General features: G+C 48.6%; 2 protein-coding genes across 3 annotated transcripts; one reads left to right on the forward strand and one right to left on the reverse strand.

The window, feature by feature from the left end:
* The first annotated feature begins 490 nt into the window (after positions 1-490).
* IGFBPL1 (insulin like growth factor binding protein like 1) lies at positions 491-18126 on the forward strand. 2 transcript variants are annotated; one of them, XR_008504475.2, is made up of 6 exons: positions 491-1010; positions 11079-11188; positions 11928-12044; positions 13746-13904; positions 16189-16655; positions 17629-18126. XR_008504475.2 is itself a non-coding variant. In XM_054500234.2 (5 exons), exons 1-4 carry the CDS (start codon positions 551-553, stop codon positions 13893-13895), a joined length of 837 nt encoding a protein of 278 aa, XP_054356209.1. In that variant the 5' UTR covers positions 491-550; the 3' UTR covers positions 13896-13904; positions 16189-18126. The 2 variants fall into 2 exon arrangements, 1 of the variants encoding a protein (XP_054356209.1); XM_054500234.2 differs by having other exon boundaries at positions 16189-18126.
* Positions 18127-26736: 8610 nt separating this feature from the next.
* Positions 26737-32762, reverse strand: ALDH1B1 (aldehyde dehydrogenase 1 family member B1). Its single transcript, XM_054500235.2, is given in 3 exon segments — positions 26737-28513; positions 28516-29644; positions 32583-32762. Coding segments are annotated over 2 exon segments (1551 nt in total). The 5' UTR covers positions 29636-29644; positions 32583-32762; the 3' UTR covers positions 26737-28082.
* Positions 32763-70821: the final 38059 nt, after the last annotated feature.

A 70821-nucleotide genomic window follows, 5' to 3' on the forward strand; every position in this document is an offset into this window, starting at 1 on the left:
AAAAGATATACAAAAACCCGATAGCAAGAGTGGCCTCTGGAAGCCGAGTTGGAGGATGGGGATACAAGGTGGTAGGGTAACCCTCTTTTCATCCTTAGATGTATATGTAAAATCTACATTTTAAACCATATATTCTCTTTATAAAATAAAACTTTGAAAACTACTGAATGCAAAATAAAATTAAATAAAATAGCGCATCCTTCTGGGAGGATTTACGGGCATACTATCTGGAGCCAGCCTTGGATCCGGAGGCCTTACGGTTATCCAATCCTGACTCTGCCATAGCGACCTCGGGCAAGTTCTCGCCCCGACTGGGTCTCGGATCCCTCAAGAGTCCAATCGGAGGTCGGAGAGCTGCTCTCGGGGCTTCCCTCCAGCTCGGAGCCCCAGGCCGCGGGCACCGCGCGGGTCCCGGGCTGGAGCAGCGGTCTGCTGGCGCCCCGCGGTGCAGGCCCGGCCAATCAGCGGCCGCGGGGCGGGAGCGGTGACTGCTCGGCAGGCGCGGAGCGGAGCGCGAAGCAGAGGCGCCGCCGCTGTCCCGGAGTAAGCCATGCCGCGCTTGTCTCTGCTCTTGCCGCTGCTGCTTCTGCTGCTGCTGCCGCTGCTGCCACCGCTGTCCCCGAGCCTCGGGATCCGCGACGTGGGCGGCCGGCGCCCGGAGTGTGGTCCGTGCCGGCTAGAGGGCTGCCCGGCGCCTGCGCCCTGCCCGGCGCCCGGGATCTCGGCGCTCGACGAGTGCGGCTGCTGCGCTCGCTGCCTGGGAGCCGAGGGCGCGAGCTGCGGGGGCCGCGCCGGCGCGCGCTGTGGCCCCGGCCTGGTGTGCGCGAGCCGGGCCGCGGGGGCGGCGCCCGAGGGCACCGGGCTCTGCGTGTGCGCGCAGCGCGGTACCGTCTGCGGCTCCGACGGTCGCTCGTACCCCAGCGTCTGCGCGCTGCGCCTGCGCGCCCGGCACACGCCCCGCGCGCACCCGGGTCACCTGCACAAGGCGCGCGACGGCCCTTGCGAGTTCGGTGAGTCGGGGTCGGGGATTGGGTGGGTAGAGAAGGAGGGATTCCAACCCTCTGGAGTGTGGAGCGAAGGGGTGTGTCCACCCCTGCCCAGTGGTGGACGGCGCTGCCTGGCACTCAGTTTCCCCTTAGGGAGCAGTATTTCTTATCTCTCCTCGTGCTCAGAGAGACTGGGGCGAGAATCGTTGGAGACGCCACTCACTGTGCTAGTCGAATTTTTGGTGAGCCTGCTACCCCTTTTGATACTTAAGTACCTGCTGATGCAGTCACTTATTTGTAGGCGTGGTATGTTTGCCCCGCAGGAGACTGGGAGTTAAGGAGGGGGATCCCAGTTCCCAGGTATCCAGCGCTAGGTGGATTGTTTGAAGGGGGAGGAAGGGAAGTTGAGGATGGGGGAGGAAGGGAAGTAGAGGATGGGGGAGGAAGGGAAGTTGAGGATGCGGAAGGAGGATGAGTTCCAGACCGGGGAATCAGGAGTCACCAGGCCATAGCACCAGAGCACCAGGGCCCCAGGTGTGGGATGGGGCTGAGCTGGGGTGCTGAGGGAGCTCCATCCAGGAAAAGTAAGACATTTGGAGACGTAAGATCTGAAAAGATTGTGGTGCTATTAGGGGCAGACCCAGGTTTCGTGGGTCTAAGACATATATAATTTGGAGAGTCCTGCCTTAAATAAAGGAATAGAACTGCTAGGGACTTAGAAACTTATTATGAAATGCTAGGGACTTAGAAACTTAAGCTTCATTAACATCACAGTAAAATAATCTCTGAGTGCGATAGTTGCCCACCCTCTTTATGTACCTTTTGAAAACCAAACAAAAAGAAACCAAAACGTTAGCACTGCTTTACCGGCTTCCTAAGCATGAGTGTATCCCACCCACTAGGTTTTGAAGTGCCCCTGTGTACTCTGCCTGGAGTGGGCAGTGCCGAGTTTAGGGTGAGTGAGAAGGTGGCCAGTGAGTCCCAAGGAGCCTGGGTTTCGGCCTGGGGTTCAGGCTTCTGGGAAATAATTCTGGCCTGAGCCCAGAGACCGAGTCCAGACTTTAGTGCCTAAGTCAGTGTAATGAGTTAGCTTCAAGAAAGAAGCTTGGGGTGGGGTGAGACCTTTCCAAGCCTTAAGAAGTATCTAGTAGTCTTTCCCCTCAAGTGGTTCAGGTAGATGTACCCAAGTCCAGGAGACGCAATGGGTTGTTGGAGATGGGGCAGGAAGCCTCCTGTCCTGGGAAATGTAAAACCAGTGTGTGGCCAGTTGAGCACAGGAGAGTCACCATTGACTCTTCCTAACTGAAGCTCCCCATGGAGGACAGAGCTGGCTGGGGGTGCATCTGTGCTGCCTCTGGCTCCCTGAGTGGCCCTGGACGGGCCCCTTCCCCTCTCTGGCCATATCAGCCCCAGTGGAGTCATTGTTGAGGTCCCTTTCGCTCCGGAACACTTAGTTTCCGCCCTGTGGCACTTAAACAGTCCTGTCTCTTTCCTTTTGCTAGTTCCTGTCACTCGTTTTTATAACTGCTTTCCTCAGCAGTTAATTCACAGGCAATTCTCTTTGTCTCCAGACAGGTAACACTTTAACTCCACATACAGGAGACATAAGAAATGCTGACCAAGTCCTCAGACTATAAATGGTGCTGATGATCTCAGATAATTTCTCCCCAGAGTGGCATTCTCTTCCTAAGAGAAAGGCACCTTAAAGACATTCAGACCAAATCTGCTGTTGTACAGAGAAAGAGACTGAGACCCAGCAAGGCCCTTGTCCAGGGTGACCAGTAAAGGATGACCAGCTCCCTGGTCCCAACATCCTGTCCAGTGCTCTTTCGGCACAGGACTTGATAGTATTAAGTCAGGCAGATGGTGGTTACCATGGTTACCAGAGTGAGGCCAGATGGCAGATGGAAACTCCATACCCCTAATTCACTGAAAATTACCAAATGACAAGTAAATGTGACAGCCCCTTCACTCTGATCTATGGGATCTGAGGCCCACCTCAGGCACAGACTCAGGGAATAAAGATGTTCGTGGGGCCACACGGAAGCAACTCAGAACTGCTTTTCATGATCTCATTACTGACAGGCGTCAGGCCTCCCCGGGGTTCAGCCCTTCTTCCGCACCAGCCTTTGTGTCATCCACCACAGAACCGGGCACTGTTTGCCTGTCACTCTCTGTCCTGAAGTGCTAGTGTGGCCTCTGCCCTTGTGTCCGGATAAAGCATGAAGGTTTGGACAGGGGATGTTTCCTAGCCCAGGCAGCAGCTCATTCTATGCTGTCCTAAAGCCATCTTTTATTCAGAAGACACAGCGGGAGCGTTTTTTAACAATGCCCCTGGGGATCCCGGTTGAAGGAAAACAGACTGTGAGTCAGAGCAGGGCTGTTCTGCTTCAATATTTGTGATAAAATCACCCCTCCTGACTCCCTGGGTACCCAAGCACCTAGATTTCATGGAATGAGGCCTCGGGAAGTATTTATTATGTTGTTCACAGTGTGTGAAGGGCCCTTATACATGCCTCTGAGGAGCCTGGGGAAGCAGTTTTCAGGCTTAAATTCTGCCCTTTCCTCCTGTGCCGTGAAACGCCCCAAACTGCCACATAATGAGAGTGATCCTTTGATCCGCACACATGTATGGAAGACTCACATATGAATAATTCTTACTGTTGGAAATTGCTTTTGCATCTTTTTTTTTTTTTTTTTTTTTTTTTTGAGACAGGGTCTCACTCTATCTCCCAGGTGGAGTACAATGGCTTGATCACAGCCCACTGTGATCCTGGGCTCAAGGAATCCTCCTGCCTCAGCCTCCCAAGTAGCTGGGACTATAGCACATGCCATCATGCCCAGCTAATTTTTAGAATTTTTTGTAGAGACAGGATCTTACTGTGTTTCCCAGGCTGTTCTTGGACTCCTGACCTCAAGCACTCCTCCCACCTCAGCCTCCCAAAGTGCTGAAATTACAGACATGAGATCCCATCCCTGGGCTGCACCCATCTTTTTACATGATTTTTACAAGTGCCCTGGGGAGGTCTCCTTCCCATTTGATAGAAGGGAAAGCTGAGGCACATGGAAAGAAATTCCCTGGAGCCACCTGGCTGGTCCCAGCTGTGAAAGGGCTCCAGTGTAGGTTTGCCTGGCTGTTTTGTTTTGAGACAGAGTCTCGCTCTGTCACCCAGGCTGGAGTGCAGTGGTGTGATCTTGGCTCACTGCAAGCTCCACCTCGTGGGTTCACACCATTCTCCTGCCTCAGCCTCCTGAGTAGCTGGGACTACAGGTGCCCGCCACCATACCCGGCTAATTTTGTTTTTTGTATTTTTAGTAGAGATGGGGTTTCACTGTGTTAGTCAGGATAGTCTCGATCTCCTACCTCGTGATCTGCCCGCCTTGGCCTCCCAAAGTGCTGGGATTACAGGTGTGCACCACCATGCCTGGCCTGCCTCGCTATTTTCAGATGGGCGCTGCACAGCTAGCCGCTAGCAACCTGATCAGTAAGGTGCTGTGCACACGCCAGCCTTGAATCTTGGGAGTTTCTCAATCTGGGTCCACCTTCCTGTTTTTCCCAAGGTTTGTCACTTGTGCCTCTATTTAGCACTATAGCTCCTGAGAGAAGCCTTGAAGGATGGGGAGAGAATCCCAACGCTAGCAAGGGGGAGGCACAGCATGAACTGAGGCTCAGAGGTGGGAGCCCTTTGGTGGGTGTGCAAGTGGGCCTGTAGGGCTGAGGCTTGGTAGGATGGTTGGGAAAGGAGATGACACCCCAGAGTAGTTTGGGGTAGGCCATTGCAAGCTTTGGGTGCCAGGCCAAAGGGGGAAGCTTCATTCTGCACTTTGGGAGGCTGAGGTAGAAGGATTTCTTGAGGCCAGGAGTTCAAGGATAGCCTGGGCAACACAGCAAGATCCCATCTGTACAAAAAATTCTAAAAATTAGCTGGACATGATGGCATGTGCCTGTAGTCCCAGCTACTTGGGAGGCTGAGGCAGGAGGATTTCTTGAGCCCAGGAGTTCGAGGCTACAGTGAGCTATGATCATGCCACTGTATTCCGCCTAGGAGACAGAGTGAGGCCCTGTCTAAAAAAAAAGAAGAAGAAGGAGGAGGAGGAGGAGGAGGAGGAGGGGGAGGAGGAGGAAGAAGAAGGATGCAAAAGCAATTTCCAACAGTAAGAATTATTCATACGTGGGTCTTCAATACATTCTGAATTATTGGTTCAGCTTCTCACTGGTAAGATGGTATGGCCTTAGTATTATGATGATTATTATTGCTCTCATTACTTTAAAGGCTGGATAGTTCAGTGTGTGCACCCTATTTGTTAGCATTGGGAGAGGGTTGGGGTCCTACGGACAGCAAGTTAATGTCATGTTTCAAATGATAAATTAGATAGGAACAGGGTCCTGGCCAGCACCCGCCAGGGCATTGAGCCCTGGCAGCTTCAGTGAGCTCCTGAGACCCTGAATCTTAGAAAATTCAGCTTGGTTGAAATTCCAGCTCTGCTTAGAAACCTAGGTCGGTGCTAGTGTGTGTTACCAGGTAACCAGGAGAGGCAGTGAATGCCACTTCCTGAGAGGGACAAAGAAGGGGGTTTGTGCTCAAAACCCTTTCATGCTGAGGGAGGAGATCTGAGGCAGAGGCTGCAGGGAGCAGGATTAAGCTGTTTCTTGTTCCACATCATAACGTGACTGTTAGCATAAATTATCAGGGCTGTTCAGTGTGTTGATTATTAAAATCTTTGGTTGTGTGCTTTTTAATACAAGCGGATAGGGTCCTGGGGGATGACTTGATATCCTTTCTTTCCCTAGCACCATTAACTTTAAAGAAATCTCAGAGGGATTTGGGAAGATTTTTTCATTCCAGCCATCAATGATCGATATAATTGACGAGGTAGGGGGACAAATCACCACACACTATAATAATAATATTGATCCCTTTCATTTGTACAGATCCACACAGTTAATAACACAGTCACATCCATTTTCTCCCTTCACCCCAAGGATGCGAGGCTGTGGTCATTATCTTCATTTGCAGATAAAACGGAAATGATTAGCAACCTGCCCAAGCTCAAGTGGTTGGCAGCCAGACCCCTGGGCATTTCAGTCTCCCTCTGGTACTGTTTTTGCTCACCCGACAGTACTGCCTCCTGTGACCATGTGCATCTGGGTGACGGTCTTACCTGCTGGTTAGCCCTTGGATGGCTGGATTTGTGCAATTCTACTAGGGCTATTGCTGGCACAAGCTGAAGGAAACAAGTATCAGCAAGGAAGAGCTATAGGGGGATGAAGCTTCCACATTCACAGACTGGGCTAGCTAGAAGCCATCCTCCCTCCTGCAAACCACATCATTCTTGTGAAAGCCGGGCAGAAAGGAAAGCCCTGGTTCCTCTGGCAGTGTGGCGGCTCTGGCAACAGTAAGAGTATGTGCTTGGCTCCCCAGAGTGAGGGCTGTAGTCATGGTCCCTGGTGCCTCTCACCCGAGGCCAGAGGAGGGTCTCATGCACGCAAGGAGCTTTAGAGGAGACTGCCTAGGGACAGCACACCCTGCTGAGTCCTCAAGTCCCTCTGCAGAGGTCTTTTACAGTTTGTAAGGGGTCTTGCAATTGTTCCTCACAACAGCCTTTGGGGAGTGGGCTGGGAAGGGAATAGATTCCTGTGCCCATTTTAAAGAAGAAGAAACTGAGGCCAAGACTGGGATGTGGCAGAGAAAGGATTTGAACCTGGACCCTTCCACCCCTGCCTGCCACGCTGTCCTTCCTGCCTGTGGTAGCAGCCATGACATTGAGCACTCCAGTGCCTTGCTGGAATGAGCCCTTGGGGATAGCAGGGACTAGAAATGTCCTGCTGGTGTCAAGGACACATTGCTCATGTTATGGGTTATCTTCACAAGAGCTGTTCCCTGGGGGTGATGTTTGGGGTGTTTCATTGTTGTATAGAAAGGAGCTAACACGGCAGGCCTGCGACCGTATCCTCAGAAAGGCCTGCTGGCAAGGTTGGCCCTGGGCTGGTATCTGGGGACTTAGATTTCAGGGGGGTTCCACTCTTCTCAGAATTGATGAGAGTGGCTCACTGTGCCTGAACTGTACAAACAATGTGGTTTATGCTGAATCCCTGCTCTCCTTCTCGGAGTGTGGAATTTGGGTATTCGGTTAGGCAGAGAGTGCCTCTGTGGCCAGCTCCCAGTAAAAAGCGTGGGCGCCAAGTCCCTCTTGAGCTTCTCTGGTAGACAGCATTTCACATGCTCGTGAGTCCATGGGGAGGGCTCTTGGAAGCTTGGGCCTGCTTCCCCCACCCTGACTTTTTCCCTTGGCTGATTTTGCCAGATGGGAAAATCCTTTCACTGTAATAAATCACAGGCTGAGTACCACTATATGCTGAGTCCTGTAAGTCCTCCTAGTCCTCCTAGGATATCATTGAACCGGAGCGTTGTCTTGGGGATCCCCCAACACAATCCCTAAGCAACTCTTCTCTTATTCTGGATCGGAGACCATACAGATAACAAATGTTCCACTTCAGAAACCAGTGTGGGAGTGAATGGAATCATGGTGCCTGGGTTTGAGTCCCTGTTCCTCTGGGCACTTTACCTTTCTGAGTCTTGGTTTTCTCATCTGTAAAATGGGGATGGAAGCAGCTACCTCACAGGGCTGCCATGAAGATTAAAGGGTGGTTGGTGTACATGGAAGGTCCTCTAGGGAAAAGGCAGGATGGTGTTAGCACAGTGGTTCAGAAGAGCTTGGGATCTGGAGCCAGATCACTGGGCTCATAGCCTCCTGACTACACCCTTTAATGCTCGGTAACCCAGGGCAGCGCCACCATCTGGCAGCTGGTGAGATTGCTGGAGAGATAAACAGGTTAATACCTGTAGGCAGAGGAGTGCTTAGCACACAGCGAGCGCTGTGCTAGCTGATAGCATAATAACAGTGTTATTATTATTGATCTTAAAGAGCTACTATGGATAAAAATATTTTAAATTTAAAATCAGATATGTTGGGCTGGGCGCGGTGGCTCACGCCTGTAATCCCAGCACTTTGGGAGGCTGAGGCGGGCGGATCACGAGGTCAGGAGATCAAGACCACGGTGAAACCCCATCTCTACTAAAAAATAAAAAAAATTAGCCAGGCACAGTGGTGGGTGCCTGTAGTCCCAGCTATTCGGGAGGCTGAGGCAGGAGAATGGCATGAACCCGGGAGGTGGAGCTTGCAGTGAGCAGAGATCGCGCCACTGCACTCCAGCCTGGGCGACAGAGCAAGACTCTGTCTCAAAAAAATAAATAAATAAATAAAATAAAATAAAATAAAATCAGATATGTTAAAATATGTTAAAATTAAAAACAGGGCTGGGAATACAATGACTCATGCCTGTATTCCCAGAGCTTTGGAAGGCCAAGATGGGAGGACTGTTAGAGGCCAGGAGTTTAAGAGCAGCCTGAGCAACATAGCAAGACCCATCTCTACAAAAAAAAAAAATTTTTTTAATTATCTGGACATGGTAGTGCATGCCTGTAGTCCCAGCTACTCAAGAGGCTGAGGCAGGAGGATTGCTTGAGCCCTGGAGTTCGAGACTACAGTGAGCTATGATTGTGCCTTTCATTCCAGTCTGAGTGATAACATGAGACTCTGCCTCAAAAAAAGAAAATTAGAACCGGATTATTACGGCATGAGCAACATGAAATTTTTTGAGGTCACAGAACAACTGTTCTGTATCTTGGCTATTAGTGGTAATTACATGACTGTATCCATTTGTCAGAACCTAGAACTGCACACCAGAAAGAATGAATTGTGCTTTGTGTAAATTTAAAAATAAATAAATAAATAAATAAAAATTTAAATGTCCCTTTAATTGCTTTGACGTCCCTTTAAAAGCAGGGCCTCTTTTGTAAAGGAGTTTGTATTTTTTGCCACAAAATCAGTTACAAAGTCAGTATTTCCAAGACAGTCTTTCTTAATTGTAGTTGTTGAAAGAGAGAGAGAGACTGAAACATGAGGAGACAGAGATGAATTGTGATTTACTGGTTTACTCATTTAGGCCTGAAAGGGATTGATGAAATCACATTTAAAATGTATGACTTTACATGAACAAAAGTAAACCACGCTGATTGAGAGTCTCCTTGGTATCCAGGTCTTTCTGACTATCACCATAGCGAGCCACTGGAGCACTGGTTTGGGCTCTCCTGGAGGCGGCATCCCAGCGTTTGTGTGGTTGGGGAGGCGCTGGAGGGACAATGTGAATAAATTAGACTGTCTTTGTCATCACAGATGGGGCTCCTGCGGAGCTCAGTGTTGTGGCTCTCTGTGGCTGTCAGGCAACGTTAGACATCTAGGATCTTGGTTCCAGGGGCTTTGGCTACATTCAGGCACATGGGTTGGGCACCACCCTTCAGAGGGCCCTCAGATGGCACAGCTGAATGAGTGGGCGGATCAGATAGAGGGGGAGGAAAGCAGCCTGGGATGGGGAGGGCAGTCTGTATTCAACTCACTGGTGGGCTGCTGGGACACCCAGGGGCTATGGGGCTCCAGAGGACAGCCCCAGGATCAACAGGTGGGAGTTACAGGCTTTAGCTCTAGGTGAGGATGCACTTTCATACCAGGGGAACCCTCCAAAGACAGGATGGCCTGGCTCCGTAGGTGGTGAGTTCTCCATCCCTGAAGGCATGCAAATGGAGGCTGTGTGGGCATGTCATACATGGTCAGGCACAGAATCACAGCGAATCAGGATGCTAAAGAGCCTCTCTAGTTTGAGACTGTGGCTCTAAGGCGATTTTCCAGAGATTTTTTTGGCACTGGCTTGACAGGGTCTGCTTCCCAGTCTGTCTGGAGGGGCCAAACTAGTCTCCTTTCTGCACCCTGATCCTCCTGTGCGTTGGGGTGTGATGCGACCCTGTCTGTCACCTCCTTCCTCCTGCCTTCTGTCTCCTCCCTTTGCTCTCCTTTTGTATTGCAGCCTTATCCAGGTGCAGTCTTGTGGAGAACAACAGGGCTGTCTTTGAGTCACCAGGCAAAGCCCTAGGAGTTCTAGACTCTGCAGTTTGATGGCCTGGAAATGAACATGTTTGTTCCTTGATTTGTCATGTGTTTGTTCATCTAGTCATCCTTTTGCTCCTGGCCCTCACTTGCATATCACATTAACTTACACTTTTCACTGATTCCATGGTTAGATCAGCTTGACCGCCCTAGGAAGCAGGGGTGTGATCCCCACCTTATAAATGACAGCTGGGTGGGAGCATTCCCTGGCCAGGCCTCTGCACTGCACATTGCCCGACACACTGTGGTGCTGGATGCCAGGGTGGCTGAGTTGCTGTCCAGTGCAGGTGAGAGCAGGTAGAAACGCCTGGCCTTGATTATTCCAGCCCAGTGTGAGCAGAGCAGATGCCAGGCACGGGGAGGAAGGCAGAGTGTGGAGTAGGAGTTCGAAGCATCTAACACTGGGTCCTGTCCAGAGAGCCCATACCCTCCCTCTCCTCTCTGTCATGTTCTGGCAGTCTCGAACCACATTTCCCTGATTCCCTGATTTGCCCAGGCTTGGGTCGGCTTCTGGGGGTGGGGAGGCAGAGGGAGTGGGGGAGCCCTGGGGAGTCTTTACTCTGTGCATGCAAATGGGCATCTTGAATGGACCGCAGGGGGTTGAGCTCCAGGGTGTGTGCAGCTGTTCTGCCTGGCATTCTTCTTCCTAACGCCCTCCACGTGGAAGGAGAAAACCCCATCTGTTAGAAGACTCTGCCATTGGTGGCGTGACACCAGCCCCTCTAGTATTCGGCTGCCGTGTTTCCTGGTTGAGCTATAGCAGATGGCAGCCGGAGCCTGGAACGGACCCTGGGAGGGAGCACTGAGGCCCAAGCTCTGCCACAGATGGTGCTGGGGGAATTTGGGAAGTCGCCCTTCCCCTCTGGACCCCTGCTTCCCCATTGGTAAAACAATCATTGGATCAGGAGATTGGTCGGCAGCTTTCCAGGTCTGAGGAAATCTCTCTTTTAGGATTCCTGCCCAAGCGTGATGTGCCGCTCCCCTCATGTCAGGACATCACAGTGGGCTCTCAGTGGCAGGGGAATTTAGAGGTGGGTTGCTTGGAACCCGGCAAGGTAAAGGTTGCATCTCCCTGTCTCCTCCTCCTAGCTCCTGTGGTCGTCGTTCCTCCCCAAAGTGTTCACAACGTCACCGGGGCGCAGGTGGGCCTGTCCTGTGAAGTGAGGGCTGTGCCTACCCCAGTCATCACGTGGAGAAAGGTATTTCTGTCCAAGAACTCATGCATCTCGTGTGTGTGTGTGTGTGTGTGAAAGAGATGGAGAAAGAGAAAGACGTGAGTGGTAAAAATGTTTTTCTTTTAAGTGTGTTTATATATATATATGCCTTTATAGGTGGGCCAGAGGATGAAGAAAAGATATCATCTGTACCACTCCTCTGCCTTGAAACTTCTACCCCAAAGCTCTCCCCTTAGAAGGGGACATTGCAACCCTTCCTGTGCCACTTACACCCTTGGCCACTTAGGGACCCAGAAAGCTGTGCTTTTACCCAGTCTGCTTCAGCTGCAGTGGCCATGTGTGTGTGTATCCTGCTTCACTTCGGGGCTGTGTTTCAGACAGACCTGGCTGGTGGCAGAAGACTCAGTCCTATTCCAAAACCAAATCTTCTAAAGACCAGTTTTAGAGAGACCGGCAAGGATCACAGTGAATGTTGTCCCCTTAATGTCAACAGCCCTGAGACGGGCGGGCGTTGAAATTCTGAATCTTTCTGTGGGATAGTGGTGACGTTCGGGTCTTTGCTGTCCGGCAGAGCATGCTGTCTATATGTACAAGTAGGTTTAAAAATGACTGATGTCGTTTGCACAGGCGTGAGCAGTGCTGGGGTTTCCGTTTTTGAATCAGTGGGAGGAGGAGGAAGGAGGAGGGCAAGGAAGCCTATGGGATGCTCTTTATCCAGAATTGCTTTTTCTAAGCCCCCTCCTGGCATTCCTGTCCCCTGTAGGTCACGAAGTCCCCTGAGGGCACCCAAGCACTGGAGGAGCTGCCTGGGGACCATGTCAATATAGCTGTCCAAGTGCGAGGGGGCCCTTCTGACCATGAGGCCACGGCCTGGATTTTGGTGAGTGTTTAGGATTATTGGATATTATTGACTGACCATTATAAACCATCCTTTATATTTCTACAATACATTACATGTTTCAAAGCTGTTCTTACCCATTTCTCACTGGCCCTTCCAGTAACTGTGAGGCAGGCAGGGCAGGTTTCAGATCTGCTGGGAACATACGTGTTCTGCTGCCAGAGGCAGAGTGATGGCCCCACAGTGATGTCCACGTCCTCACCCCCAGAACCGTACGATGTTACATGGCAAGGTGGTGGGAGGGAGGTTGTGGTTGCTAAACAGCTGAGATAAGGAGATTCAAGATAAGGAGATTAGCCTGGATTATCCGGGTGGGCCAATTTAAAGGTGGGTCTTTAAGTGTGGAAGAGAGAAACGGAAGAGTCAGAGGCAGACTGAAGTGATTCGATGTGAGGAGGACTTGACCCACCATTTCTGGCTTTGATGATGTTGGAAAGGGCCGCAGCCAAGGAGTGCCAGCATCCACTAGGAACTGGAGAAGGCAAGAAAATGAGTCTCCTGAGAGCCTTCAGAAAGAATGCAGCCCTGCTGGCACCTTGATTTTAGCCCACTGATTTTAGCCCCCTTTGGGCTTCTGACCTCCAAAACTGTAGGTAATAAATGTGTTTGTTTTAAGGCACTCAGCTTGTGGTGATTCGTTACAGCAGCCCAAGGAACTAGTACACCTGCCTAAGGTCACCCGCTGGTAAAGGCAGAAGGTGGCACATTCGAGTCCTCCTCCAGAGCTCTTTCCTGCCACTCACAGCACTTTTACCAAGATGAAGAATGCCACATGTTTGAAAGAGTGATGGAATGAGGAGATAGGGGTCCATGTCGGGTCAGTCACTGTACCTTTCTGAGCCTCCATTTCCACTGTTGTTAAAAGAGGGCTTCAAACTGAAAGACCTCTGAGGGCCTCTGTGGCCCTGGCAGTCTGTGATTAACCTGTGAGTCTCCTGTAAAAAGAAGACCATAATGCTCACCCTTCCCCCACGACTGGCATGGGTTTAAAACGAGCTGATGTGCGTACCCCAGCGCGTGATCCTTAGGATGATTTGTAATTGATGGAAGCGGTTGGTTGTAACAAGAGAAAGCAAAAGAGAAGTGAGCTGGTTATGGACCTGGCTGTGAACATCCTTGGGGTGCTTCCTAAGGACAACCTCCTCATTCCACCCACAGCTCTGGGAGGCTTGGTGACTCTTCTCCACCCAGCTGAGAGATTGGGAATGCAATTGGCTGTGCGGTTTTTTCAAATCAAGCACATTCCTCTATTTTCTTAGGAGAAAAGACAGGGAGAAGAGGTTATCTCTGGTGGTATTTTGTAGAGGCTGCCCCTATAGGGAATACTTTGTGGATCATTCTTTGGTCAGTAGATTTTTGTTCTTCTTTTAACTTGAGGTATTTTCCAAATAACCGATACTTTGCAGCTTTAATACAAAAGACCAGGTGGCTCACAGTAAAAGGCAGGTATGCGGAGGAATCATTCGGATGAGAGCCACAATAGGGAGCGTGCCTTTCAAGAGGGTCCCTGGGAAGGAAATTTACCTGCGTGCTCCTTGGCAGCCAAGGCAAGGAGAGAAATAGAGCAAGTTTTACCTTATTCTGAAAAGGAGGAAGTATGCAGACTTATCATTAAGAACTAACTAAGGAAGTCATTTTGCTGTACCTTATGTAACTGTATAAACTTGCCTGTTGTATTTCTAGATCAACCCCCTGCGAAAGGAGGATGAGGGTGTGTACCAGTGCCATGCAGCCAACATGGTGGGAGAGGCTGAGTCCCACAGCACAGTGACGGTTCTAGATCTGAGTAAATACAGGAGCTTCCGCTTCCCAGCTCCCGATGACCGCATGTGATGGAGAAATGTACATGTTCTACGTCATTTTCAGTATTTTACACCCATGTTATGAGATATTTGAGGTGGCTTATAAGACCTGTAATAAAAAAGAAGAAAAATACGTAAATGGGGGAAACCAGGGAGAGAGCAAAAGAAGAGTAGGGACATACTTAGATGAGCAGTAGAATCCCTGGTATATTCTGCACACATCTCCCTCTGAGCTTCTTAGCATGCAAAGACAAGAGCTGTGAACATGATGTGTGTCCATGAGATGAAAAGACCAGTTGTGTTTTGGGGCTGGAGGGAATATTTCCTCTGTATTCTTCTAGAAAGAGCACTGAGAGAGGTAGCAGACAGTGTCATTGTGACAGCATCCATGTGAAAATATTCCCACAAAGAAGATGCTTGAGCTTCCTTTGTATGTTCCTGGAGCTCTTCCTTGTTCAGGACGCCTGAGCTTCCTTCCTGGGGCTCAGGCCTTGCCTTCCTGTCCTCAACACTGTGTGCTGCTTTGCAACACATCTCCTTGTGGGTAGGGGCAGAGAGAATCTCTGCATCCCCTCTGGCCAGGGCCTCCTAGTCTGTAGTCACACAGGTGACAGCTGGGGTTGCATCTGTTCCTTGCCTACAGGTGAACTGGGATTTCGGGAAAGGGATCACTTTATAAGCCAGCTTTTGCTTGTAAATATCCCAAAATCTTGCTGGCTCACAGCCACAGACGTTGATCACTTGCTCATGTTCCATGTTATAGCTGTGAGCTGGCCGTGGCCCTGCCCCATGTGTCCCCTCATTCAGGACCCAGCTGGAGGAGCAGCTCCAATGTGGAATATGTCCGTTCTGTGGCCAGGCTGCACACACCATTGCATTTAAAGTTTCTGCTAGGATGTGATGTGTGCCCCGCCCACTTACAGACCAATCAATAGGTCTGGGATGGGGAGGACGGGTGGTCCCAGTGGGGATGGTGTGGGAGGATGTGTGCTTCACTCACCAGAGGCAAAAGGGCAGGGATTGCATGATCCTCTTTTTTTTTTTTTTTTTTTTTGTGAGACAGAGTCTTACTCTGTCGCCCAGGCTGGAGTGCAGTGGTGCGATCTCGGCTCACTGCAAGCTCCACCTCCTGGGTTCACGCCACTCCCCTGCCTCAGCCTCCCGAGTAGCTGGGACAACAGGCACCTGCCACCACGCCTGGCTAATTTTTTTGTATTTTTAGTACAGATGGTGTTTCACCATGTTAGCCAGGATGGTCTTGATCTCCCGACCTCATGATCCACCCACCTTGGCCTCCCAAAGTGCTGGGATTACAGGCATGAGCCACCACGCCCAGCCTGCATGATCGTTTTACAGGAATGAGGGAGCAGTGGTGAACAGGCACCATTACCAAGGCTGATCAACAGGTGCTTAATAGAACAGGAAAAATTAGAAACAAGTCTGATAGGGTTTCTCAAAAGCAGGGGGATTTTGCCATGGTTTTAGTTATATTATTCTTTTAGCCACTACTGTTGCACACCTTCTGTGTGCAAGGCCTTACTTCTGGTCTGTAGGGGATCACAGAAAAACAAAAAGTGGACATAATTATAATACAAGGAGTGCGATGTAAGGGAATGGGAGGAGATATTAAGACATGAAACGCAGCTTAGAACTGGGGAAAATGAAGGAAGAATCATCGAGGAGGTGGCATGAGGGTTGAAGGATGGGTGTACGTGAGTAGTTAGAGGCCCTAGAAATGGGGAGAAAAATATGAAAATGTAAAACTGTGAAATAGGAATTCAACAAAGAGTTAGGAGATTGGGTCTTAAAATTGTCTTCCTGATGATATGTGACTTGTTTTATATAGATGTGTTTCTAGTTTTAAATATATATATCTATAATTTTCAAATACATGTATATTTTGAGGCAGAAATGATTCTGGGGTGTGAATACATCCAAAGGATACCATGAAAAATTGTGGAATTTTAAGACCATCACTGCTGCCTAGGTCTTGAGTTCCTTCTGTGACACACAGTATTGCCAGCTCTGGCTTGCATACCTCCAGGGATACAGAGCTCACTACCACTGAGAGCCATCTGTGGATTTTCCAATGGTTGAAAGGGTCTTCTTATTAAGCTGGAGTCTGCCGCTCTGAAACGTCCACCTTTTGGTCTTAAAAGTACTTCTTGGGGCTCCACAGGGCCCTTCACTCTCCACCGGCACCATTTCCTGCTGGGGAGGGATTTGAAGTGAAGGATCATTTCCCCCACCTTCCATGTAACACATAGTTGATTGTAACAGAGCAGCCTTACGTTCTCTAATTCTTTTTCTCCTTTTCTTCCTAGGGTCTTAGAAACATTGATCACAGGATGATGGAAAAGTCAAATAGCGGATCTTTGTGCTTCATGAAGAGTTGGAAAACCTGTGTGTGTAGATGACCCCTTTTGTGTGTTTTTAAAAATTAGATGCAAACTAGATTTGTAAGCAGATGGAGTTTTTAGCAGGGCAAACAGTGAGAAACGGATTTGCATGTGGCTTCTTTATACTTTTGAAATGAGTTGCTCCGTGAGAAGTCTTTTTGTAATTACTCTCTTCCAGGGATATCACAGAATGGCATGTTTGCAATTTCTAAAGGGCTCGTGTCAGCTGTGACTCTTTACCTCATTTGTCTATGACCTATTAGTGGTGCTCTGTGACTTAGTGTGTGTTGTAGAAGGAGGGATGAGGGTCCCAGCTGTCCTCTGCCTGACTGTAACTTGCTGTGTGACCTGAACAGGTCCCTTCCCCTCTCTGGGCCCTGGTCCCTTCATCTGTGAGTATGGCATTTTAACTGGATGTTATCAATATCCCTTTTAGCCCTGCCATCCTAGAGTAAGATGACCTTTTGGGAAAATTACAGGAGGTGTGGTCTTAGTGTTCTTTCTAAAATGGTATTCCCTCAGAAACAAATTCCATTCCTTTACCCCAGGGTGTGGACAGCTGGCTGTAGCTCTTCTATTCCTACCTTTTTCCCTTTTAAGGAGATTTAGTTTTAGTTGGGATGCTTTACCAGACTCAGGAGCGCCTTGGCTGGGTCTTTGGAGACCAGAGCATCCATTTGTTAGCCTAGCATTCTCTTTTTTAAAATTTTATTTTGAGACAGGGTCTTGCTCTATCACCCAGGCTGGAGTGCAGTGGCGTGATCATGGCTCACTGCAACCTCCACTTTCTGGGCTCAAGTGATCCTTCCACCTCAGCCTCCCGAGTAGCTGGGACCACAGGCATGCCCCACCACACCCAGCTATTTTTTTTTTTTTTTTTTTGTAGAGACAGGGTCTCCATATGTTGCCCAGGCTGGTCTCAAACTCCTGTGCTCAAGTGATCCTCCTGCCTTGGCCTCCCAAAGTGCTGGGATTACAGGCATCAGCCACTGTGCCCGGCCTAGCCTAGCATTCTCTAAACAGGTGGTTAGAAGCAGTGGAGACCAGGCATCTCATGATCAAATTGTAAAAAAAAAGAGGTCAGGTGTTATCTCCAGACTGTGGAATTAGATTGTAGTAGAATATATTTTACCTACAAACATTTTGACCTCACCCAAGAGTAAGGCTCTCTTTTTTTTCTTTTTTAATGAAAAAAGAAAGGAGAATATTTGCTATCTTATCTTAAAAAAATAGATCCTTAGGTGATTACAATTTTAGAATAAGAATTGAAATCCCTTACTATGCACAGTCCTTTAAGTTCATAAAGCTTGATCCCAACTCTGGGAGATGGGGCAGGACAGGTGTTAATGTCCCTGCATTTTGCAGATGAAGAAACCAGGCTCTGAGAGAAGCTACTTGCCCAAGGTCTGAAGGCCTCTGAAAGAGGAGCAGAACTCGGGGCACCTGGCCCTCCTTGGTCCCCTCTCTACTGCACAGTGCTGCTACTCAGGGTCATCTCAAAACTATGTAAAGGCAGATGTTGCCAATCCACAGGCTTCAGGGACTCTTACCAAGACTCATCCCAACTTTTAAGGCACACTTTCATACCACTCACATTGTGCATTACATTTTGGAGTCCTTGTTGGAAGTGAACTTTCCGCCTGTAAGCCTGCCATTTCATATCTAAAATATTGGGATGGCATCACCTTTTGTACTATGCAGCAGAAGACTGGCCTGGGATTCTGGAAACATGAGATCCGTTTGCATATTAATCCCCCACTCGCTGTGTGACCCCGAGCAAGTCTCCTTCACTTTCTGTGCCTCAGTGTCCTTATTTGAGTAAAAAGGGAATAAAACCAGATGAGTGGTTTTCAAACTTTAAAACACTGGAAGCTCTCTTTGAAAACAAAAGATGAGAATTGAAATGGATGGCACTGGAAGCTGTTCTTGTCTACTGGGGTTTGGAGCTGCCAGGGGACCTGCTCACATCCACTCCTCACTCAGCACCTCCCGCCCCTCTTCTCCACGCACTGTGACTTACTTCCATGTGTGAGGGCCTGCAGTTAATTCTCCTGTGTCTTGAATGGTTGGGAGATGATTTGGTCAGAACCTTAGTGAAATGATGTGGGAAGGAACAGGGATGCTGTGGCTCTGAAGAAGGCAGTAGAACATCCCACATCTGCTAATAAGCACATTTTGCAAACTCAGTTGACTCACCTCAGATTTGCCTGGTGAAAATTGAAGGGCTGGATGTAGACCCAGAGAGCAGGGTGGACAGAGCCTATGCTGGAAGTACTGAGCATCAGGACCGTATGGGGCTGGCTTTAGCATCATCATTCTGTGCAGACAAATAAATAATTAATGTCACACTGTCTGAAATTTTCACCACAACCAAAAAGGCGCATTAACATGATTGTTCCAGCCTCATGGTTTTTTCAAGTGTGAGTGCCCAGAGACCTCTTCAGAGGCTAAGAGAGAGCATGCGTTGCCACAGCTGTTAGCATTTGGAGACATAATTACAATGCCCTCCCCTCCCCACACCAAACCTGGGTTTTTCTACTGTTTTTGTAGATGTCATGATGTCACGACCTCTGCACCGTGAAAATAAATGTTTTTAAGGACAGTCTTTGTGGTGTCTTTGTTGTAGGAATGCTGTATAGGTGGGTGCAGGTCCCACTGGTATTCCTTTATCATCCCTCATGCATCCTGTCCTTTCTTCTGCGTGCCCACTTCAGCTACTTAGTCTAGACCCTCCTTACCTCTAACGCCTGGGCTACGATCACAGCCCCATCGTTCACCTTGCCCGCAATTTTTAACCAGCCCTAATCATCTTACACTACTGCCCTTGACTATGTGTGTCCTGCCGTGTAAGCATTCTAGTACTTAATTCACTTGCTGAGATATGTGCTCTGTCCCCTCCCACACACACTGAGTAGCATTCTCCAGGTGCCAGACGGGTACAAGATGCTGAAAATCATATGTTTGGAATCATCTGGATTCCTCCCATATGAAAGTAGATAGAATCAGGTCCTGAACTCAGACTCCAGCGGAGGCATGGGTGGGATGAGGTCACTATCTCTGGCAGCATATGGTGTCTGCTTTGTGGTTAGAGCAGAGGGAGATCAAGACTTCCCAGAAGAGGAGGCAGGCATTCGAACTGGCAGGAGTGGGTGTGGGGGATTCCAGGCTAAGGAAACAGCATGCAAAAAGGAGTCAGGGTAGAGAAATGCAGTGTAGTTTGTGAACAGGGAGGAATGGCCAGTTGCTGCTGCTCAGAGCTGTGGTGGTGGGTGGGTAGTAGTTTGGGGCAACACCCCTAAATGCAGACAGAGGAGGTTGAACTTGTTGCCGTAAGCAGTGGACAGCCTGAATCTCTGTCTTCTGTTGTCAGCTGGGCTTGAGGAAGACAATTCCACAGCCCATGTTCAATCCCAAATGTATCTGCTTTCCCCCTTAAATAAGGCTAGTTTTTAGTTAAGGTGGATTTTTTTTTCTTTCAGGTTTTATGGTGAAATTAATTCCAACATCTTTAAAAACACTGTCCTGCTGTCTCCTCCGGGGATGGATGGTGCAGGAGAAATGAATAAGAACGGCAGACCCAGCGACAGTAAAAGTCTCCACTAATGAATTTCCTCCTTCCCAGCCTTTACCAGGGCGTCTTGAACATTAAATCAGACAATGATTATTCCATGGTATTTTAATTAATTAAGGGAAAGCCAAGTACTCTGGTGTTGCAGTTTAATGAATTCAGAACGTGGAAGCCCAGTGCCCAGGGCTGAGTTGGACACCAACACTTGCCCACGCTCTGGCTCTCTGGGGCTGACCTCTCTCCTGGAACGTGAACTCCTTTACGGCCAGGGCTCCTTTTCAGTTCAGCCTCGATTGCATCCAGCAGTGAGAAGTGTGTGGGTCCAAGGAGGCAGACTTCCCTGTTGGCTTTCACTGTGGCTGTCTCTTCCTCATACCTACATCTCCCCTCCTATATTAGGGAACGGTTGATTCTCGAGGGAAGAGTAAAAATCCTGAGTACTAGGGAGTGGGGGAACAGTCTCCCCTCTTTTCTCCATGCATAAACCCACCCATCACACACATTTGCAGAGCTCCTCCAGTGCACCCGGCATCGCCAGGTAGCAAAGGGTCTACAATTGCTCACAGACCTCGGAGTCTCAGCTCCGGCACAGAAGGCTGCTTGTGGTGCTAGGTGGCATGCCCCGTCTCTCTGCTGTTGAAGGTGTGTGCAGCTCTTGCTTGGGTGGAAAGGGCACTAGCTTGAGTTGGAAGACCCAGAACTAAGGTCAAGCCCTGTCAGAGACTGCAAGGCTGGGTCACTTCTATCAACTCTTAGAGTCTCCATTTCCTCTTCAATCCAGGAAGGGTGGCATCCCTGCCCTGGCCTGTTGCTCTGAGAGCCCCATGTGTGAATGGCCATGCACTGTCTGTTCTGCACAGATCTTGGAGGGCTGTGTGCCGGTGGGAGAGGGCTGGGAGAGAAATTAAACATGCTCAGAGTATGTGAGACATAGTCTAGCAGGACAAAAACATCAGACCCGTTTCAACCAATGAGAGCTGCCTCAGTACAAGACTAAATGAAGGGTGCCCAGAGACCTCTTCAGAGGCTAAGAGAGCATGTGCTGCCACAGCTGTTAGTGCAAAAGGTTAGCTCAAAGGGTGAGATTGCTTAAATGAGAAGTTCAGAGGAACTGTCCTGGAAGGGGTGGCCCTTAAGTAGGGCTCCAAGAAAAAGGAACAGCGTGAGCATGGCTGGATGGGAGGCAGCAAATGGCCCACAACAGCATTAAACTCAAAAAACGTCCTTGTGAGAAGCAGTCTCCTGTTGGCATATCTCCATGGACGTGCCATGGGCGGCAGAGCTGGCGCGAGCTGCCAGCAAAACCCAGGGTCTTCCACAGGGTTGAACTGTCCTGTCACAGACTATACTTCCCGTCTCCTCTTGCACCTAGGCTGGGTCATGTAGCTAGTGAAATGTGAGTAGAGGTGATATGTTCCATGCAGAGCCCAGGGCTTTCAAAAAGTCGCTGTGCCTTTTCTGCACTTTCTTCCCCATTTACCAGCTGACATGGAGATCTGTGAGGCCCCCAGACAGGGGTTTTCACTTGGATCCCTGGACCCCTTGGGATTCTATAGGTAGATTCACGGATTCTGTGAACTCCTTGAAAGTGTGCAAACTGTGTGCATGTGCGTGTGTACATCCTTTTCATGGTGGAAAGGTCTATTGCTTTGATTAGCTTTTCAAAGGAATACAAAACATAAAAATGGTTAAGAAGAGGCCAGGTGCGGTGGCTCATGCCTGTAATCCCAGCACTTTGCGAGGCCGAGGTGGGCAGATCACCTGAGGTCAGGAGTTCGAGACCAGCCTGGCCAACATGGTGAAACCCTGTCTCTACTAAAAATACAAAAATTAGTTGGGCATGGTGGTGGGAACCTGTAATCCCAGCTACTCGGGAGGCTGAGGCAGGGAAAATTGCTTGAACCCAGGAAGCAGAGGTTGCAGTGAACCGAGATCGCGCCACTGTACTCCAGCGTGGGTGACAGAGCAAAGGCTCCATCTCAAAAAAAAAAAAAAAAAAAAAAAAAAAAAGGTTAAGAACCATTGTAGATGGTGGAACCACAAGACGAAAGGAACCTGTGTCCCTGAATCTCCACGTGGAAGGAAAATGCCAATTTGCCAGGTACCTGCATTAGATTGTTACATAAGCAAAACTAAATAGTCATTGTATTGAACCCTCAAATTTGGGGGGTTATTCGTTGTGGTGGCTACCATTATGCCAATACACATGGGAAGAACGCTTGGCTGGGAGCAACTTGTCCAAGTTGCTCTGTCCACATTCCTGGCTAAGTGAGGTGGGATGCACCAGAGGCTCTCAAAGGGCCTCATACCAGGACTTCTTGTTTTCCCTTGAGGGTCTTCCTAACTCCAGGACTAATGTACAGATCATTGGGGCTTGGGAGGATTAAGTGACACTCTCAACCCAGGCTGTCTGGCTTCTGTGCCCAACTCCACCACCTGCTCTTACCAAGGTCTACAGGGAGTCCTGGTGGCTGCAGCCAGCGACATTGCTCAGTGCTCCTCCTACTTGACCTCTTGGGAGCCTCGGGCTTTGCTGGGGGCTCCCTCCCCTGGAAAGTGCCCCGCCTTCCTTGGCTTCTTGCCTCGTCTCTCCTGGGTCTTCCTCCTGCTCCTCCTCATTCTCTGTTCACTCCTTGTTGGCATTCTTAAGGTCAAATGATTTTGCTCCCCTTACAAACTGTTCTCAACATAGCAGCCCCAGTGATCCTTTGAAAACAAGTTACATCATGTTGCTGCTGTGCTCAAAAGCCTCTGGTGGCTCCTTCCTCAGAGTAAAGACCCCCGTCAGTCCCTTCACACGGTGACCTCCAAACACTAGCCCTCTGCCTCCACTCAGGCAGTGACTTCTCTGTCCTATTTCCCCACCTGGCTTGCTCCATGCCAGCCACCTGGCCTTCTCCTGTGTTCCTGGAGCCTCCAGGCATGCTCCAGTCTCTTTCAGTTCCTTTGTCATCTCTTTGGTGAGACGACCTCTGAGCACCTTACTGAAAATTACAATGTCTACTCCATCCCACCCACTTCCCTATTCCCTTCCCGGCACTGTTGTTCTCTATAATACCCTTCGCCTCCTGACAGACTAACGATTTCACCTATTTTGCATATGTTCTGCCTCTTCTATCAGAAAGGATGTTCAGGATTTTTTTTTTTAAGTTTCCTGCTGTATCCTCTGCCCCTAGAATAGTTCCTAGCACATACTCAACATTCCATAAAATGTGTTAAACAAAGGCATAAATAAGTAAGAGTCCCACCATGTCCCTAAACGTGCAACCTCCAGGGTGGCTGGCACTACCCCCCACGTGGTTACTGCAGCCAGAAACACGAGGTTACCCAACTTTCTCTCCTCTCTTGTGCTAAGCTGTCCATCTGTCATCATGCCCTGAAGCCTGCCTTCTGGCTGTCCAGGCTCTGCCCCACCCCACACCCTGGTGTGCCAGCATCACTTTGGGCGCAAGCAACAATGTCCTGAGAGGTGCTGACTCCAGGTCAACTCCCTCAATCTATCCTCCACATTGATGCAGAGCCAGCTTCAGAAACCGAATGTGATCCTATCACTTTCCTTTAAAAGCCCTCAGGGGCAGCCAGACATGGTGGCTCACACCTGTAATCTCAGCACTTTGGGTGGCTGAGGCAGGAGGATTGCTTGAGGCCAGGAGTTCAAGACCAGCCTGGGCTACACAGCGAGATGTCCCCCATCTCTACAAAATGTTAAAAAATTAACCCAGCATGGTGGCACACACCTGTAGTCCCAGTTACTTGGGAGGCTCAGGTGGGAGGATCGCTTGAGCCCAGGAGTTTGAAGCTGTAGTGAGCTATGATCAAGGAACTGTGCTCCAGCCTGTGTGGCAGAGGGAGACCCTGTTTAAAAAACAAAAGCAAAACCAAAAAGCACCCTCCCATTGCTAGACCAAGTGTGAGCTTTCTGAAGGGATGCACGAGCCCCTTCACAGTCCAGCCCCTGCCTGCCCCCTGCCCCCATGCTTTTCCTCCCTGCCTCTTTCCTCCTCATGGAAAAACTTGCCCTTCCTCCAACCCTCCATATTTCTCAGACTCCAGGAGCATCCTTCCCTTATCCCTCTGGTCCCCTGCTAGTCATTTAGCAGGACCCCATGCCCACTCCCACTGGGCCTGTGCCTGAGCTGAGCTGGGAGCCCTGGGAGGCAGTGGTGTCTGGCAGAGTGAGAGGACCTGCGCTTGAGCCTGGCTCCACTCACTGCTGAACACCTCCCGGGCTCGATGTCTATCAAGTGCAGAAGAATAATACTGAGGGCCCTGATGGCAGTTAGAAAGTGAAACCCTGTCTCTACTAAAACTACAAAAATTAGCCGGACGTGGTGGCGTGTGCTTGTAATCCCAGCTACTCAGGAGGCACCCAGGAGGCAGAGGTTGCAGTGAGCCAAGATTGCGCCACTGCACTCCAGCCTGGTAGACAGAGCGAGACTTCATCTCGAAACTAAAAAAAAGAAAGAAGCATGAAGCGAGGTGGCCCACCGTGTGTGTTTGATACAGATGCTTGCTTTCCGCTCATGATCTCATGGCCTCTGTACTTCTCACTGCACTTTCCACCTGGCTCTGTAATTGTCTCCCCTGCCCAGCTCTGAGCTCCTGCGGGGAAGGGACTGTCTTACTCAATTCTCTTTCCCCCAACAATAGGCCTAGAGCAGGACCATCGCCCCCCCAACCCCTTTGTTTTTTCTTAAACCAAAGAGTTACTTGTGTGAATTAATGAATCAGGTGGCCACCAGAGGTCAGCCTCACACCCAGAATGGAGCCAACCCAAATGAAGGTTCCTAAATGGCCCCGGGTCTGAGGAGAACCCGTGGGACTGAGCAGCAGCTCTGATGCATCCAGCACAGTGGCTGGCTGGGTGTGTAGGGCTTGCTGGGCTTTGTCGTGGGTTCTCCAGGCTTGGAGGGTTGGTTCCATGTGCTTGCCAGTATGCCCCGCTCTCTGGTCCCTCGTGCATGCTCAAGGGGAACTGATTCCAGAAGAGTTCCCTATTAAACCTCTCCACTTCCTTTTCCTCACCTGAAAAAAAGTGGGGCGGTAACTCCACTACTCCACTACCTGCTTTATAGGATGGTTGTGAGGCTTCCATAGCATGGCAAGGTGCCTGGCATAGTGTTTATGGAGTAAGATCTTGGTGAGAGTTTGCTGAGTGGATGGAAGCCCCAGAATTGCAACTTCTCCCAAGTGTGAGTCTGGTGGGCAGTGTCTGGCCTGAATGAGGACACCCAGTTAAACCTCCCTGCTCACAAGTCTGTGCATTCAGCACAATGGTAAAATGAATGGAGGGGACTGGGCTTGGTGGCTCAACGCCTGTAATCCCAGCACTTTGGGAGGCCAAGGTGGGCAGATCGTTTGAACTCAGGACTTCAAGACCAGCCTGGGCTATGAGGCAAAACCCTGTCTCTCCAAAAAAATACACAAATCAGCCAGGCGTCATGACATATGCCTGTAGTCCCAGCTACTCAGGAGGCTGAGGTGTGAGGATTGCTTCAGCCCAAGAGGTGGAGGCTGCAGTGCCCCATGATCGTGCCACTGCACCCACCCTGGACAACAGAAGGAGACCCTATCTCAATGAATGAATAAATAAATAAATAAATAAATTTATTTTTAAAAGAATTTAAAAATGGGTGGAGGAGCCGTGATGGCTGAGCTTATTAACAATCTGACCTACGGGCTCCTCACTCAGAATTTCAGGGCTCAAAACAAGGCACCATGAAGATCGTCTTTTCCAATCCCATTCCATACTGGAACACTGTCTACAGAGCTCCTCTTTGGTTAAGGAGTATTGAAACTTAAATAAGGAATGGATTTGTTAAAATATTGTTATGTTGCACATTAATCATTAGAGACACCCACCCACCCACTTCCATGTCCCAGTGCGTTTGTTTAGGAGAAACTTTCACTGTTGTGCAACAGAGGTGCCAACAGCCTCCCAGAGAAATCCGTAGAAGGTGCACTATGGGGGAGTGTCAGGGTCACCTTTGCTGTAGACAAATGGTGTAGAAAGGAGGTCCTAGGAAGGGAGGTGAGGGAACCAAACAGACTCTGAACCCTCAAGCAGCAGTTTCCAGCCAAACCCAAGTTATGATAATAAACAAAATCATCATGTTGTCTAGGTAAGACAATAGGATGTTTAAGAGTTGACTGGGGCCAGGCATGGTGGCTCACACCTGTAATTCCAGCAGTTTGGGAGGCCGTGGCAGGAGGGTTGCTTGAGACCAGGAGTTTGAGACCAGCCTGGGAAATATGGTGAAACCCCATCTCTACAAAAAATACCAAAAAAAAAAAAAAATTAGCGAGGCATGGTGGTGAGCGCCTGTAGTCCCAGCTACTTGGGAGGCTCAGGTGGGAGGATTGCTTGAGCCTGGGAAGCAGAGATGACTGGGGTGTGCATTTACAGGAATGGGGGGACTTGAATGTAAGGTGACTTGTAAGCAGCATGGTCTAGAAAAATGGACCGAGAGAGGGAGGCTCAGCATTCCGCTCCTGTATTGTGGCCTGGCTGGCTTGGATTTGCCTTCACTCCCATCAGTTGGGGAATGAATGTAGCAAGACTAACAATAAACATTATGAACTCTGAGGTTTGAAACTCTGGAAATCCCCAGCATGTCAAGGTGGCCCCCATGCTAGGCTTGGCTTGAAGGGTGGTATGGTTTGGAAGGGCTGGGGGGCTATGGAAATGAGTCCAACAAGATGGGCCCACTCTGAGCAGGAACCAGTGTTTTTCTCTATGGGTCTTACAGTTGCACTTTGTCACCCATCCAAGAGAAAACAAAAACAGAAACATTGGGGAGGGAAATTTTGCACCTGACTGGGGGTTGACTAGACCACCTGGGTCCCTTCCAGCCCCCACACTCTATAAAATGTTCAGCAGCAGGACAATATGGAGACCAAATGGATTTGCTCACAGAATGTATACGTTTATTTTTTAACGGAGTTAATTCATGGCTGGCTGTTGTGGCTCACACCTGTAATCCCAGCACTTTGGGAGGCCGAGGCGGGTGGATCACCTGAGGTCAGGAGTTCAAGATCAGCCGGCCAAAGTGGTGAAACCTCATCTCTACCAAAAATACAAAAATTAGCCAGGTGTGATGGCGTGCACCTATAATCCCAGCTACTTAGGAGGCTGATACAGGAGAATCGCTTGAATCTGGGAGGCGGAGGTTGCAGTGAGATGAGATCACACCACTGCACTCCAGCCTGGGTGACAGAGTGAGACTCTGTGTCAAAAAAAAAAAAAAAAAAAGAAATTAATTCATATACCATAATTAAACAATTCCATAGTTTTTAGTATTTTTACCAAATCGTGCAACCATTACTATTGTTCAATTCCAGAACATTTTCAAAACCTCCCAAAAACAAATCCCATGCCCACTAACAGTTACTCCTCTATCCCCTGGCAACCACTAATCTATGTTCCGTCTCCATGGATTTGCCTAGTATGCATATTTCATATAAATGGAATCATACAGTCCGTAGCCTTGTACATCTCTCTGGCTTGTTTCACTGAGAAGGATGTTTTCAGGGTTCACTGATGTCGCAGCATGTGTCAGTACTTCATTCCTTTTTATGGCTAAGTAGTCCAAGGAATATTCCATGGAAACATTTTATTAATCCACTCATCAGTTGATGGACATTTGGGATGTTTGGGCTTACTTTACAGGTGTAATCATGTAAGCATATTCTTTGCCTACTCCTTCCCACAAATTAAGGAAAATCAGTAGCAAAATGAAGGGCAAGCAACTAAAACAGCCGGCAACTGGCACACAGACAAGGAAAAGCACCTCTGGTTTTTAGGTTAAGCCAATGAAGAGTGGGGCCGAGATTTGGTGTCCACCTAGTTCAAAACCCCAAACACTTTCCAAGCCTATGTTCTGAGTTGAGTCGATCCACTAAACCATCAAGTGCACCCATGGGAAAGTCCTTGGATCAGCAGGAAGAGCTACAAATTACAGATCATTGGTTTTTAATCTGTCTTCCATAGACTCCTAAGATTTCATGGAAGCAACTCATGGGCCACCAAGGGGGCTGTAGTTGGGGGTTAGATAGGTAGAACTCTGAGCCTGGTCCCCATCCCTGATTTAAATAGAACAGCCTCGATTGAATTGCTTTATTTGTGGTGTTTCTTCTAAGAGTTAATTGGAACAAATAAAGGGTGTTCTTGGCTTTAAAAGAGTTTGGCAAGCATTGGTCAAAGTGGTTGTGGAATTTCTGGACTGTGACTGGGCCTCCCTGACAGCTGCTCTTACGAGTTCTTCTGAGGAACCTTGATGGTGACCGTCTTCACCTCTGTGTAGGCCTTAAGCCCATCCTCACCCAGCTCCCTCCCGTTTCCAGATTCCTTAAACCCTCCAAATGGCGTGTGGCAGGTGACGATGTTGTAGGTGTTTACCCACACGGTCCCAGCCTGGAGTGCCTGGGTGAAGTACATGGCCTTGTCTAGATCCCGGGTGAACACAGCCGCAGCCAGGCCATACCTGGTGGTGTTGGCCCTCTCAATCACCTCCTCCATCTTCTTGAACTTGAACAGGGGCTGCACAGGCCCAAAGATCTCCTCTTTGGCAATTCTCATGTCATCCTGCACGCCACCAAAGACAGTAGGCTTGATGAAGGAACCACGCTCCCCGAAACGCTCTCCGCCACAGAGGAGTTTTGCGCCCTCCTTCTGGCCAGCTGGATGTAGCCTAGGACTCGTTCAAACTGCTCCTTGTCCACCTGAGGCCCCTGCTGTGTGTCCAGCTCAAAGGGATTCCCCATTTTCCTCTGCTTTGCTTTCTCCACGGTTCTCTCGAGAAACTCATTGTAGATGGATTCTTCCATGAAGGTCCGGGAGCCAGCACAGCAGCACTGGCTCATGTTGAAGAACAGGGCTTCGTGGCACTGCTCCACGGCATGCTCGATGTCAGCATCGGCCAGCACGATGCTGGGGCTCTTACCACCCAGCTCCAGGGTGACTCTCTTGAGGTTGGAATCACCAGCTGCTTTCTGGATCAGGTGGCCCACCTCGGTGGAACCGGTGAAGGCAACTTTGTCAACATCCATGTGCTGTGCAATGGCCGCACCTGCTGTTGGGCCATAGCCCGTAATGATGTTCACCACCCCAGGGGGAAAGCCCGCCTCCTTGATGAGGGAGGCCAAATACAGGGCAGAGAGGGGGGTCTGCTCTGCCACCTTCATAACCACAGTGTTGCCTGTGGCGAGTGCCGGGGCAAGTTTCCAACCCTGCATGACCAAGGGGAAGTTCCATGGGATGATCTGGCCACAGACACCAACGGGCTCATGCCGGGTGAAGCAGAAATGCTGGCCATCCATGGGGATGGTCTTGCCATGCCACTTGTCAGCCCAGCCAGCAAAGTACCGATACACCTTGATGACCTCATCCAAGTCCAAGGCGTAAGACTCTTGGAAAGGCTTCCCATTGTCCAAGGTCTCCAGTGAGGCCAAGTAGACTCGATCCCGCTCCACTAGGTCTGCCAGGTGGTTCAGCAGCCGGCCCCGCTCAGAGGCATCCATCCGGCGCCATGGGGACCCCAGGTGGAAGGCTTCCCGGGCTGCTTTCACAGCCCGATCCACATCAGCCCGGTCACCTTCAGCCACGTGCCCGATGACCTCCCCGGTGGTAGGGTTGACCGTCGGGAAGGTCTTCTTGCTGACGGCATCTTGCCATTCGTTGTTGATGAACAGCTGGTTGTAGGGGATGTCTGGGTTCAGAATGGGGCTTGGGAGCGCTGCTGCCGAGCAGTAGCGGGCGGTCCTGCCCTGGAGGCTAAGCAGCCGGGGTGCCAGGAAGCGCAGCATGCTGACACTCTGGAGAGGAACAAAAGAAACCAGGGTGAACAGGCGGGAGAAGGCAGGTGGCGGTACCCAAGGGCCCACCAGCTCAAACATTCCAAGATTCCAGCATAAAGGACTGTCATCTCTAAAAACACAGACTGTAAGAGCTGTGAGGGCCCTGATGAACTCTCTGGGCCAACTCCATCACGTCCCGCCTATCCTCAGCTCACTCCCTCACCTCTGCTGGGTCTCAAAAGCCACTGTCTCAGCAAGGCCTTCCCTGACCACCCTTTATAAAATTGCAACCCTTCCCACCCCAACACTCTCTATCCCCCCTACCCTGCTTTACTCCTTCTCTATCTCACATCCCAAATACTATCTTTACAGGCTTATATGTTTGTCTGTCTCCCCCCAATAAAATGCAAGCTCCATGAGCACAGGAACTTATTTTTCTGTTCCATTCATTGCTATGCGCCCGAGCCTAGAGGTATGCCTGCTACAGAGCAGCGGCTCAACACATAGTACTGAATGATACACTGAGAAAACACTGAAATTGCCACAAAGGCTGTCTAAGAATTGACTTAAGACTTGAGTAGAAATCAAAGGGACTTGGAGACGGTTGTTCTCTGAGAGGGACTTGCTTCATTTCACCTCTGTGCCTCACTTCCCCCATATGTGAAATGCGTCATGGGGTTACGTTGAATGATGTCTTGCGTATAAAAACCCGGGCAAGCTCCACTCAGGACATCAGAACTGGCTGTGCCTCAGAAATTGACCTAGCCCAGCATCCCCCAACCACAGGTCTCAGCATCCCTTTTCAGCTTTCCCAGAGGGGCAGCAAGTCAGGAGGTAGCTGAGAAGAAAAGCTACAACTCTGAAAAGTGTAGACTTCGTTAAAACAACTACTGTTATAAAACGTAAACAGCATATAATACATATTAAATGAAAATTAAACAGAGTGTAATGTTCCCAGATTAGTTGAAGCAGTTATTCTTCAGTCAGAATTTGAATCTCTCTGCCTTTGATATCTCGTGAGTCTTGCTCCGCCCAGCAGTAAAATGGAATTGCACCTGCCTGTCCCTTCACCCCCAGCCTCTCACCCTCCACCCCTGGGCAGGGAGAGGAACAAAAAACTCAATCAGGAAAGCAAGGCTCCATGTAGGTCCCCAGCCCCATAAAAATCAATGTGATGGGCGTGGTGGCTTAAGCTGGTAACGCTTTGGTAGGCCAAAGTGGAAGGATTGCTTGAGGCCAGGAGTTTGAGACCAGCCTGAGCACATAGCAAGAACCGTGTCTCTACAAAAAAATACAAATAAATTTGCCAAGCATAGTGGTGCATGCCTGTAGTTCTAGCTGCTTGGGAGGCTGAGGTGGGGGGGGAAATCACTTGAGCCCAGGAGGTTGAGGCTGCAGTGAGCCATGATTGTGCCACTGCACTCCAGCCTGGGTAACAGAGCAAGACTGTATCTAAAAATAATAATAATAATAATCAATGCTGACCAAGAAAGTTTCCCTTCCCCTTGCGGGTGTTAGGAATAACGCTGAAAATCCTAAGGAAATTGAACACTCGAACACAGGATTCTTAGCAAAGCAATTTTACTTCTGCGCAGAGGGATGCCTCCTTGGCCAGTTGCCATGAGAACACACCTGAACAAAGGGGCATGACAGCCTTTATTCCTGATGCAAGTCCGGCCCCTGAACCCTTTCCCCATTGGCTGGGGTCGGGTTGTACAATCTAAACTAATCCTGGTTGGCTAAACATTTGATTTATTTTAGACAGAGTGGGCACGTAAAAGAAAGTGGAGAGAAAGGGGAAGGGGTGTCTGTAATGAGCTAGAAAGTTAGTCTTCTTTCCAAATAAGCAAAGGAATGTGAGCTGGTACTGATAACGCTTGGTACTGTGGCGTGCCTGGGCATCCAACAAAGGCAAAAAGGAAAAAAATGAAAAAAAAGGGGGGGGGGATACCAAGAATTAAAGAATAAAAGATTGATCAGATTATTTGAAGAGAAACCTCATCATACCCCACAGGGGTAAGCTGAGTCAGCAGATCTGCCAGGGGTGCCCAGGGTTCCATTTAGCTCAGGACTTTGTCATATGCTGGGACAGAGCCCCCTTGCCACCAACAGGCCTGGCCCTGAGGGTGAGGAGACCAAAAGGAGGTAGGGGAAAGGGGAGTCACCAATCCATGGGGTAAGGATTGGAGGGGTGAAGCAGTCAGGAGAGGTGGTCATAGGCCAAGGCTGGCAAACCTTTGCAGCCACACCAAGGCCGTTCCTACTCTTGGGGCCTATATGGGGTTCTTGCTGGGGCCTCCACTTGCTGATAGGAAGATCACAGCTCACGGAGCATCATGCTTTACAGTTTGCAGGCCGTCTTCTCACGGGAAATTTCCCAAGCCTCTCTGCAGTCTCTGGGCGGTCAGGGTTGATGATGACCCCCATTCTGGAAGAAGGCTGGGCATCAGAGAGGTTCAGGGACTCACCGAGGACACACAGCAAGAAAGTATAGGAGCCTCACCCCAGATTTCCACAAACCTAGCTTTGCATAGCCTCCTAAATATGAGCAATTTTTTACAATTCACCCACAGCGGGAAGGACCGGACCTTCTCTATCCGCGGGAACTGCAGCAGCGCCCACCTCACCGCTTCTGCGGGGGAAAGGGCGCAACCTTTGGGCTTGCCCAAGCCTCTGGACTATGGTCAGGGGCCCTCTGTTGAAGTGGGCCGAATGAGCAGGAGTGTTGAGGTCGAGCTAACATGGTAAGGTCTGGGGGCGTCTGTGTCCTCGGGGCTCCTGTAGCGTCACCCAGAGGCGGGGGATGGGATTAGGGGACGTGGAGAGAGTCCCACAGTGCAACGGCAGAAAGGCCAGCCCCCAGATGCGGACGCCGCGGCCCAGAGAGGAAAGCCCCCACGCGGCGCCGGGAGCTGCGGCTTCCCAGGGGAGCCGAGGGGAGACCAGCGTTAGTTACCTGCAGCAGGCTCGGGCTCCGGTTCAGGATCAAGCTCGGGTTCTGGTTCCGGCCCTCCCAGCTCTGTCCAGCTGGCCGCCCAGGGCTGGCCGCAGGTCCCGCCTCCGCGCAGCCCGGGGCTCAGCGGCCAATGAGGCTCCGCCTGCGCCTGGGGCGCTGCCTACGTCCTGTCGCCGGCCAAGGCCGCTCCTCCCTCGCCCAGCCCGGTCTTTCCCGGTCCCCTCCCCTCTACCCCCGGCAGCCCGCACCGCTTCAGCGCTCCCTCCTTCGCGTCTCCGCAAGCCCAGTGTCCACGTTGCTCAGATCTAGGGTCCTAAGGCACTGGTTTGGGAGCGGAAACAGAGATACCCAGAGAGGGGCAGGGGCTTCCCCAGGTCACACAGCAAAGTTTTCGGAGACCGAACCCCAACTACACTTTGCATTTCTCCCCGCTGCAAGACGCTGCTTAATCGACTGCCATCCTTGAGACTCCCCTTAACCCCTTCTCTGCCTCGCCTCTCCCTCACTTTTTTTGTCCAGGATTCCCTAATTTCTGTCCTCCACTTTCACTGCTCCCTTCTTCAGTTCCTTCAAGAAGATTTTATATTTGGGCATTTTTCAAAGTACATTTTTGTCCTAAGGACAAAAAGAATGTATGCACAGTGTAGAAAGCTTGGAAAACACAGGAAAGGATGAAAAAAGAAGAAAAATATCACCTGTAATCTCTTCACCTACGGTAGCCATTATTACGGTGTTCGTCCTGCTAGTATTGTTTCCTCTGCATCTTTCAAAAATTATTTTAATAAAAATAAAATCATATAGTAACCTCTGTTGTGTTGCTTTAAAAAAATTTAAAAACTTAGCGCTGTATTTTGAAGTTTTCGCCTATCACTAATTACAGATGACGTCATCCTCTCCAATGTGGCATAGAATTCTGTTGTAGGGGTAAACTGTTGGACATTTAATTGTCTCCATTTTGTTGCTATAAAGGTTGCCAAGATGGACCACTGAACACGCATCTCACTCACTCCACCCTCACTGCACCTTCCTTCTGGCTAGGGAGGTCCAAAAGCTAACCGTCATGTTTCCCAGCCTCATTTGCAGTTAGAGTTCTGGATGTGGACTAGGCGCTGCCGATTAGTAGTACTCTGCCAGATGTGGAAGGCGGGCACGCGTTGGAGGGTATTGCCCTGCCCCTGTAGGGTGGCACTAGCAGGATAGCAGAAATGGGAGCTGTTCTGCGGCAGCATTCCTTGTCCCTTCTCCAGCTTCCTGGCTGTGGACTGGCCGCTGTGGCTGTAGCCGCTCCTTGACCTGGCTTCCTGCTCTTTGAATGGAGGCTGCAGGAGGGTGTCTGAAGTAGCCTCAGACAGGCACGAGGCTGGTGGGCCATGTCCATATCGTCCCGAGAGTCGGTCGTGGTCTGGCTAAGTCTTGCTTCTGCCTCCGGCACTTGCAGCAGCTCTGTAAGCACCCAATTCCTTGTATTAAATCCCTGCCTCTCCACCGATCTAGGGTGTTTACATGCAACTGCTTGGACCTAATTCACTTAGTTGTTTCCTTAAGCTACATCTCTATGGAATCTTTTGCTACCATATCATCCTTAGGATGTTCACAGCCCTTGCTGCAAAAGTTAGCCCTCCATGAAGGCACTATGATTGGCATCGTATCACCTTGATGCCCATGCTTTCTTCGGGTTTCTCCAGCAACGGAGTTGAGCCCCTTGCCAAGGCCCTCCTGCCTCCCCCACAGCATGTGGACAGCCTAGCTCCCCTTGGGCACTTGGCATAGCACTCCAGGATTGATTGACTTAATAATTAACTGACCAATCCTTAAGAGGCCTCATTGATAGAGGGAGTGAGTTTATGGCAAAATGAGTATCAGTCCTCATGTCAGAGGGCATTGGAAACTGTGGCAGGTCTGAGAGGCCAGCTGCAGACAGGAAGTGGCCCCCACGGGGCAAGGTTGGAGGCTGTGCCCTTTGAGGAGCAGCTGAAGGAACTGGGATGTTCACCCTTTAGAACTTGAAAGACAAGGCTGTGCCCTCCAAATCTCTGAAGGGCAAAACCAGATAGTATCTGTGGGGTCCTAGAAGGCAGAGCCAGACCAGTGAAGAGTACAGAGGAATAACTCCCAGAAAAAGCAGAACTGGCTAAGGCTGGGAGGGGCTCGCTTGAAAGGCAGTGGGCCTCTCATCACTGGAGGAGTACAGGGAAGGACAGATACCCATGTGGCAAAATCCTAGTTCAGATAAGAACTAGACAAGGGGCTCCCAAACTTAGCTATACATCAGAATTGGGTGGGGAGCTTAGTTTTTGTTTGTTTGTTTGTGTTTTTGTTTTTGTTTTTTAACAATCTCCTGGACCTTGCCTTCAGAGAGTCTAAATTATTAGATGTAGGTTGGAGCCCAGAAGTTTTTGTTAAGTTTCTCATATGCTTCCTTTTTTTTGTTTGTTTTGTTTTGTTTTGAGATGGAGTCTTACTCTGTCACCCAGGCTGGAGTACAACAGTGCCATCTTGGCTCACTGCCGTCTCTGCCTCCCCAGTTCAGGTGAGTCTCCTGCCTCAGACTCCTGAGTAGCTGGGACTACAGGAGTCTGCCACCATGCCCAGCTAATTTTTGTATTTTTAGTAGAGACGGGGTTTTACCATGTTGACCAGGCTGGTCTCAAACTCCTGACCTCAAGTGATCCACCCCGCTCAGCCTCCCAAAGTGCGGGGATTACAGGCATGAGCCACTGCGCTTGGCCAAGTTTCTCATATGCTTCTGATATATAACCATATTTGGGAAGCACTGGCCTAAGTGGTTTCTGAGGAGTCTTCGACTCCATCATGGTTATTTCCAGAAAGTGACTTTGCCTGCAAATGTGTTATGTCTAGGTTCTATCCAGAATGCCCACCCTTGACACTTTCTAAGCTGTGACTGGCATCAGAACCCACCAAAGCGGTCCTGTTGCAAGGTATTTACCCCTCCTCAAAAAAAAAAAAAAAAAAGAAAAACACCTTCCACAGTGCTTGACATTTATGGTTTGGAGAGAAGAACGAATGTGCAGTAGCTGAAGGTAAAATGCACAAATTATTTTTGCAGAGGGTTGACTATTTTCCAGGAATCTGATGGATTCAGCTTTTTAATTAACAAAAAAAGATCCAGGCCCTTTGTAAGGATATTGGACCTGGAGCCTGTGTGGATTGAAGGGGAGAGTGTGAGATAACACAAGCCACAGTCAGGTCAGTGTTGTCCAGGGATGTGTTTACACTGGGCTGGTGGGTGAAGAGAAGCAATTTCTATCCTTCAGCGTTGTAGAGCCTTATATGTCTAGGAAGTTACTGAAGAAGAATCCAGCTCTGAGAATGATGAACAGATCAGCTAGATTCCAAACAAAAGGACTGCAAGCTGCACTGAGTGTTTCTTCTACACTGAGCATAATCATTTTCTGTATTTGAACGGAAGAGGGAAGACTAGGTCAAGACACTGAGGCATTTGCAGGAAATGGAAACTTAAAAATAAAGATGCATTTAAAAATCAAACCAATATATACTTTTTTCTTTTTTCCTAAGTGATCCTCTAAGTGAAGCTTATTCTCTGTGAACAAGAGCAAGTCTGAATGTTGTTGAACAAAACCAGCCCCTGAGTATTTGCCACAAACTCAGTTCTCCTCCCTCTCTGTCTTCCTTTCCCTTCACCTCATTTTTATAGTTGAAGAAACTGAGACCCAAAAAGGAAAAGGGACTTGCCCAAGGTCCCTTTGGAAGGGATTAGGGGATTAGTATCCAAGTGCAGACTAGAAGCCAAGCTCTTGCACAATCACACAAATAACACTGGCCTAGAAGCAGAGCATGCAGCTGGTGTGTGGGCATCTGCAGAGGTGGATTTCTACCCAAGGCTTTGAAGGCCCCCCTAAGGAGCACTCAGTTCATGGCTGTGGGCTGCAGAGAACACTGCTAGTAGCCTCCCTATAATCCTAGCACTTCCAGATTTCTTCACAATGGCTTAGTGCCCTTCACTTCCCAGCCTCCCAACACTTGTGTTAATATTAATCTCTTCCTACTCAAAACACCTAGAGTGGCTTCCATTTTCTTGACCACACCTTAACTGACAGCATCATTGAGACTAAGGAAGACCCAACTGAGAGGAGGAGGAGGTTGGAGGCCGGTGGGGCAGGGAGAGAAGACTGTTGCAGTGCTTACGTGTGGCAATAGCACCTGTAAAGCACAGTTAGAGTTCACCCTAGCAGAGCAAAAGGCTCAGCTTTTACTACACTGCCCTGGCTGTGGCTCCCCTCCTCATGTTAAGGTCAAGGAGAAAAGCCACATGCAAATGAGCTAAACAGTAATTGAAGGCAGAGCCACATGCAGCCTTGGGAGCTCCTTCTTCTTGGAGAGATGAGGAGGAGTTTGGACAGAGGTCAAGGGAGGAACGTGGGTGGTAAATGGAAGGGAGATACCAACACCACCCTGGGGCCTGAGAGAGAGCCTGGGCTTCACACCTGCCTGTCTCTTCTCCCACTGACAAGGTGACAAGGAGCACAAAATAAATTAATGCTGCCTTAACTGTCCTAGTGAGGAAGAAGCTCCAGACTAGACACCACAAACTGGTAGCCCAAGTCTCAAGCCAGCATACATGTTCTATTTGGCCCCAGCAGAGTTGTGGGTTTTTTTTTTTTCCCATTTTATGCTTTCTAATGCCTAAACATTGAGATATTTGACATTAAAATGTACATTTCTATTTTTTCTTGAAACATTGGAAGACTTAGTACTATCAGGCCTGCACATGGATATGGAACAGTGGCTCAATTAGAGATGCATGTAGTAGCTGCCCCCTTTAGGCAGGGCTTTCATTTTCCAGTTTTCCACAGGCCTCACCACTCCTTATTGCTTCACCTTATGTACACTGATTGTGGTAGGCAGAATAATGGCCCCTAAAGACACCGATGTCCTAACACCTGGTACCTATGAAGACATTACCTTGCATGGCAAAAGGGGATATTGTAGTTAATGATCTGGAGGTGGGAGATTATTCTAGATTGTATAGCTAGGGCCTAATGTAATCACAAGGGTCCTTATCAAAGGAAAACAGGAGTCAGAGAAAAAGATGTGGGGATGGAAGCAGAGGTCAGGTGATACTGTCACAAGACAACAAATGCAAGCAGTTGGAAAAGGCAAGGGACCGGCTTCTCCCCCAGTGTCTCTAGAAGAAACCCATCCCTGCCAATACCTTGATTTTAGTCCAAGGAAACACTTTGAATTTCTGACCTCCACCACACTCGGCTAATTTTAAAATTTTCTTAGAGGTAGGGTCTCACCGTATTACCCAGGCTGGTCTCAAACTCCGGGCCTCAATGAATCCTTCCAACTCAGCCTCCCAAAGTGTTGGTATTACAGGCATCAGTCACTATGCCCAGCCTGATACACTTAATAAAGATTAGCACCAAGCTCTGTGGAAACAGAAGAGGCAGCCCTGAGTTCCTCTCCAGACTTCTTGGGAGAAGATGACCTTTCAGCCGAGCCTGTATCAGTTAGAGTTAGATTGGATGCATATAATGAAACAGTGGTTCTCAACTATGCCTGTGCATCAGCACCACCTGGAGAGCCTTTGGAAACACCTGAGCAACACTCCACACTACTAGGAGTCCCTGGGTGTTGTTCTGGGTTATCTGGTTTTGTTGTTGTTTTGTTTTGTGTTTAAGCTCTTCCATTTATTCCATTGTGTAGTCAGTTTTGAGAACTACTGACATCAGAGAAAACCCAAAATAAAAGTGGCTTAAACAAGAGAAGTGTACTTTTCTCTCACTTAAAAGAAGTCTAGAGACAGCTGTCCAGGTCTGGAGTAGGAGCTCTGCTCCATCTTCATCCCAGGAGCAGAGGATTCTATTAAAGGGTCTTGAGGGAGAAGGAAGGGCGGTTGACACGATCCAGTTTGCAATTTGAAATGATCATTCTGGTTATAGTGTTTTATAGTGTGTGTCTCCTCCAGTTTCCTAGGAGGAAATAAGATTCCAAGTTATGTTAGCAAGAACAGCAGGTGTTGATAATTACTTAAGCTGGCAGCTGCTGGCACAAAGGGGTTCATTGTAATGTCGATTTTTGTATATATTTAAAATTTCTGGTAATAAAAAGCTAAAAAAAAAGTTTATGTTACCAAGTCAATAGCAAGTGTCCTCTGGGCTCAAACGCTGTGTAATGAATCTGTTCTTTAGTGACCTCATGATTGGGCCCGAGGGGTCCATGTCTTTCTCAAAACCCACGGTTAATTATTGAACAGCAATCACCAAACCTAGTAGAGTTGGTGCAAAGGGCACTGGCAGGCTATCAGAGCCTGGGTGCTGGTTCCAGCCTTTCTGTGTGACCTTGAGCCACCACCTCCCTCTGGGCATCAGTCATCACCACTGTAAAAAGAGGGGTATAGGAGGAGGAGGACACAAGGGCCTCTAGGAGACTGAAGCCCCAGAAAGTTGTAGTAAAGCTGTTACATAATGTTCATTTGTTCATTGGCAGCAGAGTCCTTGGGCCACAAATGTTGGAGCCTAAATGCGTGCTATTTGTTAAACCCAGTCAATTGACTTTCCCATCCTGTTATGGCCAGTTATGAGCCACTATAAGGCAATGGTTCAAGTACAAAGTATTGGCAGGGACCCAGTGTATCTTCATACACTTGCTGATGGAGCAAGCCTGAAATGCTGCCCTACCATCAGCGACAGCAGGGCAGATCTGCCAAGGAGGGAGCAAAGGCTTTTTGGATCCACAGGGCTGATGCCTAGGTGACCAGAGTATGGGAGCCGCAGTGAGTGCTGATTACCCTTGCTTTCCACTTTGCCTCTCTGTCTCTAGCTAGTTCTTTCTGGTTCAAAGACAGTTTCCCCAGCACAGTCCCTTGTCAGGCCCAGCAGTGTCCACATCAGCAAGCATCTGCCACTCATCATTCCTTCGTTCACTCAGCTCCCGTTACTGCTGACCCGCCTATGCCAGGCCCTGCAGTGTGGAGATAAATAAGACATCATACCTGTCCTCCGGCAACTCACAGACTGGGGAGGCAGACAGACATGGAGACTGGCATGTTTCCCTCACACAGTGTGAGAAAGAGAACCCAGAGAGTGGTGCCAAGAGAGCAGAGAAAGAGGAAATGGGACAAAACAACTAAACAAAGCCTGGGAAGGTCAGGGGAGGCTTCTTGGAGGAGGTGATGCTTGACCTGATTCTTGAAAGTTGAATCAAGGGGAGAAACAGCGTTTCTGGAAGACAGAGCTGCATGTGCCAAAGGTCAGAAATGAGAGGGAGCCCTGTGGCTTTGGGTGCAGTAAGAACCTCCTCCTGGCTGGTGCCTGGGCTGTGACGGGATAAGTGGGGGCCGTTGAGAGCCAAGTCTGGAGCCATAGGAGGAGCAGATCATGAAAGGCCTGAAGGGCCTTGCTAAGGAGTTTGGATGTATCCTGAGGTGGCACAGAAGTGACACAGGATGCTTCCCAGTCACTTTGCCAGCTGAGACCTCTGGTCAGCAATGTCCCCCTTGCCTGGGCCTCTCTGGGTCCCAGGCCTGCCGCTGGAGACACCCTACCCACTCGTCCCACCTGTGTTATAGCTTGTACCTGTGTTCAGCAGTTCTTGAGCTCTTGTCTCACATAAGAAGAATAAGGATACGCTGACAGTAGAAGGGTGAGGATGCGCAGAGAAAAATTTTATTGAACAATAGAGCGGCTGTCAGCAGAGAGGGGATGTGGGAATCGGTCCCCCAGCCCTGCAGCTGGGTGGTTTCTCTCCTCAGTGTGGCTGGGTCTGGGGCTTTTTATGGACTCAGAATGGGGAATGCGTGCTAATTGGTTTGTGAGCATGCAAAAACAGTTAAAGCGAAGACACCATCCAAAGGAGGGCACGACAGTGTAGAAAACCAATTAGAAAAGGGTAGGCTTATGTAAAATAGGTGAAGGGTGTGATCAATTAGAGGAAAGTGTGCCAAATGGGAAGACAGGTTCTCAGTCCGGTCCGAGGATCTAACTTGTAGCTTGGCTTTCAGGCTTTGGACTGTCTTTGGCTTGGAGGTGGGATTTCACTGGGGACCACTCCTATCTGCCTAGGCATTTGGCTGCCTCCTGTCACTATCAGAGGGATTTAAGGTATAAGGGTGACTTGGTTAGATGAGAACCACTTGATTTCCTCAGATCCTATGGCAGTGAGTGAGGAGTAAGTTCAGCTCTGAGTAACAGAGGCTCGTATAAAAATGGCTTACATAAGATGGGAGTTGATTTCTCTAAAAAAGTAAAAGAAGCCCAGAGGTAAGCAGGTGAGAGAGGCAGCTCAATGATGCTCAAGGAGGTGGACCCCTTCCAATTCCCACTGGTCACCCCTAGCAGGGGAAACTGTCTTCATGATCCCAAATGGCAGTCACCACATCTACATTCTAGGGATCAGAAGGCGGGTGGGAGTGAAGAAGACAAAAGGGCAAAGTGTGCATGCCTCTGGCTTTAGAGGAAGGCTCCCCAAAGCTAACCCTCAAACAATCCCACTTATATCCCATTGGCCAGAACTTACCTACATGGTACAACTATCTGCAAAGCATGCTGGGAAATAGAGTCTTTAGGGTGGTCAGAATATTGGGGCTTTCATTTCTGTAGCTTGGTGGGAAGACAGACGCTGGGGGCTAACTAGGAGGTTCTGTCACAGACCCCTCCAACTCTGCTATGAAGAAAAGATTACTGGCTCTTGTTGACAGATAAGGACACTGAGGTTCAGAAAGAGAAAATTACTCACTGGTAAGTGGTGCATCTGCAATTGCAAAGCTCGGCTTGGAATTCCACACTCATAAAAGCACTAGGCAAGCTAGTGGAGGTGACTGACTTTGCACTGTCTCCGCTCTCCAAATCTGATTCTAAAGGTCCCACCATAGGTGTGCCTCAGTGACTCATCAAGGAAGAGCAGCCCTTTCTTTTTTATTTTTGAGACAGAGTGTTGCTCTGTCACCCAGGCTGGAGTGAAGTGGCACCATCTCGGTTCACCGCGGCCTCCGCCTCTTGGGTTCAAGTGTTCTCATGCCTCACCCTCCCAAGTAGCTGGGATTACACATGCATGCCACCATGCCCGGCTAATTTTTGTATTTTTAGCAGAGACGGGGTTTCGCCATGTTGGCCAGGCTGGTTTCAAACTCCTGACCTCAAATGATCTGCCTGCCTCAGCCTCCCAAAGTGCGTGAACCACTGCGCCCTGCCTCAGCAGCTTTTTCCTGAGAGGATTCCAGGATGGTTGTTCCCACCCCTGGCCTTATAGAATCAGGAACAGATCAGGGGAAACGGGGTCCTTAGAATTTCTGGTCCAACATCACCATTGTACAGACGAGGAGACTAAGGTCCAGAGAAGGGAAAGACTTCTGTAGATCCCACAGGGAGTGAGTAGGAAGGTCTGGATAGGGTCCATAGTGAGAGCCACATATAGTCCAGTCTTAGTTATGGCTCACCTGGTGCTACATGTGGTGTTTGGACAACGTTTTCAGCTAGACTGAAGCCTCATTAAGGCCTCTGCTACGGGTTGGTAAAAGAAATTGTCCCAGGGTTGGAATAACAAAGATGCTTCCCATTGTCTATCTGTTCACATGGATTATGGGCCATGGAATACTCCTTCCCTGGAACAGAGAGACAACGTGTGTGAGGACGAGGATAGACCCACAAAGGAGAGAGGGCACAAGGTGCTGTGGGCAAAGCCCCCAGCTGAGGACCTGGACCCCAGGCTGTCTGACTCACCATGTGCCCTCTGGGCCCAATTATCCGCATGGTGAAGGGACTGCACTAGATTACAGACTAAGCCAGGTGCAAGGGAGCTGCTTACTGGGCCCCTATACTCTGGTGGCCCCTGAGGAAGCTCCAAGGGGCCCCGTGGCTCCAGGCTTTCCTAGATCTGCCCCTGGGCTGATGCCTGGACATATTCATGAGGAAGGGGAACGAAAGTGATCAGGAGCAGGAGCCAGAGAGTGTGGCCCCCACCCCGTCACGAAGGGTCCTTCACAGGAGGACAGTCAGGCCGGGTCTGTCCTCCCAGGCCCAACTTCTTGGGCCAGAAATACCTGTTAGAAATTAAGGTAGAATCAGACAGATCAGGGCTCAGCGGCTCAGAAATGGCTCCACTCCCAGCTGCACTCCTGTTCAGTGAATCCAGGCAGGCTGGATTCTGCTGTTAAAGGACGGGAGAAGCTCCTCAAGAAGCCTCTCTCTAGGCTAAGAAGGGCTGGAGCCTGTGCAGGGGCCCCAGCCCAGGCCCAGGGGTGAGATTTGAAATACTGAGGAACGGAGCATCGGCACAAAGCCTGGCTGTAATTCTTTTGTACCCACCCTAACCCTAACCCTTGTGATCTGGTTGGCCATGGTGAGTCACGCGGAAGTTCAGGGGGTCCCAGGCCAAGGGCTGTGAGGACAGAGTGGAGGTGGCACCTAGAGGCTCAGATACGGGCTGCTTACAAACTGGTAGGTGAGCATTTCACATTAAAGTACCCATATGGCTGTACTAGGGCTTTTCCACGGAAAATGAGTCCTATATTATCATTTATGACTGAGCCAGAGGGGTTCATCCCTGTGATGGGAAGAATGTGAATTAGCAGCATTGTGACTCTGTACAGAAGAAGAGCCTGAATCCCAAGGAGGGTCAGGGCCCGTCCCAGGCCAGGCAGGGAGACTGGCAGGGCAGGGCAGGGCGGGGTGGAGTAGAACCCCAGGCTGTGCATCTGTGGCATTTGAGGGGCAATTACTGCCTGCTGGGGACAGATCAATGCCTCTAATAGACGTGTTTATTTAGGGAATGAAAGGCTCTTTCAATCTTACAGAGGAGGAGTCATGAGGGAGCTGAACAACGCTCCAGCTGACCAAGGCTGGCATCTCAGATCGCATTCCACCTGTCCCACGATGGGAAGAAGAAACTGGTGCACTGAATGGGGCTGTTTATTCACCAAACGATGCAAACCTGCTGAATCATTATCTTCTTCTTATCACTGTTCTCTCCTTCACAGAGCATGGGGTTCCCTAGTGCGCAGGCTTCAGGCCTTGCAAAACCTGGATCCTCCCTGTTTTCCCGATTGCTGCTCTTTGGAGACCCCTGAGTTCCATTCCCAAAGCTCTCCTGAGCAACAAAGCCATTTCTTCCTCTGGCCAAAGACCACCTCTGGAGAGCACAGGAGAGGAAAAGCAATTATTTTCAAAAACTCAAGGCCTCCTCTTCAAGAAGCCGTGGAGTCCATAGTAAACAAAGTTCCCCATCTTATCTGTGAGAAACCTGAAGGAGGATTTTAAAATTCTGGTCTGCCTGTCAGAGCAGAATACGTGTAAATAGGTAATTTCCTGCAACCTTAAGGCATGCTGGGAGCCAGACATTGGCCCAGGCGCCTGTTCTGTGCTTTGAATGTGGCACTAGAATCCCTAAACCAAGCCCGAGGGATGCAGAGTTCTGATTAGATCCTGTCTTGTGTCTCCCTAAGGTGTGAAATGCTTGGTTTTAGTGCACCTGGAAAGGTCACTGAGTAAGTGATCTACTGAATCTTTCTATTCGTAAGAGGGGATATAGCAGGAGGCACTGAAAGATGATCCAGGTGCAGGTGGGGATACTGAGGCCCAAGAGGGAAAAGGACCACTGCACGTCCACAGGGAGTCAGTCGTGAGTCACAGTAATGAATAGTTATTGGTGGTTTATTATGTCCTAATCACTTTACAGGGATTACCTTATTTGAGGCTCATCACACCCACGTGGGGTAACCTAACACTGATTTCTATCTTAGAGGAGGAAACAGAGATTTAGAGAGGTAGGGGGTGGTGCTTGGTGCTGGCTACATATTAGAATCATCTGGGGCCTTATATTAATAAGTACCGATTCTGGTCTGATTCTTGACGGTCCATTAAAAACAAGATTAAAATAAAAAGTACTGGTGCCTAAGCCCCTCTCCTGAGGCCAAGTTGAATTCTCAGGGTGGGCCCTAGCCATGGGTATAATTTGAGGTGCTCCAGGTGATTCTAATATGTAACCAGCGTTGAGACGATGGGGTTGCAGAATTTGCTCAAGGTTACATGGCCAGTGAGTGGTGGATTCTACCCCAGGAGGTCTGACTCCACTAGGCCTCACCTGAGCATGCTGGAAATCAGTGTAACTCATTGCCCTGCAAAAAGTACCTGCTCCCCTTAACATCATCTTCTGTGAGCCTGAAACCTCTAGTACATGCAGCTCTGGGACCACAGGTGTGCTTTCTTTCCTGCTCTAAACTCTCCTGATGGTACCAAATGAGATATGATGCAGGATATTCCTTTGCTATTGTTGCTGTAACAATTGCTACAAATTTCCAGTTCAAAACACACACGTCCAAGCAAAGGTGCAGTGGCTCACACCTGCAATCCCAGCACTTTGGGAGGTGGAGGCAGGTGGATCACTTGGGGCCAGAAGTTTGAGACCAGCCAGGCCAACATGGTGAAACCTCATCTCTACTAAAAATACAAAAATTAGCCAGGCGTGGTGGTGCACGCCCGTAGTCCCAGCTACTTAGGAGGCTGAGTCAGGAGAATTGCCTGAACTTGGGAGGCAGAGGTTGCAGTGAGCCAAGATCGAGCCACTGCACTCCAGCCTAGGCAACAGAGTGATACTCTTGACTCAAAAACAAAAACCAAAAAAATCCACCACACATTCAATCTCTTGCAATTCTAGAAGTCAGAAGTGTGAAATCAGTTTCACTGGGCCAAATTCAAAGCATCAGCGGGGCCCTGCTCCTTCCTGAGCCTCCAGGGGAGAAGACATTTCCTTGCCTTTCTCAGCTTCTAAAGCTGTTTTTCTTGCATTCCTTATTTCATAGCTCCTTCCCCTCTCGTCTTGCTAGTGTTACATTGTCACCTCCTTCTTCTGTGTCAAATTTCCCCCTCCCTTTTCTCCCCACCCCCCTTCCTTCTCTCTCTCTCTCTCCCATCCCTTCTCCTACTTTGTAAGGACACAGCAAGAAGGGGAGAAGGCAGCCATCTGAAAACGAGGAAGACAGCCCTTACCAGAAACTGACACTGTTGGACCTGAATGTCTCCATTCAGGTTCCACATAACCATCTGTGATCTAACTGAAGGCCATTGGGCCAAAAACATGTTGGTTGATATCAGTTTGGCCTAAATGAATTTTTTTTTTTTTTTTTTTTAAAGAATGCTGTAGCCAGCCTCCAAATGGTCCCCAGTGAACCCCGCCTCCTGGTATTCCCACCTGCCTGCATTGTGGGGTTCCCTCCCACACTGTATCAGGGATGGTCTGTGTGACCAACAGCATATGGTAGATGTAGTGGTGGTGTGCCGGAGTTGGTGGGTTCTTGGCCTCACTGACTTCAAGAATGAAGCCGCGGACCCTCGCGGTGAGTGTTAACAGTTTTTAAAAGCGGCGTGTCCGGAGTTTGTTCCTTCTGACGTTTGGATGTGTTCGGAGTTTCTTCCTTTTGATGAGCTCGCGGTCTCGCTGGATCAAGAGTGAAGCTGCAGACCTTCGCAGTGAGTGTTACAGCTTTTAAGGCTGCGCGTCTAGAGTTGTTCGTTCCTCCTGGTGGGTTCGTGGTCTCACTGGCTTCAGGAGTGAAACTACAGACTTTCGCGGTGAGTGTTAGAGCTCATGAAGGTAGCGTGGACCCAGAGTGAGTAACAGCAAGACGTATTGCAAAGAGGGAAAGAACAAGAAACCCACAACGCGTAAAGAAACCCGAGCGAGTTGCCACTGCTAGCCCGGGCAGCCTGCTTTTATTCTCTTATCTGGCCCCACCCACATCCTGCTGATTAGTCCATTTTACAGAGAGCGGATTGGTCCGTTTTGACAGGGTGCTGATTGGTGCCTTTCCAATCCCTGAGCTAGACACAAAAGTTCTCCACATCCCCACTAGATTAGCTAGATATAGAGTGTCGACACAAAGATTCTCCAAGTCCCCAGCAGAGTAGCTAGATACGGAGTGTCAGCTGGTGCATTCACAAACCCTGAGCTAGACACAGGGTGCTGATTGGTGTGTTTGCAAACCTTGAGCTAGATACAGAGTGCCGATTGGTGTATTTACAATCCCTTAGCTAGACATAAAGGTTCTCCAAGTCCCTACCAGACTCAGGAGCCCAGTTGGCTTCACCCAATGGATCCCATACTGGGGCCACAGGTGGAGCTGCCTGCCAGTCCCAGCCATGCGCCCACACTCCTCAGCCCTTGGGTGGTCGATGGGACTGGGCGCTGTGGAGCAGGGGGCGGCGCTCGTCAGGGAGGCTCATGCCCCGCAGGAGCCCATGGAGGGGTGGAGGCTCAGGCATGGCGGGCTGCAGGTCCCGAGCCCTGCCCTGAGGGGAGGCAGCTAAGGCCAGGCGAGAAGTCAAGCACAGCAGCTGCTGGCCCAGGGGCTAAGACCGTCACTGCCCGGGGTTTGTGGGCGGGGGGCCGCTCTGAGTGCGGACCCGCCGAGCCCACGCCCACCCAGAACTCGTGCTGGCTGGCAAGCGCTGCACGCAGCCCCAGTTCCCGCCCGGGCCTCTTCCTCCACACCTCCCCGCAAGCTGAGGGAGCCAGCTCTGGCCTTGACCAGCCCAGAAGGGGGCTCCCACGGTGCAGCGGCGGGCTGAAGGGCTCCTCAAGTGTGGCCAGAGTGCGCGCCAAGGCCGAGGAGGTGCGGAGAGCGAGTGAGGGCTGTGAGGGCTGCCAGCACGCTATCACCTGTCAGTGGTATGTCACATCCAAGATTAGATGATGAAAGACTGAGGCCCATCTTGGGCTTTTTTCTCTGATCTCTCACTCCGGGAAGCAAGCTGCCATGTGAGTCTGCAGAGGCTCACCTGGCCAGGAACGGAGGCCTCCCTCCAGGCTGCCAGCATCCCCTTGCGTGCACTTGGAAGTGGGTCCTCCAGGCCAGGCAAAGCTTCGGGGGCTGCAGCCCTGGCTGACAGCTTGATCCAAATCCCACGAGAGACCCTGAGCCAGAACCAGCCAGCTAAGCCACTCCTGGATCCCGATGCTCAGAAATTGTTGTTTAAAGTTGCTAAGTTGGGGACAATCTATTAGGCAGCAATAGGTAGCTATTACAAGAGATACTTTCAGCCTCTGTTTTTTCTAGTATTGGTAATTTTTAGTCCCTCCAATGGGGCACTTCGCCAACTTTTCAGTAACTCAGAGCACTTTTTTCCATTTTCCTGAAGTGTGCAGAGATTCATTTTCTCTTTTAAAAATTTTCAGCTTATTTTCAGCCACTGATCTCTGCATTCCCATGTTCTAATATTAAACAAGGCCAAAAGAGGATGACTTAGAATGAACTGATGTCTGAAAATGGAGAATTTGCTGGGACAAGTGATGTGGCTTATCATTGGGCTTCACTGACATTGAGGGTGAGGTGCAGAAGGGACCATGAGGACTCTCTGGGCCAGCAGTGCTCAGAGGGTGGTCAGAGATCGCCTCTCAAAATCATGGGGACTTGAGGCTCATCCTCAGACACGCCCACTTGGAATCCAGAGAGGTGGATCTTGGAGTCTGCCTCCTTGACAAGGGGCCCCGGGGATTTTCTCTGGTACCCTGACCCGGACCCCGACCCCGACCCCTGCTGCAGGCCCACTCTCCTCTGTTATTGAAACGAAGTTTTATCCGCTCAGGCTGCCATAACAACCTACCACACACTAGAGAGCTTAAATAACAGAGTCCACAGCTTAAATTTATTTTCTTGCAATTCTAGAGGCTGCAAGTCCAAGATCAAGGTCCAACAGTGTCAGTTTCTGGTGAGGGCTGTCTTCCTCATTTCCAGATGACTGCCTTCTCCCCTTCTTGCTGTGTCCTCACAAGGTAGGAGAAGGGGTGGTAGAGAGAGAGAGAGAGAGAGAAGGAGTGGGGTGGGGAGAAAAGGGAGATGGAGGCGCCATCTCATGCATATACATGAGATCCTACGGTTTGGCATATTTTTCACATGAAAAGCAGGATGGTGAAGTGTATTCAAAAGAACATTGAATTTCAAGCTTAAAGATCTGGGGTCTCATCTCACTTCTCCACTTAAATCTTTTGTGATCCTAACATTTAAAAACCTAATTTTTCTGAGGCTCAATTTCCTGGTCTGTAAATTCGGGATAACAAAACTCGCAGTCATGATAAGGACGAAAAGAATGAGAGCCATGGAAGGTGACCAGCACACTCAAGGACATAGACAGGCCCGCATCTGTATTGGCTGAAGACAGAGGATGGAGGAGAGAGAATCAGCCCCAGCCTGGGAGCAGTGGGAGCAAAGGCCTGGGGTAGCAAGTGCATGGTGGGGCGCGGAACTGGGCAGAAGAAGGCGGCTAGAGCTTACAGCGTGTGAGGGGTCAGCAGCTGTGGGCAGGATCTGCAGGGACTTCGAGGGAGTGATGGGCTCTGCTGTTTATTTGCATGCCCACTCGGCTCCCACCCAGATCTGTCCCCCAGACCCCCGACCCTATGCCCAGAGCACTTGTCCTCCTTGCTCTGAGGGGCGCTTGACTGCCCTGGACCCTGTTCCTGTCTCTCCATTTCTCTGCAAGAAAGTGGACTCCTCCTTTGTCTCTTTCCCATCTCTTCTTTGCTGTGTGCTAAGGTTAAGCTGGACCAGAACAATCCAGAGACCAATGAGGATGTGAATGGCCAGCCAGAGAGCTGATATCTGTTAAGGCTTTGTCACCCTGTGGCTTAGCCATGTTGCTTCTCCTCTCTTGGTGTCAGCTGTTTATTTGCAAAGCTGGGGCTGGACCCGATGAACAGCGCTCAGTCAAAGGCCTTTTGTAGTTGAAATATTCCAGAGGATGCTGTCACTTGGAAATACATTCTCTCAGGTGAGTGAGTAATAAATGCAACTTAAAAGGCAGACAAAATATATTCCAGCAACAAGCCCAAGGGGGTGGGTAAGGAAAAGGTCTCTGAGGGTGAAAAGGATAAGGACTTCTGGGCTGGGAAACCTCCAAGTTCCCATCTCTTTGTGAGAGTCTGTGAGTCTGTTACATTTCAAGTCAGCTTCAGAAAGCACTTTCTAACTGGCAAAATGGCCCCATGATGGAAGGCACCACTCTGGGAGAGAAAGAGCCCCCTGTCACCAGCGTGTGCAAACAGAAGCCAGGCAAACCATTGGCAAGGACACTGTAGGATGGAGGTTGTAAACGGAAATGTGTTCAAAGGCCAGGAACGTATTTTGAGAGAGAGAGAAGAGAGGTCACATTCACATAACTTTGATTACTGTATATTGTTAAAATTGTTCTATTTTATTACTAGCTATTGTTGTTAATCTTTTACTGTGCCTAATTTATAAATTAAACTTTATTTTAGGTATTTACATATAGGGAAAACCATAAGCTATGTTGAGTTTGGTACTATTGAGGTTTCAGGCATCCACTAGGGTTCTTGGAATGTATTAACACTTTCATCCTACCTGTTCCTAAATCGGGATTATTTTGTAATCTCATGATTACATGTTTATAATAATTAGCATGTAATTTTATAGCAAATAACGTTTATAGTAATTCTCAGATCATTGGGTCTGACAGCCAAATTTCTTTTTAAAGCTTGATGTTAAATATATTTTAAAGTGATCATAATTTATTGAATTTTTTTGAAAAAGAACAACGGGGAGGATAAGGGGGACTACTATAGATATAAACAACAGAATATTATTCAGCCTTTAAAAAGAAGGCACTCCTGCCATTTGCGACAGCACGTATGGACCTGGTGCACATTATGCTAAGTGAAATAAGTCAGGGAGATGATTCTTATTTGTGGATGTAAAGAGCAGCCTCTGCATGTTTCATATACAAGCCCACTTCATCTGCTTTGGTGGATTCTGCATCACTGAGCCATAAGTATGTCAGTGGTTGGATGTCAAGAGCAGACGATGTTGATGACAACTGGGCAGGTAGCATCTCCAGTGTGGAATGCTGAACAAAGGGATGATTCACATCCCAGGTGGGACAGAGCAGGACAGTACAAGATTTCATCACGCAGTTTAAAACTTATGAATTGTTTATTTTTGGAATTTTCTATTTAATACTTTCGTACTGTGGTTGACTGCAGGGTAACTGAAACTGTGAAAAGTGAAAACGTGGATAAGGGGGCACTGTTGTACCAAAGTGTCTTTATCCATCTAGCCATCACACAGAAAGACAGATCAATACTGCATGATCTCACTCATATGTGGAATCTTAAAAAGGTGAACTCACAGAAACAGAAACTAGAAGGGTGGTTATACCAGCGGTGAGGGGTAGGGGAAATGGGGCAATGTTGGCCAAAAGGTACAAACTTGCAGATGAAAAAGTTCTGGAGACCTAATGTACAGCATGGCTATTATTAACATACAGTTAATAATATAGGGATGATTCCTTTGTTCAGCATTCCACACTGTAGATGCTATCTGCCTACAAGTCATCAACATCATCTGCAACTATAGTTAATAACTATAACTATATAGTCAACAACTATAGTTCATATTCACGAATAACTACTAATTAATAACTAACTATACGTTAATAAAATTAGCCATGCCTGGCTAATTTTCATCCTTGTTACTGTACAGAATTCCTCAGTGTGACTATACCACAATTAATTCATCCACTCCTGTTGCTGGCCATTTAGGATGTTTCCAGTTTCAGTCTGTTACAAATCATGCTGCCATAAACATTTTTGAATGGCTTTTGATGGCGGTGTGTACGCATTTCTGTTGGGTGCATACCTAGGAGTAGAATTGCTGGGTCACCAGGCACGCATGTGTTCTGCTTATAGTAGAAAATGTCTATCAGCTTTTCAAAGGGGATGTATCCATTTATATACCCTGATAGCTGTGGATGAGTTGGATGCTCCAAATTTCCCTGTATTTAAATATTAACCACAAATTTTTAAACACCCTTTGCAGGCCAAATAAAATACAGATTTTATCTGTAGCTGCCTGTTTTCAATCTCTCGAGTGGAGAGAATTCAAATGGCAGAGCAGCTGAGGATTAGACAAGAGCGTTTCCAACATCTCTTTTTGCTGGAGAGCTCAAAATTGGCTCCAGCAAATGGTTCAAGTCTTTTTGATTCCTCCACTCCCACCCAATACTCGCCCCCAAAGCTTGTAAAACAGGCTTCCCCCTCCCTACTTACCTCCCTAGACCGCCGTGAAGATTTACTAATAAATGTCTGCACATCAGCCAGTGAAGAGAAGCAGGGCTGTAAGTAGACGATAATCATGATACTAATCAGCATCACATCCAATGGCGTGACCCCATTAAGCCAGCCCTTGCCCCACCACTGACCCCCTCCATTCAGCTGCTCACTCCACTATTCTGTAAGCAATTTTCAGGCATCTGCTCTGGACTGGGCCCTCAGTTATAGGCTGGAGACCCAGTGGAGGGCCTGGAAGAGTTCCTGGACTCACCCTCCATGGTACGAAGGAGGAAACTGAGACCCAGGAACAGAAAGGAATCTGCCCAGGTCACAGCACCCTTCAGGCACAGCTAGAGGCTGAAGCCCCTAACTCTAGCTCAGGCTCCTTTCTGTACCTGTGAGGCCCCAGACATTCTCAAAAGGACCCCCCTTTTCCCCTGGCACTGCCTCTGTGCCACTCCCTGTACCCCCCACTGCCTCTAGTCCCCACCAGTTCCTCTCTTTGCAGCTGCCTTGATGAGAAAGGGATTCTCCCACCCCCTCCCAATTTCCCAGTCCTTTTCTTTCTCCTCAAATCTGTCAGGCTGGCAACCCTATCTGGGACTCACCGTGTCCACCCTGCCTCTCTGTTTCTGCACTGAGGTCCTCCTGGGTGGAGACTTTTATGAGGTTCTGGTGTCAGACAGAGCTGGAACTGAATCCTGACCCTGCCTCTCTAACTAGATGTATAACCTTGGGCATGCCAAGGTTAACTTAACCTCTCTGTGCCTCAGTTCTTACATCTGTGAAATGGGGATATCAACAGTACTTATCTCCTGAGGTAGGTATGAAGAATAAATAACAAAGTGTTTGGAAACCATTAACCTCAAGGCCAGACAGGAGTTTTGAGACCCAGAGAGATGAAGGCACCAGTCTGTGGTCACATAGAATGTCTGTGGAAGAGGCAGGAACTAATCCAGGTCTCCTGGGTCCCAGGTCTAGGCTCCATGCACCACCTTCGAGGGATTTCTGCTGGGCTGTGCAGACCAGTTGGATAGAAGTTTTAAGTCAGGCGGTAATGAGACTAAGCACCAAGAAAGAAGCCCATTTCCAGCCCTGACAAAAGGCTGTTCTCCTTAATGGGAGCCAACCATATACTAGGTGTACCCATGCTTTATAGTCATGAACTCTCGTCTTTGCTACAAAGGAGGCAACCACTTTACAGAAGAGAATATTGAGGCTCAGAGAAGTCCACAAGCCCAGTAAGTAGTGGAGCAGAGTGAGAACACAGGTAGGGCATGTGACTTTGCGAGACACTAGGCTGCCACCTGCTGTGAGATTAGGTTGTTTACATCTGCATAAACCAGTCCTCAGATAATTGCATGGGTGCTGGAGACTGAAGTGGGTATTGAGATCTCGTTTATTAGAACAGGCAATTGCATCTTGGATAGCCCCTGGGTCCTTACAGAATGACTGTTTCGGAAAACCTCTAGCTTACCTTCCACGCTCTGGCCCCACCACCTTCACCTTTGCCTTTACCTTCACTGTCAGCAGGGGACTTCAGAGAGATGCACTTGCTGTGGTGTTGGGAATCATATTCTTTTTTTTCTTTTTCTTTTTCTTTTTTTTTTTTTTTTTGCGAGGGAGTGGGGAAGGTCTTTCTATGTTGCCCAGGCTGGCCTCAAACTCCTGGGCTCAAGCAGTCCTCCTGCCTCAGCCTCCCAAATAGGTGAGGAAATCACATTTCCTGTTGCTGAATCCAGATCGCACTCTGCCTGTTTTCCTCACTGGCTTCTGGGCATTTCCCTTCCCGCTCTTGACCTCAGTTTCCTCATCTGACTCAGTGGATCCTTCAAAGCGACCTTGACTCCCAGGCAGCCACACTTTCCCCAACATTTCTACCTGCTCCAGGCAGGTGAGACTCAGCTGGAGGCCAGAAGGAAAGCAATGGATTAGAATGATTCACACCAGGGAGTGAATGGCTGACGCCTCCCTACCACTCCCATCCTTCCTTATCTTTGCCTTAAAATAAAAAGCAAACACACACAAACAAAAACACCAGGGCAGTATCCTGGTGGCATCTTATGTGGACTGAAGAAGAGATGGGAACTAATGAGGAAGACAGGAGAGTGTGGGAACAGAAACCTCCACAGCTTGAGGCCAAACCTCAGGCTCTGGAATCAGACAGAGCTGAGCTCAAATCAGTTCTGCCACTGACCAGAATTGTGGCCTTGGCAAGTTCTTACCATCTCTGAGTCTCAGTTTCCACATCTGTAAAAGAGAATAACAACCCCTGCCTCTGTGACTTGTAATGACTTTTGAGCAAGATAACACACATGCAGTGCCCAGCACCGAGCTGCGCTCCTGATGCGTGCAAGGAGGTGTGGAGTCTCCTTCCTTCTTTCCTTGTATCCCACCACAGGATGTAGGCTTCCTCCCACCTCTACCTCAGGATCTGGGTGTGTGGGCCATGAGTAGGGTGGTCTGCCCCTGCCATCCAGGATGGGAGTGTGGCAGGTGACCTCCCTCCCAGAAGCCCCTCACCCTACATTCTCTGGCTGGGTGCAGATTTTGGAAGCTGAGGGTTGGCTGTGGGACAGGCCTGGCTGCAGACTACGGGGTGCCAGCCGGGGTGGCAGCGGGAAGCAGCTTGCCTCGAGGCAAGTTTGGCTCAGCCCACTGCTTTGTTTAGCTTCATACACTCAACTCCTCGCTTCTATTTGAAAACCTGAGTCTGATGGGATGGCCTGGCAGCTGGTGAGAAATGTGGGGCGCTGCATCTGGGCAGTGGGATGCCTGACTGCATGTATGTGACAGCCTGGCCCTCTCTCTGCCTGGGACGGCATTCATTCATTCACTCATTCAGCCATCAAATATCTACTAGGTGCCTGCCATCTCCCAGGCTCTGTGATAAATGCTGGGATCCAGCTGCTGGGCAAGACTGACATGGCCCCTGCTCTCCAGGATCTGGGTGTGTTGGCCGGGAAAGGGCCATTACTCAAAGGAAGCACAAGCTGGTGTAAAGTGGTCAGTGCTCTCAGGGGTGGGCATATACTATCATTAAGGTGCGTGATGGGCATTAACCAGGTGGAAGGGACAGTGGCTTTGTTCCGGCCAATCCAATCATCCAACATTGACTTCTATCTATTCTGTGCTGGACCCTGTACTAAGCCCTTGATTGAATTGTCACTCTACTCACCAGAAGCTCCTTGAGGGCTGTGCCGAGGAGTAATTATTCTCCCCTGTACCTTCCCTGCAAGACCCCAGCTTGATTGTGCAGAAGGGACTCAGATACTGGAGCTGGAACTAAAAGCCATGCAGAAAAGCAGAGAATCCTTCCTGGCTGAATAGGGATTTCATGGAGGATCCCAGATTATCACCGGCATTACTTGGAATGCTGGGGAAATGAGAGACTCAGGATCGAGTCCTGATTCTGCTACTCACAGGCTGTGTGACCTCAGGCAAGCCCTTTCCCTCTCTTGTCTTTAATTTCCCCTCTTGTACAAGAAAGGGGTTGAAGCAGGTCAACTCCAGAGTCCAGGTCACAAGGTCTAGTACAGAACAGGGGCCTGGGAATGCCTACGTCATTTGTCACAGGGGGCCAGATGGGGATGGGACAAGCAGCACTAATTGGTGTCATTAACACTTTCATCCTACCTGTTCCTAAATTGGGATTATTTTGTAATCTGATGATTACATGTTTATAGTAATTAGCATGTAATTTTATAGTAAATAGCGTGTTTATAGTAATTATCAGATCATTGGGTCTGACAGGCAAATTTCTTTTTAAAGTTTAATGTTAAATATATTTTAAAGTGATCATAATTTATTGATTTTTTTTAAAAGAACAATGATAATATGGTGATAGGTTCTGGGACACATGAGATAGGATTCTAGATCAAAAAGGAAGCAGAGATTTGCTTAGAAAGAATAGAATGTAGAAAAGGAAATAGCAGCTTCACCATGGAGACTCCACTTTACCCAAATGATCCAGGTGAGTGTCCCCAGTGATGTCATGTGGCTATCATGTATCCATTGGTATGATGTAGCCAGAGGGCACTTCATCTCTGTTGAGTGTTTTCCATAAACCTTAACCCGTCTAAACATGAGAAGAACATTAGACAAACCCAGACTGGGGACATTCTACAAGATCCCCAGTCAGTCCTCCTTAGAACTGTTAAAGTCATGGAAAACAAGGGAAGACTGAGAAACTATCCCAGACCAGAGGGGACCATGGAGACTCATGACAACTAAATACAATATATGCTGGATGGGATACCAGTGCAAAAAGAGGACATTAATGGGAAGACTGGTGAAATCTAAGTAAAGTCTAGACTTGACTTATTAGTAATGTACCAATATCAAATGTCTTTTTTTGATGTGTATAGCACGATAATGTACAATGTTAACAATGGAGGAAACTGGATAAGGGGTACATGGAAATTCTCGGTACTATATATGTAAATTTCTTGTAAATCTGAAATTATTCCAAAGTAAAATGTTTAATTTTTTAAAAAAAGAAACAGAAAAACATTTGGATACCAAAATTAATAAAGTCATTTGGCAAAAATGGGAGAAGAATGATTAATAAACAAAGTACCTTACTTCTTAGAAAATGCCATAGAAAAACTCATTTCATCCTAGTTGATGGGGTTAAGATTTTTAGTAGTTATAAAATTACTGAGAAAAAATTTTGAAACTAAACCAAAATATGAGGATTTGTGTAAGATGTTGTCTTATGACCTCCACGCCTTGGCTTGGTGTTAAAATCAGAGCTGCAGAAGGTGCAGGAAAACAAGGGTCACTAACTCTGGAAGGGTTCCTAAAAGCTTTTTAGAAGAGGGGGCATTTTGAATAGGGTCTTGAAGGATATATAGGAGTTATCAAGCTAACTAGAAAAGATAAGAATAGGAATCCCTGCAATTATATTTAATAATATTTATTGGTTACCTGCTAATTGCCAAGCACTAGACTAGGCCCTGAGACTTTAGCTATAAATTAAACCGAGAAATAGTATCTGCCTTCACGGTGTTTTTTTTTTTTTATTACTTTCTACAACAGAAATTACACTGTGGTAATGATGGTGTGTATTTGTATGTTTGGTAGGTATCCTAGAACTATCGATCACTGGACCTACCCACCCACTGTGCCCACTCTGACTTCTAAGGGACGACACTACTCCACATTCAGCTTCTGCTGCCCAGGCCTCCGTGTTCTTGCTCCAGGCTGGCTTTACAGGTATGAGACCTGTGCAGTTGTACAGGCACTTGATTTTTATGCTCTACTGTGGCTGTCTTGAAATTCCTAGTAATTTGGCTGGGCATGGTGGCTCACACGTGTAATCCCAGCACTTTGGGAGGCCGAGGTCGGCGGATCACCTGAGGTCAGGAGTTTGAGACCATCCTGGCCAACGTGGTGAAACCCCGTCTCTATTAAAAATACAAAAGTTAACCAGGCATGGTGGCGCACGCCTGTAGTCCCAGCTACTTGAGAGGCTGAAGCAGGAGAATCACTTGAACCCAGAAGGCGGAGGTTGCAGTGAGCTGAGATCATGCCACTACACTCCAGCCTGGGCAACAGAGTGAGACCTGGCTCAAAAGAAAAAAAAAACAAAAAAGAAATTCTTAATAATTTTACCTTTCAACTTGCTTTGTAGTGAAGTATGATAGTACAATGGAGCCTGCACATGAGCAGAGGAGATATGCCAGGTGGTAAGGCATGCCTGCTTGGGCTCAGGTCTGCAGGGACAGTGGACACTGTGCCGATCAAGCAGTTGGCCTTGCCACCTGAAGTGCATACACACTATACCTGGGGCAGTCCAGGGTGTGGTAGGACCCTGAGGGGTAGCCAGGCCCAGGACCTGGGCTCATATTGGTGGCAGTGGTGGCAGGAGTCAGGCCCCAGGAGAGAGGAGATGTGGCTACACTGCAAACAAACCACGCTTGATGGCGAGTGAGCCCTTTGCCCTGCAGCAATATCATCAAGCCAGGTACCTAGGAGAGACTGAGTGATGAGCTGCTTCCTTTCCAAGGGTGACCACCAGCAGGAGAATGTGCTGTTGAGTGACTAACATCATTTTCAGTCGTGTCCATTGAAAAATGGGGTTAAAAGTATAAATTTTGATGACCTAAAAAATGAATTTGTAGAAAAATGAGCCAAAGAAAGCTTATAATCAATCAAGATATTACTAAAGTTTTCTTGAAGGATATAGAAAAGAAGAAATAAGCAATTCCATAGACTCAAAACCTCAAAAACTACTAATATTTGGGTGTATTTCTCTCTAGATTTTGCTATGCATATTTTGACACAATTTGAATAACATATATTCTATCAAGTGAATATACCACATTCGCTTTCCTTGACATTTATGTGGTTTCCAATTTTTTATATTAAGACTTTGCTTTACATCCTTGTGCCTAATTGTACTTTTAAATAAACTGTTTCATTTCAAAAAAGCATAAAGTTTTTCATGAATTTCAAGTAATTTTTAAACCCAGAATCTCTGTTCTTTTTTCTCTATGGTATCCTTAGGTGAGCCATTCACTCATGTGTTTGGTTATTTCAGTACTGACTTCTCCTTAACTTTATAATAATCAAATTTAATAGCTTAGATGAAATGGACAAATCCTTTGGAAGATGCAAACTACCAAAGCTTCACTCAGGAAGAAATAGATAACAACAATAACCCTATATCTATTAAACAAATTGAATTTAAGATTGAAAAGCTTCCAACAAAGGGAACTCCAGACTCAGATGGCTTTACTGGTGAATTCTAATACCAAGTCACTTGAGGAAGAAATAATACCAATTCTACACAAACTTTTACAGAAAATAGAAGAGGAGGAAACACTTCTCATTTTATAAGGCTGACATTTCCCTGATACCAAAAGCAGACAAAGACTCTCCAAAAAAGGAGAAAACTACAGTCTAAAATTCATCATGAATATAGATGCAAAAATCCTCAACAAAATATTATCAAAGCAAATTCAGCCGTACACACAAAGAATAATTCATAATTGCCACATTGGGAAATAAACTAAATGTCTTTCAACTGGTGAATAAATAAGCAAACTGCGGTGCATTTATGCAATGGAATACTGCTCAGCAATAAAAAGGAAGACTCAAAAGGCTTCATACTGTAGTCAGCTATTTATATGACATTCTGGAAAAGGCAAAATTATAGGATCAGAAAATAGATGATTGATTGCCAGGATGGGGAGAAGGATGTCGATGGAGGCTCAGCATAAGGGAATTTTTTTGAGGTGATAGAATGGCTCTGTATCTTGATTGATGTAGTGGTCACTTGACTGTGTATGTGTCAAAACTCACAGAAATGTATACCAAAAAGCATACATTGTATTATATGTAAATTATATGTAAATACAACATGCAAATAATACCTCATTTTAGTATATGTAAAGAATACCTTAATTTAAAAAAGAATTAAAAGGCCATCTATGCTTCCATTATGATGTCCTGGAAAAGACAACACTAAAGGGACATAAAATAGACCAGGATTGTAGGAGTTGGGGGTGGAAAGAGGGGTCTGATTACAAAGAGGCAGGAAGCAGCACTTGGGGTGATGGAAATATGCTATGTCTTGATTATGGTGGTGGTTACAAGGCTGTATGTGTTTCATAGATCTGTATACCTCAAGCTGGTGAATTTTAGTATATGTAAAACCTTGATACATCTAACTTTAAAAAGTCTTATGCCCTGGATCTCACATGACTGCTTGGTTTATCTATGGCAGCAATCCTTAAAAGGACATATGTATACATTTTTCTCAAGGCATTTATTTATGTCAAATTATCATCAAATGCCCTGCCTCCAGATCTCAGTTTTCTAATCGGTAAAATGGGGATTTGGCCCTTGTTATCATGTCTTTTAATGGAGAAGGGCATGTATATTAGGCTGTTCTCTCATTGCTATAAAAACAATACTTGAGACTGGGTAATTTATAAAGAAAAGAGGTTTAATTGGCTCACAGTTCTGCAGGCTGTATGAGCATGGCCCCGGCTCTGCTCAGCTTCTGGTGAGGATCTTAGGAAGCTTACAATCATGGCGGAAGGAGAAGCAGAAGCAGGTGTCTCACATGGTGACAACGGGAGCAAGGCTGGGGGAAGTGCCACACACTTCTAAAAAACCAGATCTCGGCCAGGCACAGTGCCTCACCCCTGTAATCCCAGCACTTTGGATGCCGAGGTGGGTGGATCACTTGAGGTCAGGACTTTGAGACCAGCCTGGCCAACATGGTGAAAACCCGTCTCTACTAAAAATACAAAAATTAGCCGGGAGTGGTGGCCCGTGCCTGTGATCCCAGCTACTTGGGAGGTTGAGACAAAAGAATCGCTTGAACCTGGGAGGTGCGGGTTGTAGTGAGCCGAGATCAAGCCACTGCACTCCAGCCTGGGTGACAGAGCGAGAGCCTGTCTCAAAAACAAAAACAAAAAAACAGATCTTAAGAGAACTCATCATCTCGAGGACAGCACCAAGCCAGGAGGGATCCTTTCTCACGACCCAAACACCTCCTACCAGGCCCCACCTCCAACAATGGGGATTACATTTCAACACGAGATCTGGGCGGGGACAAATATCCAAACCACGTCATCATGGTTTTGAAGTTTGACAATCCTAAATTCAAAATCTGTCTCCATGACTTCCCAGCTGTGTGCCTTGGCACCTTAGGTCACCTTACCAAGCCCCAGTTACCTCATAGGAAAGCTGCGAGGACCAAATGGCAGAGTGCATAGTCAGGTGCAATGACAGGCACCCAGTAAACCTGCCATAAGTCGCACCAGTGTCTCAAGTCCTGCTAGTCCCAACGCATACAGAACTGTACAGGGAGACACAGGACTCTGGGATGGGCACCTGTGGTGGGCCAAATAATGCGCCCCAGACATCCACATCCTTATCCCCAGGACATGGGAATGTTGCCTTGCGAGGCAAATGAGGCTTTGCAGATGGGATTAAGGACTTGAGATGGGGAGATTATCTGGCTTATCCAGGTGGACCAAATGGAATTACAAGGATCCTTACAAGGGAAAGAGGGAGTTAGGAGAGACAGAGGCAGAGAAGGGGATGTGCAAACAGAAGCGGAGGTTGGAGTGACGTGGGTCCACCAGCCAGGGAATGCAGATCGCCTTGCTGGAGAGGCAAGGAGACGGAGCTTCCCCTGGAGCCTCCAGAGGGAGCCAGCCCTGGTGACCCATTGACACTTCTGACCTCCACGAAGCCACCGAGTTTGTGGCACCATGTTACAACAGTCACAGGAAATCAACCCAGCGTTTCGGGTGAAGGGATCCTATTTCCCAGACCAGTGGGACTTGGTGTGGTGCATGAAGGGCATAGCTCTGATTGTGAATTCCATGTTCTTGGAACTGGGCCCGACTGGGGCAATAGAGAATGCAGGGCCCCAGCAAACATGGAAGCTCTGAGTACAGTTGCGCCTGACCATGGTCTAATGCGTGCCGTCCACCTCCTCGCTCCTGGCTCACAGACCCACCCAGTGATCCTGCCTCTGTCCTCTCACCCCTACACCATGAAGCAGCTGCCGGTAGGCTGGACCTCCCTAGGGAAAACTGTTAAGTGTGTGTCCACTCCAGAAGCATGACCCTCCCCGGTTTTCTCAAGGACCGTCCTGAAAACTTCACCCTGCGTGTGATGACAAACCAGTATTAAATTTGGAAGCGATTCAGATCCTGCCTTTTTTTGGCTTTGTTTTGTTTTGAAGGTGATTTCCACGGATGTCCACTGGAGGGTGCTGCGTACGTGTTTATAGGAGGCTCTGAACGCAGAACGCAGCATCCGCGTGGCATGCAAACACTGAAGTAGAGAAACACGGACAAAGACATATCTACACACATGTGCCTATGTTCAGACATATGGATGCACACAGACTCACAAATCATCACACACATAGCACTCACACATATGCGGATAGATGTGTATATCTATATACAGTCATGCGTCACTTAACACGGACGCGTTCTGAGAAGGGCGTCATTAGGCAGTTTCCTCTTTGTGTGAACATCCTAGAGTGAACTTACACAAACCTAGGTGGCAGAGCCTACTACACACTGAGGCTGTACGGAATAGCCTATTGCTCCCAGGCTGTACAGACCTGTACAGCAGGTACTGCACTGAACACTGTAGGCAATTGTAACACAATGATAAGTATTCGTGTATCTAAGCATAGCTAAACATAAAAAAGGTACAGTGAAAATGCCATATTATAATTTGACTGGGCCACTATCGCATATGTGGTCCGTCACTGATGGAAAGTTCATTATGTGATACGTGAATATGGAGGTACATAAACACCAGCAAGTATGCACCCAAACATGTACTCATGAACACAGTCACGGTGCCATAAAACACACATACAGAGGCCCACGAAGCACATATCCACATACACAGTAGATATGTTCAGATACACACATACAGGTTTACATAGGTTCATCTACACACCCATACACATACACACACACACACACACACGCACAGACCATTAATCCATACGTGCATGTAGCCGATTATCATTGGCAGACAAACAGCCACGTGCAGAGTGTCATGAATACACATTCTGACATGCAGACTTAAGCATAAAAACACACATGCATCCATAGCTAAACACCAACACGTGCGCACATACATGTACTCCCTAGCCTGGGCCTTTGCTACTTCACTTGTTCAAAAAATGCAGTCCCTTGAGGGATGATTAACACTGTGGTGTTTTCTAAAGAAAACAATGGAAATGTCAACTACATCATCCCTACGGAACTGCTTTATTTTTTAAATGCTAGTGAAAGGCACTTCTAATAATGCACTGAGTCTTTTAAGAGAAAAATAGTAGCCCTGCTCTGACAAAGCAGAAAACCCAAACCATAGTTTTGCAAACACCTAATTAACATATGGAAGGCTCAGAGCTACTCTAAAAGAGATTCTGTTTTTTTTTTTTTTTTTAAAGTGGAGAAATTTCAGATTCAGATAAAACCAAAAAATTACGTGAAGTTGAAGAATTGTTAGGTCCAAACAAGTCCTTCCTTCTCAGAAAGGGTGATGATAAAGAAACATGGAGACTTTGCAAATGATTATCAGATGGCCAGGCCTGGAAATTTGCCTTTGATGAGACAAAGGCATTAAAATAAAGGAACACATGAAAGGAGAGAGAGAGAGAAAAGGGCCTATGAAAATAGTTGATTCTATAGTAACATTGCAGAGCTGGGAAAAGTCAGCTGTCAGAAATGCATTCCGCTTGGCGGCCAAGCCCTGCCATGAAGTGAGAGTGGAGCGTACTCCAGCAGAGGATCCAGGGGGTGTGAGCAGCTTTGCATGGACATACGCTGTTTATTGCTCTGCCTCTCTTCTCAGGATCCTCAGAAGGCAGGGGAGGATGCTTAGGGTCTGGGCAGGACTCCCAGGTCCAAGTCCCATTTCTGCCACCCCCATAGCAGCTCCCCGCTCATCCCTGGGTCTCGATCTCCCTAGGTATACAGTGAAGAAGTTGCCTTCTCTAATCGCTAAAGCTCCTTCCTCCTCTGACACTATCATTACCAGCTCCCTGCACCTCTGACACCCCACTGCATCTGGTGACCGGAATCATTGCAACTGGCTCTGTTTGTGCATTTAACAAAGTGCCGGTTCCAGCCCATCAGCTCAATACCAGCGAACAATAGCTCAGGAATAGATAAAAGGCATTCATCAGGCAGCCAGGCCCAATTATCATGTCACGCTGAATGAATGTATTTTAAAATCTTTTCTGACAAGAAAATGTTCCATGTAGGTACCTTCAAATTAGCTGGAAAATCCAGAAAATTTGCTATTAGGCCTTCTTTGAAGAACCTTTATTCCCCCCCACTGTTCCAGAGGAATTCCTTGGATATTATTAATTCCTTCCAAGAGTGTGACCTTGTGCCTCCTGCTGGGACTGAGACACTTTTCCTGTCTGCTCAACTCCACGGGAGCCATTGCAGAGATGACACACACATGGCCCGAATGGGAGATCACCTGTCCATCAATTTCAAGTTTCGGGTGGGCGCTAGTGGAAATTCTATTCAATTTTGCTCCACCAGCATTTGCTGAACATCTGTTGTGTGTCTGCGAGCCCTGTGATAAGAGCTGAGTCCACCCAGCTCTTGCCCCTGAAGGGAGACTCCACTAAAGGGGGCATGCTTACAAACAGATCAGTGTCAGGGGGAGGTCATGTACCAGAGTGGAAAGCCAGACAGACTTCATTTTGAAGCCTGGTTTCATCACTGGCTGTGTAACTTTGGGCAGGGGACTTCACCTCTCTGAGTCTCACTTTCCTCACCTCCAGAATGGGGGAGAGGCACATAACTCTGGGGGTTGTTGTGAGGAGGGACAGTTTCAGAGGAGGCAGGCCATCCCTTCCTTTGACCCACATTGTGGTCAAGGCCTGGCATCCCAGCCTTGTCCCTGGCTCCCTGGGCTGAAGGGTTGTTTCTGACCTCTTCTCCACTCACAACACACAGCAATCTTTCTGAGGCTTTACCTTCAGCTTCATGGTGCAGATGGCTCCATGTGGCTGTGGCCTGGAAGAAGAGATTTCTTTGGCATGGTGAGAAATTGTGTCAAATGTAGAGCTACCTGGAACTCGTGGTTCTGGTGTGGAGATCTGAAAAGGCAACAGCAAGCACTTGGTGGAAAAGAGACTGACTCAGGGTATTAATTTCCAAGTGAATACAGAACAATCTGCTTGCATCTTCATGTGACTGTGGGTTTGTGCAGGAGCAGTTGCTAACTACGGGAGATTTCTCATCAACCCACAGAATTCCAGGGCTGGAGGGGGATCTTAGAGGCCGCTAGTTCTTGTTTTACAAGTGGGGAAACAGATCCAGAGAGGGGAAGGAGCCTGCTCAACAGCACACAGTGAGCCATGAAAAAGTTGGGCCTGGATCCCAGATGTCCTGTGCCCTTGGTCTCTGTTCCTCTTTTGATCCTGCTGTGCCGCAGATCACCACCTAGAGGACTGGGATTAGGCTCCTCTTTCCAGCCTTCCTCCTGGCCCCAGTCCCCTTGGTTCTGCCCTGCCCGAGCCTACAGACTCTTCTTGTTCTCAGCCTTGGAGCATCTCAGGTTCTTCAGTGCCTTAGTGTGGAGATCCTGCCTCCACCAGCCCTGGGGACCCCCAGGCCTCAGGAGAAGTCCACACATTCCCACTGGCACCTCTTCAGTGGGATTACTCCCAACTAGTCAAAGTTGGGCTTTGTGGATGACAGAACCACAGAGTGAAGATTTGACTCTAAGTTAGCCCTCCATGAAAGGGGGAGCAATTGCACCAAGAACAGATAAGTGGTTCATGCCTGCCATCCCAGCACTTCAGGAAGCCGAGGCAGGAGGATGGTGTGAGCCTGGGTGTTTGAGACAGGCTGGGCAATACAGTGAGATTCCATCTCTACAAACAAATTTTTAAAAATTAGCTACTCAGGAGGCTGAGGCAGGAGGATGGTGTGAGCCTGGGTGTTTGAGACAGCCTGGGCAATACAGTGAGATTCCATCTCTACAAACAAATTTTTAAAAATTAGCTACTCAGGAGGCTGAGGCAGGAGACTTACGTAAGCCCAGGAGGTCGAGGCTACAGCAAGCAGTGATCGCACCACTGCACTCTGGCCTGGGTGACAAAGCGAGATCCTGTTTCAAAAAAAAAAAAAAAGCACATCCTCACTGTGGCTCTCCCTCCAGCCTGCCTCCCTCCCATGCCTCTTACATCTCTCTCTGGACGGTACGCCCTCGGCTGTGTTGACTCTGCTTTCTGGAGGACGTAGCAGGGACACCTTGTTCTCCCTCCATCAGAAAGGTTCTCCTGAATCATGCATCTCACACCATTGTACCCCCAGATCACAGAGGCATCGTGATCCAGAGGAGGGCTCAGGGTCCCAGCCAGGCAGATCTGAATGCTGGCCCCACTTCCGGCTGGCTCTGTAGACTGAGGAGGTTGCAGAGGTGGATACTGTGGGGCAGCTTGCTCAGCACCCTTCTGCACTCCTGGTCGGAGAGGCTGGAGAGCTGACCTTGTATTTTCTGTGTTCTCCCCACTGTCATGCAGGTACGGCCCTGGAGGCATCAAGTAGACACACCCCTGTGAGGTCTGCAAAATGCAAGCGAGTCAGGGGTCACTCTCCTTTCTGTCTCCTTGGCTGTTCCCAGCAGTGGGCAAGGCTGAGGTTTTCCTGTGGCAGTGACCCAGCGTCTGTTACCCACGTCCCTGGAGCACTCAAGTGGCAGAATAGTCTGAATGCTTCCTCTGCACATCCCTGGTCAGAGCGAAATGAACAAAGTCCTATCTGGAGAAAGTACCGGGCAACACATGCTCAATTAGTAACTAGGAGGATGCAGATAGATGTTTTCCTCTTCCTAAGGAACCACAGCTGAACTGACCCTATGACTAGGGTGACTGCAAAAGTAAACACGAGCCACTTATCCCTTTGTTTTAAGAGACGGAGTCTGTGTTGCCCAGGCTGGAGTGCAGTGATATAATCATAAGCTCACTGCAGCCTCGACCTCCTGGGCTCGTGAAATTCTCCTGCCCGGCCTCCCAAGAAGCTGGGACTACCAGGACGTGCCACCATGCTTGGTTAATTTTTAAATTTTTTGTAGAGATGGGATCTCACCATGTTGAACTCCTGAGCTCAAGCTATCCTCCTGAGCTCAAGCTATCCTCCTGCCTTGGCCTCCCAAAGTGCTTGGATTGAAGGCGTGAGCCACCACGCCCAGCTGATGCTTTAAAAATCTTAACTAAACCTGAACCTGCTTACTCTGAGCCTCGTGCTTCACCCTTTACGAAGTGCTTTCTCATGCATGAGCTTATGTGCCCCTCTGCTCAGCTTGGAGGTAGGAAGCGTGGGGAAGGATCACCATTCCCATTTCCAGAAGAGGCAGCATCAAGCAGGACCAGTGAAAGGTGCTGGGGTCAATGTGTCAGGCTGAGCTGAGCATCAGCTGCATGAGGACCTGGGAAGGGGTGCTGGGGCCAACAATCCCAGAGCCCAGGTGTGGACTAAAGAGTCATCCAGACTAAGATACCCCTCATGTGCCTTTTACTACTTCTCTGCTTCCATAGAAACCTGGAGACTTGGGGATTATCTGTGGGGAGGTTCTACCTTCCCTCCCACCTTCATAACCACACAGGGCCTGGGGACCAGCTTCGTGTCAACAAGCCAGACAGTGAAACCTTCACTGCCAGTGCTGTCTAGTGAGGGGGGGTGGGCTCTCTTTGATCTGGGTTCACATGAGTGTGGGAGGAAGAGAAACAAGGCTGGCAAGGTGGGTTGCAGTGAAAGGCCTTGATGACAAGGTAAAGCAGCTTCATATGACCTTGTAGGAGGGGGAAAGAGAAGAGTTTAAAACCTTCTGATCTCTAGGTAAGCTGCCTGTTGGGAAGGGCACAGATGAGATGAAATCCATCCATCAAACAAACACTCAGTGAGCGGCAAGTCCAGATGGGGCCTGTGCCAGGGTGGGCCAGAACACAAGTGGGAGACCAGGAGAAGTCTCTAAAGCAGAAGGAAGAGACCAGCACCCAAGCTCTGGGCCAGGCACAGGCTGTTCACAGCTGGATGTCTCCACCTCAGACTGTATCTTTCGAGGTAACACCTTCAGAGGCAGCCCCAGAGGCCCACAGCTGCCAGCTTCCTCCCGTCTCCCTTGTAAACACAGATGTTTTATTACCTTGTCAAAGGAATGCTCTTACAGCTCGCCTTGGGGAAAACAAATTCAGCCCCTTCAGCCTCCTGAAAAACTGCCGTTGTGAGGTCTCTGACTTGAACACAAAACTGCTGCCTTCTCTTCTTTGAAAGCAGAGGAGGGCCTCCCCACTTAGGCCTCGGTTCCTTTAGATGGGAAAGGTAGGTGTTGTATAAGAAGAACCGCTTCCTTACAGTTTACCAGATGATCTCCCTACTGGACTGGGGCCTGACGGCCTGGGCTGTCTCCCAGAGCACCTCCCAAGGTGTAGGCTCTCAAGACACGTTTGTGAATGAATGAATGAATGAATGAATGAACACATACCTGAGAGTGCCTTTTTGCTGTGTTGTCTTGGGATTTCAAAGCAGCCTGTGAAACACAACGAGAGTTGCCCTCCACCCACTGGAGGTGAAATTGGGTGGCTGCTCCAGGGTTTCAGGCTCTTCTTGCCACCAGGTTTAGGGTTGGCCATGAACTTCCCGTGAGTTATTTCAGATCAGGGACAGAGAGGGCTGGGGCTGCTCCCAGAGGACACATATTTCTCAAGGACAATTGAATCCCTCAATTCACACGACAGCTGCTGTCTGGTTTGATGCCCACTTCCCATCACATTCTAAATAATGATCCAGAAACCCCTGTTCCTGGGACCCAGTGAAGAATGACTGCTGAGGGCAAAGGGCAGCCTCAACTTAGCCTCTTGATGGCTGCCTCAGAAAGGCAGCTGGGATTCAGGAGAAAGACCTAGACATTGGGCTGGGTGAATATGGATCTGTCTGACCCACCCCCATAACTTTGGGATGCAGGCAAGTTCCTGGATCTCTCTGTGACTCAGTTTCCTTTTCTGTAAGAGAGGAGGATTAATACGGATCCTGGGAACTGTAGGCTCAGAGTGCAAGAAGTGCTTGGTTAAGCTGGGTTCCTGTCCCTGGTTCCAGCTCTCCCTCCAGCCACTGAGGGACCTTGGCAGAGTCCCTTTCCACCTGAGCATCTGCAGAGCAGACCTCATCATATCCACCTCACAGAGCTGCAGTGAGGGTTAAATAAGATGATTTACATAAAAAGATTTGTAAACTGAGAAGTTTGTGCAATGCAATGGGCCTAATACTCTATTTTTAAAATGTCTTCGAAGAAGATGACTACATGTTCTACTAAATCGAAAGTGTGTTGGCCTGGCTGTGGAGATTATGTGAGTGCAGACCTGTGAGTTAAGTCACTTTCTCTTAATAAGTCAATGGCTGGAGCGTAGGGCGTGTAGTGATAGTGAGAATTTGGGACAGTGGTGATTAGGGTGATAGGAGCTGATGCTAGAAAAACGGTGAATTGAGACAAACAGTTTTAGGCTTTATCCAGTAGGCAATGTGAAACATGGTAAGTCTTTGAGTGGCAGCAAGAAATGATCAGAGCTGGCAAATAGAAAGAACATTCTGGTGGCCTGCATGGAGGATGGATTGGGGAGGGTGAAACTGGGGGCAGGGCAACTGATGCACAGTTATCCTGAGATCCAGGAAAGGGATGGCAAGACTGAAACAAGGTCTGTGTGACTCCGAGGTCCAGGCCTCACTCATTAATTGAATATAGGATGGGAGACTTTTTACTAAGTGCAAGGCTGAGGATAAGAGTATTAACCTTTTGTAGGAGGGGTTAAATGTCATGAGCAGGAGACAAGCATTGGTTGAGCATTGCTTCACCCCAGCCTCCCAGAAGGCCTCTCTCTGGCTTGGTAATGATTTCTTTGAAGTTATTAAACATGAACAGATTTGTACTTTGCTCTACTTGTTTGAGTGAATGCTTTTATTTAGGCCTTTATTTTTAAGGCCACTTTCTTCCATTTAAGGGGGCCAATGCCTTCCATCATGGAAATAGCACTTTCTCCCCATAAGAAATGAAAATCCTGCAGGCCCTGGGTGGATGACTGGGTCTCTTTGTGGGGTGGTTTGAGTAAGTGAGCAGCAGGATAATGTCTGTGGGGCCGAGGCTGACCCCAGCCTCACTTTTGTCAATATATTCCCCCTGGTATCCTCAATCCCGGCTCTCTGATGACTGGAGTCAATATCTACTTTAATGTGTTTTGGTCTCATTAACATGGACTGGATTAACCAGCCCACATGGGCTTTTCAATTAGGAAGATAAATTTCTGACAGTGTTTACAAAGGGATTAGATACCTGCTTAGCATGTGACAGGCCTTGCCTTCTCTTCCTCCCTCCTTCTCCGCCCCCCTCCATCTCTTCCTCTCTTTTCTCCTTTGCTCTCTCCCTCATTCCCTCCTTCCCTCCCCTTCCTTCTTCCTCTCCCTCTTTCTTCCCTGTGTTCCATGAATGAATGGGCTTACTCTGTTTCCCTTTTAGGGATTGCTATGGTTTGGATCTGTGTCCCCACCAAATCTCATGCTGAATTTTCATCCCTAATGTTGGAGGTGAGCCTGGTGGGAGGTGATTGTCTCATTAAGGTGGATTTCTTGTGATGGTTTTTCTGTCTCTCAGTCCCAAAGGTCATCTCAGAGCAGCAGCAGCAGCAGCAGCAGCAGACAAGCTTTGAGGGGCCCCAAAAAGCAGGCCTAGCACCATCCCCTTGGTGCTGTTCTCGCGATAGTGAGTGAGTTCTCCTGAGGTATCTGTTCGTTTAAAAGCGTGTGGCGCCTCTACCCTGTGCCTGCTCTCCCTGCTCTCCCTGTGCCTTCGGCCATGATTGTACGTTTCCTGAGGCCTTCCCTGAAGCCGAGATGATGCCAGCATCATGCATCCTGTATGGCCTGAAGAACTGTGAGCCAATGAAACCTCTTTTCTTTATAAAATACCCGGTCTCATGTATTTCTTTATAGCAATGCAAGAATGGCCTAATACGGGGATATTTGGCTAGATGGGCTGGTATGAGTAGACATGTGATTAATATCATTTAACCATCCTAGGTGACAGCAGTCCAGCTGCCCAGCTCTACTCCAGCCTTTGCTTGCACACCTCCAGCCCCTGAAAGCTCACTACCTCAGGGGCCAGCCCATGTCACTGACCACAAGAAGGCTCTTCCCTGAGCTGAGCTGCCACTTGCCCTCCAAAAGAGTTCCATCTCATGTGCTAGGCCTGCTTTCTGGGACTTCTCAAAGCTTGTCTGCTGCTGCTGCTGCTGCTCTGAGATGACCTTTGGGACTGAGAGACAGAAATCTCATGCCTCCCGGGGGTCTCCCTCTGTGCTGGACAGCGCACCCCTCTCAATGTCTCATCCTTTGCAAGGAGGCACCATTTGCATCATACATTCACGTGTGTATAGTTTCCATCATGCTATAAATAGCCTTTTGTGCTCCTTTTTTAAATTAAAAATACATTGTAAACATTATTCCACATGGTATGCCTAATCCTCAAAACACAACTACCCTTTTAAGCACTTCAGAGTATTCCGTGTGGAACCTCATGGATGGCTTCCCCATCTTCCACTGACAGATGCATACCGCACTTTTTAAATGTTTTCACAGCATCTTTGTTGATTTGGCGTTTTCCTCCTGTTGAATAATCTTCTCAGGAG

The sequence above is a fragment of the Pongo pygmaeus genome, chromosome 13 (assembly GCF_028885625.2).
Source record: "Pongo pygmaeus isolate AG05252 chromosome 13, NHGRI_mPonPyg2-v2.0_pri, whole genome shotgun sequence".
NCBI classification, from domain to species: Eukaryota; Metazoa; Chordata; class Mammalia; order Primates; family Hominidae; genus Pongo; species Pongo pygmaeus.

Bases quoted from the DNA above. Each gene is read 5' to 3' on its own strand.
- IGFBPL1 (XM_054500234.2), top strand. From the start codon at position 551: ATGCCGCGCTTGTCTCTGCTCTTGCCGCTGCTGCTTCTGCTGCTGCTG. The intron at 1,011-11,078 runs GTGAGTCGGGGT...TCCTCCTCCTAG, and splicing joins CGACGGCCCTTGCGAGTTCG to CTCCTGTGGTCGTCGTTCCT. The intron at 11,189-11,927 runs GTATTTCTGTCC...TGTCCCCTGTAG, and splicing joins CAGTCATCACGTGGAGAAAG to GTCACGAAGTCCCCTGAGGG.